Below are 72,089 nucleotides of genomic sequence, written 5' to 3'. Positions count from 1 at the left end.
CATTCCAGTAATCAAAAATAGGAGGAAGTTGGGTGGAGAAACATATCACCGCTTTGAGCGAGTGAACGCAATTGAAAAGTATCGATGGTGGATCAAGAAGATAGAAAGCATATGGATGTGGACGGGATATGAACCAGGCAAAGGTCTCGGCAAAAAGCTTCAGGTGATCACTAAACCCATACAACCACAGTATCATGGCACGAACTTTGAACTCGGCTATAAATATACCATACAAGAACATCAAGGTTGGATACTGCCATGGCGCGCCCATTATTATCCGCTGGAATAACCCATACCACCTCTGCATCAGACATTTCGTCAGGCTGACATAATGTGGGGATCCGAGGAAGATGAGGTGTTGGCCGGTATGAGAAAGCTATTTCTGGATAAAGAAGACATGGATTACAGTTCAATTGTTGAGGAGGAGGAGGATCTTACCATTCAGACAATGGAAAAAAGAGCTATTCTCATGAACTGGACTGCTGTACCATCCCGGGCTCGCCGATTTCCTAGGTAGCCTGGTAAATTAGCATGACTTGTTTTCAAATTGTTTTGAGCATTTAAGACATTTTAGTATTTTGTTTTGAAATAATTACTCGAGCCATCGAGTCGTACCTTTTGACATTTTTAAAGTTTTATTAATGCATTATTGTTTTTCATATTTATTATTATATTTTTGTGTTCTTTTCGACATGATTATTACATATCCTGATGAACCTACGACTGTGACATGTAACGAGACAACGCAACATAAGGACATTGATTCGGAAGATCTGGAAGATGATATAATACCTAAAGAAATTGTCAAAGAAGTAGAGAAATTTGAAAATAAACCAAAGTCTAATTTGGAGAAAATAGAGGTCGTTAACCTAGGGGTTTCTAAAACAGTTAAGGAAACTCGTATAAGGATTCATCTATCACCGTTAGAGAAGGAATAGTATATCAGGTTCCTAAGAGAATATGGGGATATTTTCGCATGGTCCTACGACGATATGACTAGGTTAAGCACATCCATAGTAGCTCACAATCTACCTGCCAATCCCATGTGTCCACCAGTAAAGCAGAAGCTTAGAAAGTTCAAGCCAGATATGAGTCTCAAGAGAAAAGAGGAGGTTACCAAGCAAATCAAAGCCAAAGTTCTTCGAGTGGTCGAATACACGACCTGGTTAGCCAACATCGTGCCCGTTCTGAAGAAATATGGGAAAGTTAGATTCCATATCGATTACAGAGATCTGAACAGAACAAGTCCTAAGGATGATTTCCCGCTGCCTAACATACACATACTGATTGACAACTACGCCAAGCATGAACTCCAATCCTTTGTAGATTGCTTCGCAGGATATCATCATATTTGGATGGATTAAGAGGATTCCGAAAAGACCGCCTTTATCACAACATGGGGAATATATTCTTACAAAATGATGCCATTTGATTTGAAGAATGATGGGGCCACCTACATGAGGGCCATTACGATTATCTTCCAAGACATGATACACAAGGAATAGAGGTGTACGTGGATGATGTTATCATCAAATCTAAAAGGAGTTCGGATCACATAGCAGACCTGAAGAAATTTTTCGATCGGCTTCGAAGATACAACTTGAAGTTGAACCCTGCAAAATGTGCCTTCGGAGTCCCTACTGGAAAGTTTCTAGGTTTCATTGTCAGTCACCGAGGTATTGAGTTAGACCCGTTAAAAATCAAAGCTATCTAGGACTTTCCACCGCCAAAGAATAAAAAGGATGTGATGAGGTTTCTAGGATGTCTCAATTATATCAACTGTTTATAGCACAATCAACGGTGATATGTGAGCTGATCATCATTAATCTGTAATTGGTAAGTACCCATGACCCTTGCAATTTCATTCTCTTTCAGTAGCCCAAAAGTCGAGACATTATTTCTACGTATACACTACATATCTCACATTAAGTATGGATACACTAAAATACATCTTTTAGAAACCTATGCCTACGGTAAGATAGCAAAGTGGCAGATATTGTTAAGTGAATTCGACATCATCTACGTGACTTAGAAGGTAGTAAAGGGGCAAGCATTTGCTGATCACTTGGCGGAGAATCTCGTAGACGGAGAATACGAACCATTAAACACGTTTTTTCACGACGAGGAAGTGTCATTTGTAGGAGAAGATATTACCGAAGCATACGACGGTTGGAGGATGTTCTTCGATGGAGCAACAAACTTCAAGGGAGTGCCATCGAAGCTGATTTAGTATCAGAAATCGGTCAACATTACCTGATATCCGTAAAATTCAGATTTCCATGCACCAACAATATGGTAGAATATAAGGCCTGCATCTTGGGACTCAGGTTGACCATCGACATGAACGTTCAGGAGTTGTTGGTAATAGGAGATTCTGATCTATTGGTGCACCAAGTACTAGGAGAATGAGCCACAAAGAACACCAAAATATTGCCATACTTGCATTGTGCATAGGAGTTGATCAAAAGGCTCACAAGGATAGAATTTAAACATGTTCCAAGGATCCAGAATGAGTTTGCAGATGCATTAGCCACCCTGTCTTCCATGATACAACATCCAGACAATAATTTCATCGACCCTATCCCAATAGGAGTTCATAAGCAGCCAGCTTATTGTGCTCATGTTGAAGAAGAGTTCGACGGAAATCCATGGTTCCATTATATCAAAGAATACTTGGGAAAGGGAGAATATCCATAGAATGCTACACACACTCAGAAACACACGCTTCGAATATTGGCCAACCATTTCTTTCAAAGCGGAGAAATTCTGTATAGAAGGACTCCTGATTTGGGATTACTGCAATGTGTCGATGCCAAGGAAGCATCTAGAGTGCTCGAAGAAATACATGCTGGAACTTGCGGACCTCACATGAACCGTTTCATTTTGGCCAAGAAGATATTAAGAGCAGAATATTTCTGGCCAACGAGTTCACCCTGGCTTTTCCCTGATATGATATGAGTGCTGCCTAACAAACTCGATGTCATCGGACCAATTGAGCACGCTGCTTCAAAAATAGGTTCATTTTAGTGGCTATAGATTACTTCACAAAATGGGTTGAAGCCGCGTCCTATAAGGCTATAACTAAGAAGATCGTAGAAGAATTTGTCTGGGACTGCATTGTATGCCATTTTGGAGTACCTGAGTCAATCATCACTGAAAATGCCTCCAATCTCAATGGTGATCTGATGAAAGCCATGTGTCAAACATTCAAGATCAAGCATCAGAATTCTACAGCATACAGACCACAAATGAATAGAGTCGTAGAAGCTGCCAACAAGAACATCAAGAAGATATTGAGGAAAATGGTGGACAACTACAAGCAATGGCACGAAAAGCTACCGTTTTCTTAGCTCGGATACCGCACCACAGTTCGTAGATCAACTGGGGCAACTCCTTATCTACTGGTCTATGGTACTGAAGCTATTATCCATGTCAAAGTAGAGATACCCTCCTTAAGAGTTATACAAGAAGTCGAGCTAGGCGACGTGGAATGGGTACGGAACTAGTACGAACAACTAGCTCTCATTGATGGTAAAATAATGAACGCAGTGTGTCACGGTCAACTCTACCAAAATAGAATGGCAAGAGCTTTCAATAAAAAGGTTATGTCAAGGCAATTCACGCCAGGGCAATAGGTACTGAAACGAATCTTCCCACACCAGGATGAAGCGAAGGGGAAATTCTCACCCAATTGGCAAGTCCCTTACATGGTTCATCGAGTACTAACAGGAGGAGCGCTTATACTTGCAGAGATGGACGGAGAGATTTGGCCGAAACCTATCAATTCGGATGCAGTCAAGAGATATTACATTTAAGACTATGTTTTTGCTTTCTATTTGATGTAACCTGAACTATGCTTGACCTGATTCCCGTTTAAGAGGGGATATATAGGCAGCCATGTGAGTTCGGTCACATCACAATAAAATCTTTATTCCCCCTATGGTTAGAAACTAGGACAAGATCTCGCGTTTGCTTGATCTTATCGTATTCAGAATCGTCAAGGAATGTATCACTATATGTATGCATTTAAATTGAGGCTGAATTTTGAGGAGGATCCTCAAAATTCCGAGTTAAGGAGGTTGCAATGTTTCAAAAGCGTGTCACAGTCAATGATTCGACAAAATTATTTGCTCTCATACATTATCACATATGTCAAACAACCGCATTTTTATATAAATGATTTTTCACAAATGCATGTTTTTCAAACATTTCATATTTTTGGTAGCCAGACATTACCCCGGGTGACTCAAACAGGACCTCGAAACAGGAGCAAAGGCAAAAAAAGGTATCGGGAGCACGAACCAACCTTACACCCTCCAAACTCATAATTTTTCTTTAGATGCAGGCACCATGGACATAACAAATACTTCCGCAAATATACACATAAAACAAGATCACTATCTTCACACCGATAGAAGTCGGCAAACACAAACGCGCCAAGATATGAATCACTTTTCCTTCTCACATTTAATCGTTGCTCTTCCTGCATAGGGCTAAACACTGCCCTCATTCCTGCATAGGGCTTACCACTGCCCCCATTCTTCACAAAAGGCTAAGCATTGACTTTCTTTGTATGAGACTAAACACTGTCTCCATTACTTGCATGAGGCTAAGCACTGCCTCCATTATTGTATAAGGCTAAGCACTGCCTTTCCTACATGAGACCAAGTATTGTCTCCACTCCCTGCATAAAGTTAAACACTGCCCTCACCTTGCATGAGGCTAAGCACTGCCTCCATTATCACATAAGGCTAAGAACTGCCTTCACTTCATGAGACTAAGCATTATCTCTACTCCTTGCATAGGGTTAAACACTACCCTCACCATGGCATGAGGCTAAGCGCTGCCTCCATTATTGCATAAGGCTAAGCACTACCTTTCCTGCATGAGACTAAGCATTGTCCCCATTCCTTGTATGAGGCTAAGCACTGCCTCCATTATTGCATAAGGCTAATCACTACCTTTCCTTACATAAGACTAAGCACTGTCTTTGTTCTCTGCATGAGACTAAGCACCGTCTCCATTCTTTGCATAAGGCTAAGCACTACCTCCATACTACATAAGGCTAAGAACTACCTCACCATTGCATAAGGCTAAGCTCTACCTTTCTTTGCATGAGACTAAGCATTGTCTCCACTCCTTGCATAGGGCTAAACACTTCCCTCACCTTGCATGAGGCTAAGCACTGCCTCCATTATCACATAAGGCCGATCATTGCCTTTCTTTGCATGAGACAAAGAATTGTCTCTACTCCTTGCATTGGGTTAAATACTGCCCTCATCGTGGCATGAGGCTAAGCATTGCCTCCATTATTGCATAAGGTTAAGCATTTCCCTCCTGCATGACACTGAGCATTGTCTCCACTCTTTGCACCGGGCTAAAACACTGTCCTCATTTCATACAAGACTAAGCCTTGTCTCGTCTCATTCTCGCATGTGACTAAGCATCACCTGTTTCCTCTATCAAAGGATCGATATTATCGCATACTTGCACTTCATGGGCTGAAACACCGCCACATTGTCCGAAGGCATCATAGTTCCAAGGCACCATCCTCAAAACTTGAAGACAATATTCCATGGCCTGAGGATCTCTAGAAATTGTATATCATTATTCAAAGGCGTCATAGTCCGGAGGCACCATCCTCATGGCCCAAGGACACCATTCCATGCCCTGCGAATCCCTTATCATACCTTTCATGACCCATGACGTCATAGTCTAAGGACATCATCCTCATTGTCCGAAGACAACTCTCATGGTCCGAAGGGAATTTGCATCATGTTTAAATTTTTGCAATAACCCATACATATTCGCGCGCATCGTGTTTTAAGTTTTTCAGGTAACTCGGGAGGTAACCGTTCTACAAACAGGAGCAATTGTCGCTCTAATTTTAGTTCACATCCTTCAATCACCTCAAATGTAACCGATGATCAGCAATTGATTACTATTTGTTCTATAACAATTCAAATATTTGCCTTATGCATCCGTAACGATCAAATTCGCATTCATAGCTACACCTGAAATCATCTGTTACTCACGACACTATCACATCAAAAAGATCCTTTTCAAAACACACGACAACTCTTATAACAACTCCATCGATTTCGTTCGTTGTTGGATACAGAACTACACACGGCCTAATTCCCCTAACACCGGGGATATGTAGGCAACTCAAGAACTAGTGTTCGGCCCCCATTTATTCAAAACACGTCCTTCCTCACTCACTTCAGACAAAATTGGTCATCATTATTTTTACCCGACAACTCTTTCATCATTCTCGGGTAAAGAGGGGCAGCTATTGATACCTAGTTTTACCCTCATATTTTTATAAATGTTATATATGATTTTGAAATATCATTCATGCATCATCATCAATTTATAAGAGTCATACAAGTATTTTTTATAATGTTTCATAATTTTTAGAGCTTTAAATATTGATTTTCTTGCATTTAAATTATTTGAATATGTATTAATTACCCCTTTAAATTATTTTGTGATGCCTTAATCATCCAAATTTATTATTTTTATCCACATATATGTTTCATAATATTTTACCTCATTTTCATATAATTATATTTGTTTTTAAGCTATTTACATAATTTTGCAATAATAGCCTATATGATGTGCATAATTAAATTTTATTACATTATTTATGCCCAAATATCATTTTTATATTTTTATAATGTCAAATTATTATTTTCAAGTATCTTAATACACAAATAATATTTTTACTATTTGTTAACTACTTCTTATAAATTATTTTTATACTTTCTGTGTATTTAAAAATATTTGGCCCAATGTTTGAGCTAATTTCGGACCCCAAAACCTTGCCCAATAACCCCAATCCCAAACCAAACAACTCTTTTAATGAACCCGGTCACGATCCGTGTAAATGACCCGCCCCGTTTCGCTTTGATCCTGGCCGTTGATGTCAAATCATCAACGGCCCATATTAAATCCCCACGTTTCCTTATATCTCCTAACCCAAACTCTAATCCCATTTCCCCACTCCATCTGCCTCTGAATCCTCTCTATTCCATTCATCTTTGAGAAACCCTAGCCGACACACCCTTCAATCCTCTCTGATTCCTACCTTAATATGGAATCCCTCTATGATTTTCCTTCCTTATTTGTTCTGTCTCTGTGTTACTTACACGATTATGGTATCACTTAGTACTTGCCTATTTTTGGCAAGTACCAGGCCTTGAATCATGTGAAATCATCTTCAATCTCTAAGATCTAGATGGTATTTTGTTTGTATACATTCATAGCAAGCTGATATGGGGCCGATTCACCAAGATCTGTGGTTAATTTTTGATTTCTATCAAACTAGGGTTTGTCTGGTTTCTCTTTTAATCTGGTTCGAAATTGATTTTTGCATGACTATCTTTCCATTAATAGGTTGATTGACTGTTTTCCTTGTTCGTTCGTTTGAATTTTACTACTATATACGCCCCTCCCCTAATTCTCCAGGATAGCTGAATCACTTAAATTACTACTATTCTCTTATTCTCACTTATCTTATACTACTATGAGGCTTAATCTCCTTGGCCGGCTTAAAGCCAAGGATACCAAAATTCAATTATCGGACCTTTCGCAGTGTCAGCACTGCCCGGGGTTTATTCGAAACCCATAAAAACTTTGACGCGCTAAGATTCCTGGGTTCTACTGTTCATTTTGCTATTGACATTAGGGTTTTGCTGAAATTATTCCTCTTGTTTACTTGTTCATTAATCTGTAACTAGTAAGTACCTATGACCCTTGCAATTTCATTCTCCTTTCGTTTGAGTTCCTACTTTGCATATCTATGTCTCTGAGATTTGTTTCTATGAACCAACATACTATTATAGGATCTGAAGCTATTCTTGAGGCTCTATATCTTCTAGTAATCGAACTTGCCTATTTGTTGCCTTGATTCTGTTTTCTTAAGCCTGTTTTCCTTAATGTATGTGTTCGAATGCTTATCACTATTTCTTATTCTGAGTTTTGCCTTTGCCTTGTTATATATTCTTGTGATAAGTCGAGTCATGCCCAGAACATGTTCTAATGTTGGTTGAGTCATTCATATGTAACTTAATACTTTTCTAGAGTTAACTCATGATCGTGTTATTAGCCCAAACATGCTTTCCCTGCTACTTGTAAACTAATGCGTGTTCCCTACCTTGTTGAATCTGATGTTCTTTAATACCGCCTAAGAATTCTAAGATGAAATTCAATGTATGGCCTCTTCTTCTATATGTGATTAAGCCCAGTGCAGGAAACTCTTGTTAACCTATATTTGACATATTTTTGTCCATTATGAGTTTGGTGCTATTTAAACCTTCGTGTATGATTGATAATGTTAAAATTCCTTATGCCTAGTTGAGTGGATTGTTACAGACCATGTTCATCATCCCGTTTGTTATGATCATACTTGCACTAGACCCTCATGCTAGAAATTTCCATATGAAAACCGCTATTTTACTTGCTTCTGTTTGTAATTCTGCAAGATTCCTCTGTCAAGATTGTATTTCAGTTGATCTTAGATCATATTATATCCTGAAACTCTACTTGGGATTGTCTATTAGTTTGTGATGTTCCATCCTGTCTTTTGAACTTTTAGCATCTTATGTATATAACTCTGTGTGATCACGACTATCTGCTTTAGTTTAAACTACTGTTAGTTACAGTCCTAAGAACTATGTGTGCGGACTTCAAGTGGTCTGATCAATTTATGTACAATTTGATACTCATATGGTTAAGTTTCGTATTGTTGGGTAAGTTAGCTCCCCCTTTAGACTTGGTGTGGGTCTGTATTCGAGTCACGCAGTCGATACACTCTAATATCCTAGGGTGTACCTAGACCTGGGTTTGCTATTTTGTGTGAAGAATGAGATTACTGAAGACCTCAAAGTTGCTGGGTTATTCCTCTTGGGGCCTGCTCTATTTGGGCATGTAATAATGTGTAATAACGAATAATAGGGAATTAATGAAAAAGGGGGTTGGGTATTCTAACATTTGCATGAAAGGGTAGAAAACAAGCTTATAGGGTCTATGCGTTACATTTGCTATTTCGTTCAGCATGCCTTGTTTGTTATTTCGTTAGGTATGCTGCACACTAATAGAGATCATGCCTATAGTAATCATGCACACCTCACTTGTACACTGTTCAAGTACGTTAGTCTAAATATCTACTTATCACGACCCGCAATTTCCACTTTCGGGGCCATTATGGCGCCTAACATTTCACTTGCTAGGCAAGCCAATGTTAGAGGATCTTTAAGACAATTTTTAATCAATTCAATTAAGTAAAATCAATTACGCCCGAAAAGAAACTAAAACGGAATACAAATGACATAAAACCAATAATATCTAGGTATAACCAGTATCTAGAGTCGCAAGTTCACGAGCTTCAAGAATCTCTACAAAATAGGGTTTGAAATAAATACAATTGTCTCGAATGCAACAAACAATAAATATGGGAAATGGAAGGGGACTTCAAGGTCTGCGGACGCCAGCAAATCTACCTCGAGTCTCCAAATGCCAATCCGAGTTGGTACGCCTCACGGATATCTGGGGCCAGGACCAAAATCTGCAAAAGAAGTGCAGAGTGTAGTATAAGTACAACCGACCCAATGTACTCCGTAAGTGTCGAGCCTAACCTCGACGAGGTAGTGACGAGACTATGACACGACACCCACGTAATTAAACATGTACAGACGGAAATATATATACAACATAACAACAAATAAAGAATTAACAAGAACTGTTGGGAGGGGACATGTGAAATGGGTACACGATACGGTAACTACAGTATGGAATGATAATAAGAAACAGTCAATAAACCTTCAACCAACAAAATGAACAAACATAATGAATAAAACTTCACGGCATCACCCTTCGTGCTTTTTCTCTCAGCCTCACCATGAAACAGTAATAATGACATGGCATCACCTTTCGTGCTTTTACTCTCAATCTCACCATAATATGATAAATACGTCACGGCATCACCCTTCGTGCTTTTACTCTCAATTTCATCATGAACAATAGATATGGCACGATATCACCGTTAGTTCATTAAGACTCAAATATGGAACGGCATCACCCTTCATGCATTAACACTCAAATACGGCACGACATCACCCTTCATGCATTAACACTCTCCCTTACCATGTAACAATGAACATATAACAACAGGGAGATAGAAGAAGCAAGATCAAGTCTTATGTCAACAATGGTTCCACAACATCAATCTCTTCTTCATAAACAATATTCAATTATCATAGATAGCCCATAAATGCGGAAAGAATGATCAATTTAGTAATTAACTAGTCGAAGCATGGATATCATGATCAAAGAAAGAAGTAAATGACAAGAAACAAGTCCCACCCGCATGCTTTGACCTAACAATAACGCATAAGTACTCGTCACCTCACATATACATTGAACCCAACATTTAAACAAGCAGCACATAGCAAACAAGTCCTACTCCCTCAAGTCAAGGTTAACCACGACACTTACCTCGCTCCACAAGTCGACTCAAAGATCTACCGAAGACTTCCCCTAGAAGCTGTCTCCAAACCACTCGTATCTAACAACAATTGACTCAATAAGGTCAAATATTGCTAAAGGAATCAATTATAATGCATAAATTTAGAATTTCCACACTTTCCCCAAAAGTCAAAAATCGACCACGGGCTCGCTTGGTCAAAATCTGAGGTTCGGACAAAAATCCATTTTCCCATTTACCCCCGAGCCCTATTATGTAATTAGTTTCGGAATCCGACCTCAATTTGAAGTCTAAATTTTAATTTTTACAAAAGTCCCTAATTCTTCCCAAACCCCCAATTTCCACCATGAAAATCCTAGATTTTAGGTTAAAATCTTATGAAAAGTAATGGAAAATTTGAAAAAAAGTAGGTTAGAATCACTTACCAACAAATTGGGGAAGAAAAGTTCTTGGGAGAATCGCCTATAGGGTTATGTAGCTTTGAAAATTTTAAGAATGAACAAAAATCCCATTTTTGGGACTGTTTTAATCATTGGCGTCAGGTATGCATCGCGTTCGTGTGAAACCTCATGCGTTCGCGAAGAGTAAAGCCTCAATGGCTTACGCGATCGTGAGTTGATCTATGCGTTCGAGTAGGCTTAGCTCTCCCCCCCCCCCCAAGACTCCGCATCCGCGATCCTTGTATCGCGTTCGCATAGAGCAACAGTCAACTCCTAGCCCCCAGGTCCACAAAGCTACGCGTTCGCGATACACTGTCCGCGTTCGCGAAGGGCAGCCCCCCCTCCACTTCGCGTTCGCGTACAGTCCTTCATATCCGCATAGGGTAAAATCCTCCCCTGCCCAGTACTCCATTATCGATTGCAGTAGTGGCCTCACGATCGCGAAGTACATTACACCAGAAACCAGCAGAAGTCCAAAAAAAACATATTTTTCTAAGTTTAAATCATCCGTAGCCTATCAGAAACTCACCCGAGCCCCCGAAGCTCCAAAAAACATATGCACACACGTAATAAAATCCCATACGAACTCGCTCGCGTGATCAAAACACCAAAATAACTCCGAGAACTACGAATCGGACAACAAATCAAATGAAATTTTCAAGAAAAATTTAGAACTTCTATTTTAACAACCGGACGTCCGAATCACGGCAAACCAACTCCGTTTCTCACCAAATTTGACAGAAAAGTCATAAATACCGTAATGGACCTATACTAGGTTCCGGAACCCGAATACGGACCTGGTATCAACAAAGTCAAACACTGGTCAATTCTTTAAAGTCATTAAACATTTAAACTTCAAAATCTCGACAAAAAGTGATAACTCGAACTAGGGACCTCCGAATTTGATTCCGGCATACGGCCAAGTCCCAAATCATGATACGGACCTACAGGGACCGTCAAAATACATATCTGGGTCCGTTTGCTCACAATGTTGACCAAAGTCAGCTCAAATAGATTTTTAAGGTAAAATTTCCTTTTTTATCAATTTTTAACATAAACGCCTTCCGAAAAAATACCAGGACTACGCACGCAAATTGAGGAATGCTTAAGGAAGCTATTAGAGGCATCAAAAAATAGAATTAAAGTTTAAAACTCTAGATGACCTATCAGTTCATCATATTTTCCACCTCTTAAACAATTGTTCATCCTCGAACGGACATAAAAAAAGTACCTGGGCTAGTGAAAAGGTGTGGATATCTACTCTGCATGTCCGAATCGGACTTCCAAGTAGCTGCCTCGACCGGCTGACCTCTCTACTGCACTCGAACTGAAGGATAACTCTTAGACCTCAACTGTCAAACCTGCCGGGCTAGAAATAGCCACCGGCTCCTCCTCATAAGTCAAATCCTTGATTGAGCTGAAGTCTAACACATGGGATGGATCACCATGATACTTTCGTAGCATGGACACATGGAACACCGGATGGACTGCTGATAAACTAGGTGGCAATGCGAGCCTGTACGCTACCTCACCCACTCTCTCCAGAATCTCAAAGGGTCCGATGTACCTAGGGCTCAACTTGCCGTTCGTTCCGAACCTTATCAGACCCTTCATTTGTGAAACCCGAAGCAATACTCTCTCTACGACCATGAATGAAACATCACGAACTCTACGGTCGACATAACTCGATCCTGAATAATCTTGAATAATCTTGACCATATCCAAGTCATCCTGTACCAAATCTACACCTAATAACCGAGCCTCCCCCGGCTCGAACCATCCAACTACCGATCGACACCACCTCCCGTATAATGCCTCATAGGGAGCCATCTGAATGCTCGATTGGTAGCTGTTGTAGTAGGCAAACTCCGCAAGTTGCAAGCACTGATCCCAAGAACCCCCGAAATCTATAACACAAGCGCGGAGCATATCCTCCAATATCTGAATAGTGCGCTCAGATTGTCCATCCGTCTGAGGATGAAATGTTGTGCTCAACTCAACCTGCGTGCACAACTCACGTTGTACCGCTCTCCAGAAGTGTGAGGTGAACTGCGTACCTCGATAAGAAATGATAGACAAGGGCACACCGTGGAGACAGACGATCTCGCAGATGTAAATCTCAGCCAATCGTTTTGGCGAATAGGTAACCTCCACAGGAAAGAAATGCATTGACTTAGTCAGCCTGTCCACAATAACCCATACCGCATCGAACTTCCTCTGAGTATGTGGAAGTCCAACAAAAATATCCATAATGATACGCTCCCACTTCAACTCAGGAATCTCTATCTTCTGAAGCAACCTACCAGGTCTCTGATGCTTACACTTTACTTGCTGACAATTTAAACACCGAGCTACATAAGCAACTATGTACTTCTTCATTCTCCCCTACTAATAATATTTCCGCAAATCTTGATACATTTTGGCAGCACCTAGATGAATAGAATACCGGGAACTGTGGGCCTCCTCAAGAATCAACTCACAAAGTCCATCTACATTGGGAACACAAATATGACCCTGTATCCTCAAAACTCAATCATCTCCAACAGTAACCTGCTTAGTACCACCGTGTCGCACTGTGTCCCTAAGGACAAACAAATGAGGGTCATCATACTGTCGCTCCCTGTTGTGCTCAAACAAAGAAGACTGAGCGACTGTACAAGCTAGAACATGACTGGGCTCTAAAACATCCAACCTCACGAACTGATTGGCCAAAGCCTGAACATCTGATGCAAGCGGTCTCTCACCGACTGGAATGTACGAAAGGCTGCCCATACTCGTTGCCTTTATACTCAAGGCGTCGGCCACCACATTGGCCTTCTCGGGGTGATACAAGATGGTGATATCATAGTGTTTCAATAGCTACAATAACCTCCTCTGCCTCAAATTGAGATCCTTTTGTTTGAACAAATGCTGTAGACTTCGATGATTCGTGAAAACCTCGCACGACACGTCGTAAAGGGAATGCCTCCAGATCTTCAGCGCATGTACAATGGCTGCCAGCTCTAGATCGTGAACATAGTAATTCTTCTCACGGACCTTCAACTGCCACGACACATATGTGATCACCCTGCCATCCCGCATCAATACTACTCCAAGCCCAATATAAGATGCATTACAATATACCGTATAAGATCCTGAACCTATGGGCAACACCAACACCGGCGTTGTAGTCAAAGAAGTCTTGAGCTTCTGGAAGCTCGCCGTAACCTCGTCTAACCATCTAAACGGGGCACTCTTCTGGGTCAATCTCGTCAATAGGGCTACTATAGACGAAAACGCCTCCACAAACCGATGGTAATAACCCGACAAACCCAAGAAACTCCGGATCTCCATTACTGAAGTGGGTCTAGGCCAGTTCTGAATAGCCTCAATCTTCTTAGAATCCATCTGAATGCCCTCTGCCGATACTACGTGCCCCAAGAAAGCGACCGAGTCCAACTAAAACTAACACTTTGAAAACTTCGCATACAATTGTCTATCCCTCAGAGTCTGAAGTACAATCCGAAGATGCTGCTCGTGCTCCTATCGACTGCGGGAGTAGATCAAGATATCATCAATAAACACAATCATGAAAGAATCCAGATATGGCTTGAACACCCGATTCATCAAATTCATAAATGTTGCTGGGGCATTTTGTCATCCCAAATGACATCACTAGAAACTCATAATGCCCATATCGAGTCCGAAAAGATATCTTAGGGACATCGGATGTCCTAATCCTCAACTGATGGTATCCATACCTCAAATCAATCTTCGAAAATACCTTGGCACCCTGAAGTTGATCAAACAAGTCATCAATCCTCGGCAATGGATACTTGTTCTTGATGGAGACTTTATTCAACTGTCGATAATCTATGCACATCCTCATCGATCCATCCTTCTTCTTTACAAACAACACAGGCGCACCCCAAGGCAAAACACTAGGTCTAATGATGCCCTTATCAAGCAAATCTTGCAACTGCTCCTTCAATTCTTTCAACTCTAGCGGGGCCACGCGGTATGGCAGAATAGAAATGGGCTGAGTACCAGGAGCTAAATCATTACAAAAGTTAATATCTCTATCGGGTGGCATCCCCGACAGATCTGTAGGAAACACCTCTGGAAACTCATGAACAACTAGTACTGAATCCATGGAAGGAACCTCGGCACTAGAATCGCGTACATAAGCCAAATAAGCTAGACACCCCTTCTCAACCATATGTCGAGCCTTCATATAAGAGATAACCCTGTCGGTAGAATGTCTAGGAGTCCTCCTCAACTCTAATCAAGGAAACCCCGACACAGCTAAGGTCACCATCTTGGCGTGGCAATCCAATATAGCATGATCAGGTGGCAGCCAATCCATACCCAAGATGACATCAAAATCTACCATATCGAGAAGTAGGAGATCTACGCTAGTCTCAAGACTCCCAATGGTAACCTCACACAAACGATATACACGATCTACACTAAAAGAGTCTCCCACAAGTGTGGACACATACATAGGAGCACTCAAAGAATCACGAGATACAACTAAATATGAAGCAAAGTAGGATGACACGTAGGAATAAGTAGATCCCGGATCAAACAGAACTAAAGCATCCCTATGGAAAACTGAAACAATACCTGTGATAACAGCGTCAGATGACTCAGCCTTAGGCCTGGCTGGGAAAGGATAACATTGGGGCTGGGCCCCACCATTCTGAACCACGTCTCTGGGACGACCTCTAACTGGTTGGCCTCCACATCTAACGGCCTGACCTCCACCTCTAACAGCCTGACCTCCACCTCTGGCTGTCTCAACCCTGCCTCTAGCTGGATGAGTAGGCGGTGAAGCAACCAGTGCCGGAACCATGGCACGAGAACACTGCTGCTCTAAGCTACCCGGTGCCCGAGTACAAAATCTAGCAATATGCCTCGAGTCACCGTAAGTATAACAGGACCTCGGCTGCTTTGACTGCTGACCCTGAAACTGACCCTGTCGACCTAAGTAACCACCCTTAAAACTCTGGAGCGGAGGTGAACTAATAGGATCTGGTGGTGCAGTGTAGGCTAGCTGATCGGGATGAGGCAAATCAGGGCCGCAACCACCTGAAGCACTGTGAGATGCCTGGAGCGATGAATGATACGGCCTGGGAGGATGGCCTCTACTGAAAATACCCTTACCTTCAGACGGGGTGCCACTGAACCCACCAGAATGACGAGGCCTCTCATCAGACCCCTGCCCCCTCTCTTGAGCAAGAACTACCTCGATCCACCTAGCAACATTAGCAGCCGTCTGAAAGGAAATCTCACTCCCGGTCTCCTTGGACTTCTGTATCCTGATAGGGTAGCGAGTCCATCAATAAACCTCCTTACCCTCTCTCTCTCTCTCTCTAGGAAGCAGAAGGAGAGCATGACGGGCTAGATCAACAAAACGAGTCTCGTACTGAGTAATAGTCATTTTTCCCTGTTGGAGATGCTCGAACTGCCTGCGGTAATCCTCTCTCAGTGTGATAGGAAGGAACTTCTCTAGGAATAGCTGAGAGAACTGGTCCCAAGTAAGAACAGGCGACCCAGCTGGTCTGGTCAACATGAAATCCCTCCACTACCTCTTGACGGAACCCGTCATCTGAAATACAGAAAAATCGACCCTATTGGTGGACGTCTCGACTATACCCATCTTCCGCAGCACCTCATGGGAGCGGTCAAGATAATCCTATGGGTCCTCAGAAGGTGCACCACTAAAGTGAACTGGGAAGAGCTTTGTGAACTTGTCCAATCTCAATAAGCCCTCAGAAGACATGGCAGGCCTATCACCGGCCTGTACCACAATAACTGGATTCACTACCCCAACTGGCAAGGCTGCTAGAGACTGATACTAGGGAGCAATCTGCTCCGGAGTGTGAGTAGTGGGAGTCTGTGCTCCTCCCCCAGCCTGAGAGACGGCTGGTGCCACAGGAAATGCACCGGCCTGTTCCACACTCTCCATATGGCCCACCAAACGGACTAGAGTGTCCTGAAGCACTAGGGTGGCGATGAACCCCTCCGGGACCTGAGCTGGTCCAACAGATACAGTCTGAGCTGGAACATCCTCATCAAAATCTACCTGAGGCTCCACTGCTGGTGCTGCTACTCGAGATCTAGGCTGAGCTCTGCCTTTGCCTCGACTACTAGCGCGACCTCCGTCTCATCCTCTGCCGCTAGTAGGAGTTGCCACTAGGGTCTCCGGCTGCTGTCTAGCTGAAGATGTTTCATGTGTTCTCTCCATCTACTGGAGGACAAGAATAAAAGAGTTCAATCAGCAATGATAGAACAAAATCGCATGATAAAGAAGAATAGAAGTGAAATTTGTTCCTAAACTTCATAGCCTCTGGAAGATAAGTACAGACGTCTCCGTACCGATCCTTCAGACTCTACTAAGCTTGCTCGTGACTCGTGAGACCTAAGTAACCTAGTGCTCTGATACCAACTTGTCACGACGTGAAATTTCTACCTTCGGGGCCGTGATGGCGCCTAACATTTCACTTGCTCGGCAAGCCAATGTTAGAGGATCTTTAAGCCAATTTTTAATCAATTCAATTAAGTAAAACCAATTACGCCCGAAAAGAAACTAAAACGGAATACAAATAACATAAAACCAATAATATCTAGGTACAACCTGTATCTAGAGTCACAAGTTCACGAGCTTCTAAAATCTCTATAAAATAGGGTTTGAAATAAATACAACTGTCTCGAATGAAAAGAACAATAAATAGGGGAAATGGAAGGAGACTTCAAGGTCTGCGGACGCGAGCAGATATACCTCGAGTCTCCAAATGCAAATCTGAGCTGGTACGCTTCACGGATAGCTGGGACCAATACCAAAATCTGCACAAGAAGTGCAGAGTGCAATAAGAGTACAACCGACCCAATGTACTCCATAAGGGTCGAGCCTAACCTCGATGAGGTAGTTACAAGGTTATGACAGGACACCGACATAATTAAACTTGTACAGATGGAAATATATATATACAACATAACATTAAATAAAGAATTAACAAGTACTATTGGGAGGGGACTGTCACGCCCCAAAACTAGAGGAGCGCGACCAGTGCTCAACCGAGTGAACCCGGCCAAGCAAGCCTATTAGATTTCCTTCTAACCAAACTCATTCATGAATAAAGAGAATATATATGTTTTCGTTAATTAACCAATAAAGAGATCATGTTGCAATACCAATTTCTTACCATAAGTTACTTTATTTTAATGTCTCAATTCCAAACACATTTTTCATAATCTGAAGTGGAAATAGTAATTCAAGCACAACACTCGAGTTTGACTTCCCCACCACCATCATACAAACCACACTATGTCTACGGAGCCTCTATAGATAAAGATGAGTTCAGTGATAATGCCGGCAATAAGGCTCCGGCTATACCTCAAAAAACAAATACACAAAGAACAAAAGATACATGACCCCGGGATGAAGTGGGGCTCACCAAGTCAGCTGGGAAGAAGGTGTGCTACTATATCTGATCAATATCTCTTGATGTGGAACCACCTGCATCCATTTAAAGATGCAGTGCCCCCGGCAAAAGGGACATTAGTACCGTCGAATAGTACTAGTATGAAAACTAAACACCAATTTAAAAATTCAGAAATACAAGGTGAATATTGTTACAACCCAAATTCGCATATCATAGATCACGCCGTAAGGTAGTCGACGTAAATCCAAGAAGAGATTATCTTTGAGATGATAATAAGTTAATCCTATTGGTCTTAAACGATACAAGGGTGTATAAGAGTGGTTAACAAGTATTTGAAGTTAAGCTAATCAAGGATGTTGTAACCCGTATTTTCGGGTAACACTAGAGGTGATTAATTGTCCCAAGAGGTAATGTTTTAATGTATTTAAATCATATAATATCCGTATCATAAGTTTTGAAGTCAAGCAAGTTATGAAACAAAAGTCGATAAAAGTTGTCGCAACTTAGGTTTATAATTTAACTTAAACTTTAGGTTAAATGTTACTGCATTTTACTCCCAATGTGCTTGGAATTATGGGGTGATCTACCTATCAAATTGAAGATCTATGAGTCTAGTTTCCAACGCATTAAACCGTTCGTCGATACGATCTCGGAATAGAGAGATATTCGCGTTTTCACGAGAGTGCGCCAAGCTGCTCTCTATGGGGCCCACAAAGGCGGTTTAAGACATTTGGACATATATAAGATAACTCAACCCCGTTTTAAGTCATTATTTTTCAGTATATTCAGAACTTATAACCCTAAAAACATTCTCTCAAGGTTCTCTCATGATCCAAGACCCAAACAAAGGGCAAACAACACAAATCAAATGTCGGGAATCCCGTGGTGCTAGTAAGTTTCTTGTTTTTCTTGTTGTTGCTGATTTTTGTGTTGTTCCAGCTCGTGTGGGAGGTTGTTTTAAGTGCTTTATGTTCTGTAAATACACCTTCAAGTTTTTAATATCAACCCTAGGTGATTTCAAGTCTTCTAAAGTAATTCTAGTGCCGAAAAACCCGAATTAATTGCTAGTTTCGCTTCCTTGTTCTTGTGGCAGAATTGAAGGGATATTTCGTGGAAAATTAAGGTCAAATTGGAGTTGTTCTTTCTGTTTAAAGGTAATGAACCTCTTACTCTATATATATTTAAGATTATCCAAGTTGTGGCTAAGTCGTTGATGCTAGAACTTGTGAAATATATATCGAAAGGCTTGGTAGTAATGTTGTTAGTTGGTGGACTGTTTTGGAGGCTCAATATGATTATTAATGATGTTGTTTGGGCTGTTTGGTGATTGTATTGACTTGTGTGAAGTCATATAAATAGGGGAGGTGCTGTCCGTTTCATCGTAAAATAGGTTGCGGTCGATACATAATAGTTACGACGCTTAAACGATAATGATAGTGTCATTTCTTTTATTGTAGACTAAGGAGTCGTGACATTTGCATAGCTTGAGGTTGGGCAGTATATACAAGGTATGTGAGGCTATCCCCTTCATTCTTTTGCACGACTCCAATTGTACATAATGTAATGAACGAGCTCCCAAAGATACTCTACTCTTAGAAGCTAGCAGTACTTACATTGCTGCCCTTCTTATGAAACGATTGATATTGATGTTACTTCTCTTATTCTTATATTATCAATGTTGTTGGTAGTTCCTGATTCTTATAAGATTCTTGATGAAGAGTTAATCCTAATAACGTGTACGAAGGATACCGACCTTACGTCACTCCGAAAGGTTCAAAATATGATTCCAACGAGTCCAGCATGCATCATATATATGTATCTATTTTACTCTACCGAGCCGCGCTATAGTCGGCCGGGTATGGCACCTATTGTGCAACCACTGATCAGTTGGGTTTTACCGAGCTCCACGTGGCCGGGTATGATTCTACCGAGCCCTATGATGGCCGGGTACGTTTTACCGAGCCTATTATGGCCGGGTACGATATGATGATGATGATGCCCACAAAGGCATATGTTTTAAACGTTTATGTATATATATATGTATGTATCATGTATTTCATGTCAGTAGCCCTCAGAGGTACCCAGATGTCACAGGTTGTATATTCCCTATCACTGTTTACATTATTGTTCTTACTTATGCTATTCTGCCTTACATACTCAGTACTTTATTCGTACTGACGTCCTTTTTATTTGTGGACGCTGCATGTCGTGCTGCAGGTCCTGATAGACGGGTAGACGCAGCTCCCCCATCACAGTAGGCTATCCGGTTCAGCGTTATTGGCAAGATCCTTTCTCCGGACTTGCCGTGGTCTTGGTATGCATTTTTGTTATAGACATTATGGGTATGTCGGGGCCCTGTTCCGGCAATGTTGTAGCACTTATGTTCTTTTAGAGGCTCATAGACAGGTGTCGACTCATGTATGGTTTGGAATGCCTTGTCGGCTGATTTTTGTTGTATAGTCTTTCATGGCACCATGGTAGCTCGTACCTTATATATAGTTTCTTGACAGTCTTGTCGTCCTATGTTACGTATGTTCATGACATTATCTTTCATTGTTGGATGTTCATGATCCATGTCTTTCATTTATATTGGTCTTGTCGGCCCTTAAAGATAATAAGGAAGGTTAGATAAAATGTACGTTGGTGCTCGGCAAGTATGGCCCGGGTGCTAGTCATGACCCTCCAGTTGGGTCGTGACAAACTTGGTATCAGAGCAAGTCTGTCCTAGGGGTTGTCTATGAGCCGTGTCTAGTAGAGTTTTGATTATGGATGTGTAGCGCGCCACATTTATAATCAGGAGGCTACATGACATCTAGGGTTGTTACCTTCTTCCTAAATCTAGATCGTGCGTAGAGTTGAGTTGTAAGTGTTCATATCTAATATTCACATTGTTTTCTTTCAGCGATGCCTTCGACTAGGAAGCAAGCGATTAGTAAACGGCTTGATACAGCTGTGGGCGAGGGTAACATTCAGGTCCCTCCAGCCAGAGCAGGCCAAAGTGAGGCTCAGAGTGAGATGCCGTCTCATACCTCTCCGTCTCCTCCAGAGGATATTAGGAGGCACCCAGTACATCCAGTTCCACCGTCTGGCACTACAGACCACGATATGCGCAGTGCAGTGCAGTTGTTGACTAGCTTGGTAGCTGCTCAGGCTCAGAGGCAGAATACCGGTGTTGCTGATAAACCGGTTAGTGCGAGAGTTCGTGATTTTATTAATCTAGACCCTCCAGTGTTTACCGGATCAGATCCCAAGGAGGACCCACAAACATTTATTGATCAGGTTCATCGTACATTGCGGGTTATGCATGCTAGTGATACGGAGGCAGTAGAGTTGGCTTCTTATCGGTTACGGGATTTAGCGGTTTTCTGGTATGATAGTTGGGAGAGATCTAGGGGTCCGAACGCTCCTCTAGCCGTGTGGAAGGAATTTTCTGAGGCCTTTCTTCGTCACTACTTGCCAGTTGAGATACGAACGAGCAAGAGCTGATAAGTTCTTGAACCTTCGACAGGGTAATATGAGTGTACGAGAGTATAGTATACAATTTGATTCTTTAGCAAGGTATGCTCCCCATATGGTGGCCGAAATGAGTGATAGGGTGCATCTGTTCGTGAACGGGTTGGGACCACATCTGATAAATGAGTGCACAACAGCCTCCTTGGTAGAGGGCATGGATATTTCCCGTATTCAGGCTTATGCCCAGACCCTAGAGGATCGTAAGCGCCAGCAAAGGGCAGATAGGGAGCAGGATAGGGGCCAGCATAAGAGGGCGAGATTTGCAGGGTATTCTGATGAGTTCAGAGGCAGTATCAGGCCCCAATCTTCGAGGAGTTCGGCGCCACCTGTAGCTAGTGCTCCTCCACAGTTTCAGAGGCCTCGGTATGATCGATTTACCTATTTTGGTTCAGGTCAGAGTTCGAGGGCATCAGGTTCACAATTTCATAGAGATACGAGTCAGACGAGACCCCCAACACCTCGTTGTGATCAGTGCGGCAAGGCCCACTTTGGACTGTGCCGTCGAGGTTTCGATGCGTGCTATTCTTGCGGACAGCCTGGCCATATGATGCAGGATTGTCCTAACAGAGGAGGTGGTGGTATGGCTCGACCGACTGGATCTGTGTCTGGTTCTTCCTCATCAGTTCGACCTCCAGCACAAGGTTTTCAGCAGTCGACAGGTCGTGGTAGAGGTAGAGGTTCAGTGCCGAGTTCGAGTGGTGCTCAAAATCGAACCTATGCTCTAGTAGGTCGACAAGATCTCGAATCGTCTCCGGATGTTGTTACAGGTATATTGTCTGTGTTTTCTTATGATGTATATGCGCTAATTGATCCAGGATCTACCTTATCATATGTTACACCCTTTGTGGCTAATAAGTTTGGCATTGAACCTGAATTGATAAGTAAACCACTTGCGGTATCCACTCCGTTAGGAGATTCTGTGATTGCTAGAAGGGTATATAAAGGTTGCACTGTGATGATTTGTAGTCGTCAAACCTCGGCAAATTTATTTGAGTTAGAAATGGTTGATTTCGATGTGATAATGGGAATGGACTGGTTGGCCTCATGCTATGCAACTGTTGACTGTCGTACGAAGATGGTTAGGTTTCAGTTTCCGGGTGAACCCACCATTGAATGGAAGGGGAACATTGCTATGCCGAAAGGTAGGTTTATTTCCTATCTTAAGGCAAGGAAGATGATCTCAAAAGGTTACATTTATCATCTTGTTCGTGTTAGGGATGTGGAGGCGAAGCCGCCTACTCTACAATCCATCCCCGTGGTCAATGAATTTCCAGATGTTTTCCCAGATGAACTCCCAGGCCTTCCTCCTGAAAGGGAGATTGAGTTTAGCATTGATGCGTTGCCTGACACTCAACCGATCTCTATCCCTCCATACAGGATGGCCCCGGCAGAGTTGCGAGAGTTGAAGGCGCAGTTGAAGGACTTGCTGGATAAGGGTTTCATTAGGCCTAGCACTTCACCTTGGGGTGCACCAGTCTTGTTCGTGCGGAAGAAAGATGGGTCGTTAAGGATGTGTATCGATTATCGACAGTTGAATAAGTTTACAATAAAGAACAAGTATCCACTTCCAAGGATTGATGACCTTGTTTGACCAACTCCAGGGTGCCAAGTATTTCTCCAAGATTGACTTGCGTTCAGGGTATCATCAGGTAAGGGTTAAGGATAAGGATATTCCAAAGACGGCCTTCCGGACAAGATATGGGCACTTTGAGTTCTTGGTGATGTCGTTCGGGCTAACAAATGCCCCAGCAGCTTTTATGGATCTCATGAATAGTGTATTCAGGCCCTATCTTGATGTGTTCGTGATCGTATTCATTGATGACATTCTGGTGTATTCTCGTTCGGAGGCGGAACATGCGGGCCACTTGCGGATAGTATTACAGACCCTTCAGGATCATAAGTTATATGCTAAGCTCTCTAAATGTGAATTCTGGCTGAACTCAGTAGCATTCCTTGGCCATGTGATATCTGATGAGGGTATTAGTGTCGACACTCAGAAGATCGATGCAGTGAAGAATTGGCCGAGACCTACAACACCATCAGAAGTCCGCAGCTTCCTGGGGCTAGCAGGGTATTATAGGCGGTTTGTAGAAGGGTTTTCCTCTATATCAGCACCATTGACTAAGTTAACACAGAAAGCTACCAAGTTCCAGTGGTCTGATTCTTGTGAACATAGTTTTCAGGAGCTAAAGAATCGATTGACATCTGCGCCAGTGCTCACTCTCCCAGAAGGAACAGAAGGTTATGTGGTATATTGTGATGCCTCAGGTATAGGTTTGGGGTGCGTATTGATGCAACGTGGGAAGGTGATTGCTTATGCATCACGACAATTGAAGAAGCATGAAAAGAATTACCCGACTCATGATTTGGAATTGGCTGCAGTAATATATGCTTTGAAGATATGGCGGCACTACTTATACGGCGTCCATGTTGACATCTACACAGATCACAAAAGTTTACAATACATCTTCAAGCAGAAGGAGTTGAATTTGAGGCAGCGTAGGTGGCTTGAATTACTGAAAGACTATGACGTCGAGATATTGTACCATCCTGGTAAAGCCAATGTTGTGGCAGACGCTCTCAGCCGTAAGTCAATGGGAAGCTTAATACATATTGAGGCAGGTAGACAAGGGTTGACCAAAGAGCTTCACCAGCTGGCCAATATGAGAATCAGATTGTTGGACTCTGATGACGGAGGTGTTACTGTACAGAATACAGCAGAATCATCTTTGGTAGCCGAGGTAAAAGCACGGCAATATGAAGATCCTACCTTAGTAAGATTGAGAGAGGGAATTCAGCAGTGTAAGATTACAGCTTTCAAGATCGGAGGAGATGGGACACTGAGATACCAGGGCCGATTATGTGTGCCTAGTGTGGCAGGGTTGCGAGAGAAGATTATGATTGAGATTCATCAGTCCCGATATTCTATCCATCCTGGCTCGACAAAGATGTATCATGACGTTAAGGAGCAGTATTGGTGGGACAACATGAAGAAGTCTATTGCAGAATTTGTAGCCCAGTGTCCTAATTGTCAACAAGTAAAGATCGAGCATCAGAAACCCAGTGGATTGATTCAGAATATAGAGATTCCGACCTGGAAATGGGAGGTGATTAATATGGACTTCATTATTGGATTACCTCGCTCTTATCATAAGTTTGACTCCATTTGGGTGATAGTTGATCGACTTACAAAATCTGCCCATTTTCTACCAGTTAAGACAACTTACACGGCTGAAGATTATGCGAAGTTGTATATCAAGGAGATTGTTAGGCTTCATGGTGTGCCGGTATCTATTATATCAGACCGAGGAGCTCAATTTACGGCTAACTTTTGGAGGTCTTTTCAGAAGGGTTTAGGCACACAAGTAAATCTCAGCACTGCATTCCATCCGCAGACTGACGGACAGGCTGAACGTACCATCCAGACGCTGGAAGATATGCTACGAGCATGTGTTCTAGATTTTAAGGGGAATTGGGATGACCATCTGGCACTTATAGAATTTGCCTACAATAATAGCTACCATTCCAGTATTAAAATGGCCCCGTATGAGGCACTGTACGGGAGGAGATGTAGATCACCAGTTGGATGGTTCGAAGTCGGTGAGACAGAATTATATGGGCCAGATTTGATTTACCAAGCCATTGAGAAGGTGAAACTGATACAAGAGCGGCTGAGGACGGCACAAAGCAGGCAAAAATCTTATTCCGATGTCCGACGTCGTGATCTGGAATTTGAGGTTGGTGATTGGGTTTTCCTGAAGATCTCGCCGATGAAGGGTGTTATGCATTTTGGGAAGAAGGGTAAGTTGAGTCCACGGTATATTGGGCCGTACAAAATTCTTCGACGAATTGGACAGGTTGCTTACGAGTTAGAATTGCCATCTGAATTGGAATTTGTCCACCCGGTATTCCATGTATCTATGTTGAGGAAATGTATTGGAGACCCTTCTCGGGTCGTCCCTATCAAAGATGTACAAGTTACAAAGGATCTATCATATGATGAACTGCCAGTGGCTATATTAGATCGACAAGTCCGCAAGCTGAGAACAAAGGATGTAGCTTCCGTGAAAGTATTATGGAGGAACAAGAATATAGAAGAAATGACATGGGAAGCAGAAGAGGAGATGAAGTCTAAATACCCTTACCTATTCCAGAGTGAAAATAACGAGGATACCGGGGGAAAGAAGGACGCATTATAAGGTGAAACGGCTCTATGAGTTAAGCAATAGCTTGTGAATACTCTTTTTTTAATACAAAATGGTGATATGCAGATAATGTACATATCCATAATGCTTTGTATAGTCTTGTATGGCCATAGGTTGGGTTTAACTGCTTGCAAGTTTGGCTAGTGTCCATTTTATAAGGGAAACTCAGCCGGAAATCTCCGTCGGAATCCACGATGAGTTAGACACCCCATAAACCCTTACATTCGAGGACGAATGTTCCTAAGGGGGAGAGGATGTTACAACCCAAATTCGCATATCATAGATCACGCCGTAAGGTAGTCGACGTAAATCCAAGAAGAGATTATCTTTGAGATGATAATAAGTTAATCCTATTGGTCTTAAACGATACAAGGGTGTATAAGAGTGGTTAACAAGTATTTGAAGTTAAGCTAATCAAGGATGTTGTAACCCGTATTTTCGGGTAACACTAGAGGTGATTAATTGTCCCAAGAGGTAATGTTTTAATGTATTTAAATCATATAATATCCGTATCATAAGTTTTGAAGTCAAGCAAGTTATGAAACAAAAGTCGATAAAAGTTGTCGCAACTTAGGTTTATAATTTAACTTAAACTTTAGGTTAAATTTTACTGCATTTTACTCCCAATGTGCTTGAAATTATGGGGTGATCTACCTATCAAATTGAAGATCTATGAGTCTAGTTTCCAACGCATTAAACCGTTCATCGATACGATCTCGGAATAGAGAGATATTCGCGTTTTCGCGAGAGTGCGCCAAGCTGCTCTCTATGGGGCCCACAAAGGCGGTTTAAGACATTTGGACATATATAAGATAACTCAACCCCGTTTTAAGTCATTATTTTTCAGTATATTCAGAACTTATAACCCTAAAAACATTCTCTCAAGGTTCTCTCATGATCCAAGACCCAAACAAAGGGCAAACAACACAAATCAAATGTCGGGAATCCCGTGGTGCTAGTAAGTTTCTTGTTTTTCTTGTTGTTGCTGATTTTTGTGTTGTTCCAGCTCGTGTGGGAGGTTGTTTTAAGTGCTTTATGTTCTGTAAATACACCTTCAAGTTTTTAATATCAACCCTAGGTGATTTCAAGTCTTCTAAAGTAATTCTAGTGCCGAAAAACCCGAATTAATTGCTAGTTTCGCTTCCTTGTTCTTGTGGCAGAATTGAAGGGATATTTCGTGGAAAATTAAGGTCAAATTGGAGTTGTTCTTTCTGTTTAAAGGTAATGAACCTCTTACTCTATATATATTTAAGATTATCCAAGTTGTGGCTAAGTCGTTGATGCTAGAACTTGTGAAATATATATCGAAAGGCTTGGTAGTAATGTTGTTAGTTGGTGGACTATTTTGGAGGCTCAATATGATTATTAATGATGTTGTTTGGGCTGTTTGGTGATTGTATTGACTTGTGTGAAGTCATATAAATAGGGGAGGTGCTGTCCGTTTCATCGTAAAATAGGTTGCGGTCGATACATAATAGTTACGACGCTTAAACGATAATGATAGTGTCATTTCTTTTATTGTAGACTAAGGAGTCGTGACATTTGCATAGCTTGAGGTTGGGCAGTATATACAAGGTATGTGAGGCTATCCCCTTCATTCTTTTGCACGACTCCAATTGTACATAATGTAATGAACGAGCTCCCAAAGATACTCTACTCTTAGAAGCTAGCAGTACTTACATTGCTGCCCTTCTTATGAAACGATTGATATTGATGTTACTTCTCTTATTCTTATATTATCAATGTTGTTGGTAGTTCCTGATTCTTATAAGATTCTTGATGAAGAGTTAATCCTAATAACGTGTACGAAGGATACCGACCTTACGTCACTCCGAAAGGTTCAAAATATGATTCCAACGAGTCCAGCATGCATCATATATATGTATCTATTTTACTCTACCGAGCCGCGCTATAGTCGGCCGGGTATGGCACCTATTGTGCAACCACTGATCAGTTGGGTTTTACCGAGCTCCACGTGGCCGGGTACGATTCTACCGAGCCCTATGATGGCCGGGTATGTTTTACCGAGCCTATTATGGCCGGGTACGATATGATGATGATGATGCCCACAAAGGCATATGTTTTAAACGTTTATGTATATATATATGTATGTATCATGTATTTCATGTCAGTAGCCCTCAGAGGTACCCAGATGTCACAGGTTGTATATTCCCTATCACTGTTTACATTATTGTTCTTACTTATGCTATTCTGCCTTACATACTCAGTACTTTATTCGTACTGACGTCCTTTTTATTTGTGGACGCTGCATGTCGTGCTGCAGGTCCTGATAGACGGGTAGACGCAGCTCCCCCATCACAGTAGGCTATCCGGTTCAGCGTTATTGGCAAGATCCTTTCTCCGGACTTGCCGTGGTCTTGGTATGCATTTTTGTTATAGACATTATGGGTATGTCGGGGCCCTGTTCCGGCAATGTTGTAGCACTTATGTTCTTTTAGAGGCTCATAGACAGGTGTCGACTCATGTATGGTTTGGAATGCCTTGTCGGCTGATTTTTGTTGTATAGTCTTTCATGGCACCATGGTAGCTCGTACCTTATATATAGTTTCTTGACAGTCTTGTCGTCCCATGTTACGTATGTTCATGACATTATCTTTCATTGTTGGATGTTCATGATCCATGTCTTTCATTTATATTGGTCTTGTCGGCCCTTAAAGATAATAAGGAAGGTTAGATAAAATGTACGTTGGTGCTCGGCAAGTATGGCCCGGGTGCTAGTCATGACCCTCCAGTTGGGTCGTGACAAATATGATGAACCAGTGCAGTAATAGAATAATACAGATAACTGTTTAAAACAGAGGAAGCTTATTAAGAGTTATCAATAACATTTATATGATTTAAGATGAGATCCTCTGTAACCATCTTCACACAAAGCGGCCCTGCCGCATCACCCGATGTATGAAGGTGGAGGTGTAAGTACAATACCTCAACTCTACTCAAGCGTCCCTGCCAACTTATTCCAATGTATGCGGGTGGATGTATAACCATAGTACCGAGAACCTACACAAGCGGCTATGACGTCTCACCTCAATGTTTGCAGGTGGAAATACATCAACGATACCAATACTAACACAAAGCAGCTATGCTGTCTCAGCCCAATATATGCGAATGGAAATGCATCAACGATACCAATACCAACACAAAGCGGCTATGCCGCCTCACCCCAATATATGCGGGTGGAAATGCATCAACGATACCAATACCAACACAAAGCGGCTATGCTGCTTCACCCTAATATATATATATATATATATATATATATATATATATATATGAGTGTGTGGTGCCACAACAATACCAAACTATACATAAAGCGGTCGTACCGCCTCACCCTAATGTATGCGGTTGGAGGTGTAGTCCCACAATACCATAATCCCTACACAAAGCAGTTATGCCGCCTCTCCCCAATATATATACGGGTGGAGGTATATCACAATCACAATCTCTATACCATAATCCCCACATAAAGCGGTCATGCTGCCTCACCCCAATGTATGCGGGTGGAGGTGTATCACAATCACAATCTCTACACAACTTGGCATAATAACTTTCACCTAAATCACGACTAGAAATTATAACATGTGGATACATAATCTATAGTTTGGGACACATCCTCAACTTATAATACAATATGATAAGATCATTTGAAACCCGAATTGAACATATATCTTCATCACAAAACTTATCGGAATACTCCATTTATAATAAACATCTCGGAACTTACAAGGAATCAGGAATTCCAATTCTTAAAGAAGAGTTTAGCCAACATACCTCAATTGAGCTTTCTTAAACTCTAAAACATTCTAGAATTCTTAGCAACTTCAATCTATTTTAGAAATATAACAAATTGAACCAAAATTAGGAAGATGATTATGGTTCTAGCTCATTTGAGCATTTTATCAAACACTGGGTGTGCATTAAGGTTTCAAAGTCCTTTTATGGAGGATTCCATCATCCCACAATCCAATCTTTATCATGCTTAGTTCAACAATCGTCCTACACCCCTTGATATCACATGCATGTAAAATAAACAACTCTTATGCCCAAAAATTATCTTGCTAATTACCCATTTTCAGATAATTTTGAAATTAGGGTTTAGGGTGTAGAATCTTACTTCTAGGATGAAGACCTAGTGAGCTTCCCTTCTTAATCTTCCAAAACTTGAGCAAGAATTGAAGAACAATAATTGAAGAACACCTTCTCACTCTAGGGTACTCTCTCTCACTCTAAAATATCAGATTATAGCTCAAAAATGTCCCAAATAGTGTATTTAACGAAATAGGGTCGGGTATTAAAAACCCAAAATTGGAGCTCCGGAACGAAGTATGCAATCGCATAACCGATATGCGGACCGCATACCGGTCGTATAATTGGTTACAAAGTAGCCAAAAGAACTATGTGTGTATGCAGTCCCTATGCAGTCCGCAAAACTGTTATGCGGTCGCATAATGCACCGCATAATAGTTATGCGGTCGCATAGTTGACTGCATAGCTGCTTCCAAAATGGCCCTCTCTTGCTCACTTCTGCGGACATTATGCGGCCTGCAGAGTGATTATGCGATCGCATAATGGACCATATAAACGCACTTTTCCGGCAAAAGTTTTCCTTTACTTTCCCGTGCACTGTTCAACCCAAGGGCTTTACACTTAAGAACTTATTTTCTTTGCAAATTTCAGAGGGCTTTACACGTAAGAACTTCAAAATTTTCCGGGGTGTTACATTCTTCCCCGCTTAGGATCATTCGTCCTCAAATGAGGGTAAAAATCTGTCATTAGCATCTTATGCAACTCAGTTTTTTTTTATACCACACACTAGCAGCCCCAAATTTGACTAACTTCCTAAATTTCAAAAATATTTCGCCAGAATTTCCTTTGTAATTAGGCCTATCCACCTGTCAGAGAGCACCAGAAACACATCCTAACAACATATACATATTCCAACGATATAACATAATACAAAACAACACCAACTGTGGCCTCATAAGCAATATATTTCCAGAAAGGAACACCCTTAATGCCAATTGTTCAAATGATACAAAATTCATAAAAAGTAAGTCTTATAATTTTTTCCTAGATCACAACTTTATAAATACATGGTCATTCAAACAAATAAGGATACATTTTCTTTATTTCTCCCTCAGCCTCCCAAGTAGCCTCTTCAACCTGTTAGTTTTGCCATAACACTTTCACGGATGTAATTTCTTTATTTCTCAACTTTCGGACTTGACTATCAAGAATGGCAACTCGAATTTATTCATAAGTCTATTTCTCATTTATCTCAATAGTCTCAACCGGAACAATGAGTGCCAAATCTCCAACTACTTTCTTCAACATAGACACATGAAATACCGGGTGTACTAATGACATCTCAAGTGATAATTCAAGCTTGTATGCCACCTCACCGATCCTCTGAATGATTTTGTACAGTCCGACATACCTCGAACTCAATTCCCTTTCTTACCAAATTGCATTACACCCTTCATGGGGGAAACTTTCAAGAATACCCAATCATCTTATTGGAACTCCATATCCCTACGACGAACATCCGAATAGGATTTCTAACAACTCTGAGCAATCTTCAATTGCTCCTTAATGATTTTAACTTTTTTCATAGCCTGATGCACAAGGTCTGGCCCTATCAAATCTGCTTCCCCAATTTCAAACCACCCAATGAAAGATCTACATCTCCTACCATATAAAGCGTCGAACGGTGCCATTTGAATGCTAACATGATAGCTATTGTTATATGAAAATTCTATGAGTGGTAAATGATCATCCCAGCTACCTTTGAAGTCCAGAACACAAGCGCGCAACATATCCTCAAGCGTCTAAATAGTCCGCTCTGTCTGCCCGTCAGTCTGCGGGTGAAAGGATGTGCTAAGATTCACCTAATTACCCAAACCTTGCTGACATTTCTTCCAAAACGTAGCAGTGAATTGTGCTCCTCGATTAGAAATGATGGAAACTGGGGTGCCATGCAACCTGACTATTTCTTTAATATACAACTGAGCATACTGCTCTCCACTGTGTCGGTAGACTTAACCGGTAAAAAGTGTTCTGATTTCGTGAGTCGATCCACAATCACCCAAATTGAGTCAAACTTGCGCGGAGTGCGCGGTAATCCTACCACAAAGTCCATATTTATCATTTCCCGCTTCCACATTGGAATTTCTATGTTCTGTGCCAACCCACCGGGCCTTTGGTGTTCGGCCTTCACTTGCTGACAATTTGGACATCTTGCCACAAAATCCGCCACATTCCTCTTCATATCATTCCACCAATAGACTTACTTAAGATCATGATATATTTGTATAGAACCTGGGTGCACGAAGTACCTAAAAGTGTGAGCTTGAGTCATAATTCTTTCCCGGAGACCATCCACATTTGGAACACAGAGTCGCGCTTGGTACCTTAGTGTACCATCATCCATGCCAAGAGAAAAGGCCATGGTCTTATGTTTATGAATCCCCTCTTTCAACTGCACCAACAATGGATCGTTGTATTGCTTCTCTTTGACTTCCACAACAAGCGATGATTCAGCCCTATTTTGCACAATTACCCCTCCTTCACTAGAGTCCGCAAGACGAACTCCCAAACTAGCCAATCGGTGAAATTCCTTGGCTAATGGCCTCTAATATGCCTCCAAGTGAGCCAAACTACCCATAGATTTCCGGCTAAGAGCATCAGCCAAACATTGGTCTTTCCCGGATAATATAGAATATCAATGTCATAGTCCTTGAGTAACTCAAGCCATCTTCTCTGCCTCAGATTCAATTCCTTCTGCTTGAAAATATATTGAAGGCTCTTATGGTCCGTGAATATATCAACATGGACCCCATATAAATAATGACGCCAAATTTTCAATGCAAATACCACTGCCGCAAGTTCTAAATCATGTCTTGGATAGTTCTTTTCATGATTCTTTAGTTGCCTAGAAGCATAAGCTATCACCTTCCCATGTTGCATTAATACACACTCAAGCCCGATTCTTGAAGCATCATAATATAACACGAATCCATCTATACCCTCTGGTAGAGTCAACACCGGCGCCGTAGTCAATCTTGCTTTTAATTCCTGGAAACTCTTTTCACAAGCATCTGACCATTGGAGCTTAATTTCCTTCTGCGTCAATTTAGTCAATGGAGAGGCAAGAGTAGAAAACCCCTCCACAAACTTTCTATAATATCCAGCTAAGCCTAAGAAACTGCGAATCTTTGTTGGAGTTGTAGGCCTCGGCCAATTCTTCACAGCTGCAATTTTCTGAGGATCAACCTTAATCCCCTCACTAGAGACAACATGACCCAAGAATGTGACAGACTCGAGCCAAAATTCACATTTCAAAAATTTTGCATACAACTGGTGTTGATACAGATTCTGCAACATTGCCCTGAGGTGACCGGCATGGTCCTCTCTATTGTGTGAATATACAAGAATATCTTCAATAAACACTATCACAAAAGAATCGAGGAATGGCTTGAAAACGCGATTCATAAGATCCATGAAGGTTGCTGGGGCATTTGTTAGCCCAAAAGACATCACCAGAAATTCGAAATGCCCATACCGGGTTCTAAAAGCTATTTTCAGAATATCCCGCTCCCTGATCTTCAATTGGTAATACCCGGATCTTAAATCAATCTTGGAGAAGTACCTGGCACCTTGCAATTGATCAAACAAATCATCTATCCTTGGTAGTGGGTACTTATTCTTGATTGTGACCTTATTAGGTTGCCGATAGCCAATACACATTCTCAGTGACCCATCTTTCTTTCTTACAAAAAGGACCGGTGCGCCCCAAGGTGACACACTTGGCCGTATAAAACCCTTTTCTAACAAATCTCTCAATTGTTCCTTTAGCTCCTTTAATTCTGCCGGTGCCATTCTGTAGGGTGGAATAGATATAGGTTGTGTGTCTGGCATCACATCAATCCCAAAATCAATCTCCCTGTCTGGTGGGATCCCAGGAAGTTCATCCAGAAAGACCCCCAGAAATTCATTCACAACAGGCACAGACTCATGTGTAGGTGCCTCAGCATCGGTGTCCGTAACCCGTACCAAATGGTAAATACATCCCTTATTGATCATTTTCGTGGCCTTTAGGTAGGAAATAAACCTACCCTTTGGCACCACATCATCACCCTTCCACTTAATAACTGGCTCATTTGGATATTCGAACCTAACAGTTCTAGTTCGGCAATCAAGCTTGGCAAAACATGAATAAAGCCAATCCATCCCCATTATCACATCAAAATCGACCATTCTCAATTCAATAAGATCGGCCACGGTGTCTCGACCACGCAATATGACAACACAATCCCTATAAACCCGCGCGGCCAAAATAGACTCACCAACCGGAGTAGATAAATAGAACGGCTCATAAAGTTGTTCTGGTTCTATCCCAAATTCCATAGCAACATAAGGTGTGACATATGACAAAGTGGAACCGGGATCAATAAGAGCATATACATCATGAGATTGGGCAATCAATATACCTGTGACAACATCTGGAGAAGCCTCTGATTCCCGACGTCTCTGCATAGCATAAAATTTGTTGCGTCCTCCCGAATTATGTGCACCACCCCTAGCTGCACCACGCCCTGTGGGTCCTAGGGTGCCTCGAGCTGGAGGTGTTATGGATGTAGTAGCTGCAGAATTAGCTGGTTGTGCCGCACCTCTGCCCATATTTCGGCGGGACGAGCGGCAATCTCTCTGAATGTGACCCCTCAAACCACACCCATAGCATACTGGTAGGTCCATAAAACAAGACCCAAAGTGCATCCTTCAGCACTTAGGGCATGGAAGTCTGCGCTGATGAAACCTTCTGTCGGGCCGACCCTGCTGGTGGGGTCCCCTGTTGCCCTGACTGGGTCTAGATGACTGTGCACCCATCAAATACTGGGCAAATGATTGGGATGGTCCTGATGACACTCCCTTGAATGCTGACCTACCACCACCACCACCAGAAGAACCACCAAAGTTGTTCGCGGACCGGGCCTTGCTGCTACTCTGACGTTCCATTCTACTCTTCAATTTGTGGGTCTCTGTGGCTTGAGAAAATGCCACCATCTTACCATAGTTCATATCGGAATTCAAGGCAGTTGTAGAGGCCTCATTCATAACTAAGGGGCTAAGGCCTTGTACAAACCAGCGCACTCTAGCCTCCATAGTGGGCAACGTGTGAATAGCATACTTGGACAGGTGCGCAAACTCTATATGGTACTCCCATACATTCATACTACCCTGCTTCAGGCTTTTAAACTCAGCGGCATGAGCTGCCTTAGTTTCAGCAGGCAAGAAATGATCCATAAAGGCATCTGTGAACTCACCCCACCTTACCGGAGAGCTTCCCTCCTCACGGGATTCCTCCCACAACTCAAACCAAGAATAGGCCACCCCTTTTAGGCGGTAGGAGGCCAACTCTACTCCATACGTCTCTATAGCATGCATAACCCGAAGAGTTTTGTGCATCTCATCAATGAAGTCATGGGGGGTCCTCCTCGGGATTAGTACCCGTAAGCACTGGAGGATCTAACTGAAGAAACTTGTTCACCCTGAAACTAGTAGATTCCCCTGGATGACTGGAAAAAGTAGGCCCAACACTCGATCTCTGGTCCTGAGAAGGCACTATCTGTGTCAACATTTGTATGGCTCCCTTAATATCAATATCAGACACACAAAAATAGAAAGCTGGAGCTGGAGGTGGAACTGGAATATCAGTTGGAGGGACCGTTGCACCCTCAATAGGTGTAGGGACAGGTGCGGTCTGATCAGTTGTAGTATCAGGCAGTGTAGTAGCTGGAGGAATATTCTCACTCCTTGGGTGCTCACCCGCATCATCAATTATAGGATCAACTGTCACTCCAGGGGTGACATTGGCTCTTTGGCCAGTTTTTTCCTTCTTCATAGGTGCCATGTACTAAAAATTAGAGCAACGCAGGAGATAAAGGAGGAACAATCTTACAACCAGCTTTATCGCACGATCAAGAACATGAAAGAAGGGTATTATTCCTAAATGCCCATGTAGCATCCTAATTATAGATGTGGTCAACAACACACCGATAATAAGGACTCTACTAAACATGACTCTGAGACATCCTAGGACACTTTAAAACCTTAGGCTCTGATACCAAGTTTGTCACGCCCCTAAAAGCGAGAAGCGCGACCGGCGCTCAACCGAGTGAACCCGGCCAAGCAAGCGTATTAGATTTTCTTATACCCAAACTCATTCATGAATAAAGAGAATATATATGTTTTTATTAATCAACCAATAAAATGATCATGTTGCAATACCAATTTCATACCATCAGTTACTTTATTTAAAAGTCTCAATTCCAAACATATTTTTCATAATCTAAAGTGGAAATAGTAATTCAAGAACAACACTCGAGTTTGACTTCCCCAGCACCATCATACAACCCACACTATGTCTACGGAGCCTCTATAGATACAGATGAGTACAATGATAATGCCGGCAATAGGGCCCCGGCTATACCTCAAACAGAATATACAAAGAACAAAAGATACATGACCCTGGAATGAAGTGGGGCTCACCAAGTCAGCTGGGAAGAAGGTGTGCTGCTATCTCTGATAAATATCTCCTGCTGTGGAACCACCTGCATCCATTTAAAGATGTAGAACCCCCGGCAAAAGGGACGTTAGTACCGTCGAATAGTACTAGTATGAAAACTAAACACCAATTTAAGAATTCAGAAATACAAGGTGAATATGATGAACCAATGCAGCAATAGAATAATACAGATAACCGTTTAAACCATAGCAAGCTTATTAAGAGCTATCAATAAGATTTATAGGATTTAAGATGAAATCCTCTGTAACCATCTTCACACAAATCGGCCCCGCCTCCTCACCCGATATATGTAGGTGGAGGTGTAAGTACAATACCACAACTCTACTCAAGTGTCCCTGCCGCCTCACCCCAATGTATGCGGGTGGATGTATAACCACAGTACCAAGAACCTACACAGGCGGCTATGCCGCCTCACCCCAATGTTTGTAGGTGGAAATGCATCAACGATACCAATACCAACACAAAGCGGCTATGCCGCCTCACCCTAATGTATGCGGGTGGAAATGCATCAACGATACCAATACCAACACAAAGCGGCTATGCCGCCTCACCCCAATGTATGCGGGTGAAAATGCATCAATGATACCAATACCAACACAAAGCGGCTATGCCACCTCACCTCAATATATATATGTGAGTGGTGGTGCCACAACAATACCAAACTATACACAAAGCGGTCCTACCGCCTCACCCCAATGTATGCGGGTGGAGGTGCAGTCCCACAATACCATAATCCCTACACAAAGCGGTCATGCCGCCTCACCCCAATATATATGCGGGTGGAGGTGTATCACAATCACAATCTCTATACCATAATCCCCACACAAAGCGGTCATGCCGCCTTACCCCAATGTATGTGGGTAGAGGTGTATCACAATCACAATCTCTACACAACTTGACATAATAACTTTTACCTAAATCGCGACTAGAAATTAGAACATGTGGATACATAATCCATAGTTTGGGACACATCCTTAATTTATAATACAATATGATAAGAGCATTTGAAACCCGAATTGAACATATATCTTCATCACAAAACTTATCGGAATACTCCATTTATAATCAACATCTCGGAACTTACAAGGATATCGGGAATTCTAATTCTTAAAGAAGAGTTTAGCCAACATACCTCAATTGAGCTTCCTTAAACTCTAAAATATTCCGGAATTCTTAGCAACTTCAATCTATTTTAGAAATATAACAAATTGAATAAAAATTAGGAAGATGATTATGGTTCTAGCTCATTTAAGCATTTTATCACACACTAGGTGTGCATTAAGGTTTCAAAGTCCTTTTATGGAGGATTCCATTATCCCACAACCCAATCTTTACCATGCTTAGTTCAACAATCGTCCTACACCCCTTGATATCATATGCATGTAAAATAAACAACTCTCATGCCCAAAACTTATCTTGCTAATTACCTATTTTCAGATAATTTCGAAATTAGGGTTTAGGGTATAGAATCTTACCTCTAGGATGAAGACCTAGTGAGCTTCACTTCTTAATCTTCCAAAACTTGAGCAAGAATTGAAGAACAATAATTGAAGAACACCTTCGAACTCTAGGGTACTCTCTCTCACTCTAAAATATCAGATTATAGCTCAAAAATGTCCCAAAGAGTGTATTTAACGAAATAGGGTCGGGTTTTAAAAACCCAAAAATGGAGCTCCGAAATAAGGTATGCGATCGCATAATCGATATGCGGACCGCATACCGGTCGCATAATTTATTACAAAATAGCCAAAAGAACTGTCTGTGTATGAGGTCACTATGCGGCCCGCATAACTGTTATGCAGTTGCATAATGCCTAGTCCGGCACCATGAAATATTATTTTCTTTGAAAATTTCACTGGGCTTTACACTTAAAAACTTCAAACTTTTTCGGGGTGTTACATTCTCCCTTGCTTAGGATCATTCATCCTTGAATGAGGGTAAAAATCCGTCATTAGCATCTTATGCGACTCAGTTTGTTTTATACCACACACTAGCAGCCCCAAATTTCACTAACTCCCTAAATTTCAAAAACATTTCGCCAGAGTTTACTTCTAATTAGTCCTATCCACATGTCAGAGAGCCCCTGAAACACATCCTAACAATATATACATATTCCAACGACATAACATAATACAAAACAACATCAATTGTGGCCTCATAAGCAATATATTTCCAGAAAGGAACACCCTTAATGCCAATTGTTCAAATGATACAAAATTCATAAAAAGTAAGTCGTATAATTTTTTCCTAGTTCACAACTTTATAAATACATGGTCATTCAAACAAATAAGGATACATTTTCTTCATTTCTCCCTCAGCCTCCCAAGTAGTCTCTTTAACTTGTTGGTTTCGCCATAACACTTTCACGGATGTAATTTCTTTATTTCTCAACTTTCGGACTTGCCTATCAAGAATGGCAACTAGAATTTATTCATAAGTCAATTTTTCATTTACCTCAATAGTCTCAACCGGAACAATGAGTGTCGGATCTCCAACTACTTTCTTCAACATAGACACATGAAACATCGGGTGTACTAATGACATCTCAGGTGGTAATTCAAGATTGTATGCTACCTCACCGATCCTCTGAATGATTTTGTACGGTCCAACATACCTCGGACTCAATTTTCCTTTCTTACCAAATCGCATTACACCCTTTATGGGGAAAACATTTCAAGAATACCCAATCATCTTCTTGGAACTCCAAATCCCTACGACGAACATCCGAATAGGATTTTTGACGACTCTGAGCGGTCTTCAACCGCTTCTTAATGATTTTAACTTTTTTCATAGCCTGATGCACAAGGTCTGCCCCTATCAAATCTGCTTTCCCAATTTCGAACCACCCAATGGGAGATCTACATCTCCTACCATATAAAGCCTCGAACAGTGCTATTTGAATGCTAGCATGATAGCTATTGTTATATACAAATTCTATGAGTGGTAAATGATCATCCCAGCTACCTTTGAAGTCCAGAACACAAGCGCATTGTTCAACCCAACACATGCTGAAATATTATTTTCTTTGCGAATTTCACCGGGCTTTACACTTATGAACTTCGAAATTTTCCAGGGTGTTACAGGGACATGCGAAAGGGGTACAAGATACGGTAACTACAGCAGGGAATGATAATAAAAAACAGTCAATAAACCTTGAACCAACAAAATGAACAAATATAATGAATAAAACTACACAGCATCACGCTTCGTGCTTTTACTCTCAGCCTCACCATGAAACAGTAATAATGGCACGGCATCGCCCTTCATGCTTTTACTCTCAATTTCACCATAAGATGATAAATACGGCACGACATCACCCTTTGTGCTTTTACTCTCAATTTCATCATGAACAATAGATACGGCACGACATCACCGTTCGTTCATTAAGACTCAAATATGGCACGGCATTACCCTTCGTGCATTAACACTCAAATACGATACGACATCATCCTTCATGCATTAACACTCTCCCTTACCATGTAACAATGAACATATAACAACAGGGAGATAGAAGAACCAAGATCAAGTCTTATGTCAACAATGGTTCCACAACACCAATCTCTTCTTCATAAACAATATTCAATTATCAAAGATAGCCCATAAATGCGGAAAGAATGATCAATTTAGTAATTAACTAGTCGAAGCATGGATATCATGATCAAAGAAAGAAGTAAATGACAAGAAACAAGTCCCACCCGCATGCTTTGACCTAACAATAATGCATAAGTACTCGTCACCTCACATATACATTGAACACAACATTTAAACAAGTAGCACATAGCAAACAAGTCCTATTTCCTCAATTCAAGGTTAACCACGACACTTACCTCGCCCCACAAGTCGACTCAAAGCTCTACCGGAGCCTTTCCCCTAGAATCCGTCTCCAAACCACTCGTGTCTAACCACAATTGACTTAATAATGTCAAATATTGATAAATAAATCAATTGTAATGCATTCCACACTTTTCTCCAAAAAGTCAAAAATCGACCTTGGGCCCGCTCCGTCAAAACCTGAGGTTTGGACCAAAATCTATTTTCCCATTCACCCCCAAGCCCGATTATGTAATTAGTTTTGGAATCCGACCTCAATTTGAGGTCTAAATTCCAATTTGTACAAAAATCCCTAATTCTTCCCAAACCCCCAATTTCCACCATAAAAATCCTAGATTTTAGGATGAAATCTTGTGAAAAGTAATGGAAAAATTGAAACAAAGTAGGTTAGAATCACTTACCAACAAATTGGGGAAGAAAAGTTCTTGGGAGAATCGCATCTAGAAATTTCTAGTTTTGAAAATTTGAAAAATGAACAAAAATCCAATTTTTGGACTGTTTTAATCACTGGCGTCAAGTGTGCATCGCGTTCGCATGAAACCACACCTGACGCGCTCGCGAAGAGCAAAGCCTCAATGGCTTATGCGATCACGAGTTGATCTATGCGTTCATGTAGACTTAGCCCCTAGCCTCCGCGTCCGCGATCATTGTATCGCGTTCGCATAGAGCAACAGTCAAATCACAGCCCCCAGGTCCACAAAGCTACGCGTTCGCGATACACTGTCCGCGTTCGCGAAGGGCAGCCCCCCTCCACTTCGCGTTCGCGTACAGTCCTTTTCTTTTGCATAGAGTAAAATCCTCCCCTGCCCAGTTCCCCCATCGTGATCGCGGTAGTGGCTTCGCGATCACGAAGTACATTACACCAAAAACCAGCAGAAGTCCAAAAAAAGCAGATTTTTCTAAGTTTAAACCATTTATAGCTTATCCAAAACTCACCCGATCCCCCAGGGCTCCAAACCAAATATGCAGACAAGTCCAAACACCCCATACAAACTTGCTCGCATGATCAAAATACCAAAATAATGCCTAGAACTATGAATCGGACACCAAATCAAATAAAATTTTCAAGTAAACTTTAAAACTTCTATTTTAACAACCTGACATCCGAATCACGTCAAACCAACTCCGTTTCTCACCAAATTTGACATACAAGTCATAAATATAGTAATGGACCTATACCGGATTACAAAACCAAAATACGGATCCGATATCAACAAAGTTAAACTCTGGTCAATTCTTTAAAGTCATTAAGCCTTTAAACTTCAAAATCTCGACAAAAAGCGATAACTCGAACTAGGGACCTCCGAATTTGATTCTGGGCATACGCTCAAGTACCAAATTACGATACGGACCCACCGAAACCTTCAAAATATAGATCCGGGTCCGTTTGCTCAAAACGTTGACCGAAGTCAACTCAAATAGATTTTAAGGCAAAATTTTATTTTTTATCAATTTTTAATATAAAAGCCTTCTGAAAAAATACCCGGACTGCACACAAATCGAGAAAGGCTTAAGGAAGCTATTGAAGGCTTCGAAACATAGAATTAAGGTTTAAAACTCTAGATGACCTATCGAGTCATCACACTGCCATACTCGTTTCTATGTTACTACTATGCATATAGACAACATGTCTATAGGATATATAACATATGCTTTGTTAACCTAGATCCCATACTTATAGGACTTCAAATAATCAATTGGTCAATTGCTTCTATTACCTTTAGTGTACTGCTCATCTAGATATCATGACTATAGGATTCTAATCTTTTAATCAACTACTTCTGTTATTCTCATTACACTGCCTCGCCTAGATGATATGCCTATAGGAATAAAGTGTTATAAAAATCCAGTCTAATTGTCAATTGTTAAAAATCCTGCCTATAGGATGTTGTCACTCGCATAAGAGTTGTTTATAAGATTAATGTCGTTAATGTTGGACTCTCAAAGCTGTTTCACTACATAATTATGCAACTATTAGAAATCATGCATACATGACAGTGTCACCTGCCTAAGACGCCTATTTATAAAATCAGTTCTAATAATTATGAGTTTGCAAACATCTTATAGTCTCGTTGTCTAAGCCATTTAGAGAGAACAATAACGTTGCATATACGATGCTGGAATTCAGAATAATCTAGAAACCGTGTCTATAGGACTTGAAGTCTTAATTCTAAAACTATGTACTGCCTAAACTGCCCACGTGCATTTGTTGTTTATGTGTGGAGGCTAACTTGGGCCTTTAATTATCTTTATGTGAAGTCCTATCTGTTTTGAATGTCGCCTAGTTTTATCATTTTGAGCAACCTAAGCTGAGTCTAAAACCACCTAATAGTAGGTCGAAAGCCTTCTGGGCCATAGGCATGGGACGGGTAGTGCACGCGTAGGATACAGTTTAGAATTGAATTAGAGCATCTTTAAATAACAACTTCTACATAGTAATTGAGTAGCAGGAGATGATAGTCTGTGCCCGCTGAATAATATGAGCAACCTATACCTTAAGGGAGTCACGAAGTATTATTTATGTTGCACATGGTGATCTTTTAGGCTAAAACTTAGGACCCTCCCCCCCTTTCTTTATATACTTGCTATTCACACTTAGTCATTTAACATAGACCAGTGCATTTGTACCCTTGTAATTTTTAAGATTTGTACCGATCATTTAATCTTATGTGTTAGATCCTTCAACTTCTATACCTTTCTTTGCTTATCACTTAGCTTAATCATCTAATCCACATAGTGTAAATTTTATTTGAGACCCATAGTTGTGGACCTCAAAGAGTTCCTAACACCTTCTCTTTGAGGTAATTTGAGCTCTTACCTATCTTTGGTAACCAGACTAGTTAAAACAAAGTTATATGCAAATAGGTGCCCTAACGCACGTTAAACCGTTAGGTGGTGACTCTTCTCTTTTAATACCCACTTTAAAAGAGTTATCACACGTCGAAGCCCGCTTTCACAAGAAAACGGATCGCGACACACTGTACTGCATAAGCAATGTCTGGTCTGGTTATTGTTAAATACAATAACTTCCCAACTAGCCTCTGAAAAATGTTCTTGTCTTCCAAAAGCTCATCGGAACTTCATGTCTTTATTAGTTCATCAAATTCTGCACTAGTTAGCTTTATATTCTCTTCCATTGGAGTTTCTTTAGGCTTTGAACCTTAGAAGCTTTCTTTAGAAATCATCTCCAAGGTGTATTTTCTTTGTGACATTAGGATGCCCTCACTTGATCTGACAAACTCAATACCTAAAAAGTATCTTAGTTCTCTAAGATCTTTCAGTTTAAAGTTTTGGTGCAGAGCATCTTTGGCTGATTGTTTCTCTTCCAAATCATTACCTGTAACAAGCAAATCATCTACATAGACAATTATGAGCACAAATGTACCATTAGTAGTCTTGGTGAATAATGAGTACTCATGTTTGCTCTGTTTGAATCCAGATGTTAGTAGGGCTTGTGTTAGTTTTAAGTTCTATTTTCTAGAGGCATGTTTCAGACCATATAGGGATTTACGAAGTCTACAAATCTTGTTCTCCCCCTAGCTACCAAATCCTAGGGGCAGTGTCATATAAACCTCCTAAAAAAGATTACCATTCAGGAAAGCATTGTGTACATCCACCTGGAACAGAAGCCAATGCTTAAGATCTGCAATAGTTATGACAGTCCTCACAGTAGTCATCTTAGCTACAGGAGAAAAAGTGTCATGAAAACTAATTCTCTTTTGCTGGGTATATCCCTTTGCTACTAACCTTGCTTTGAACCTCTCAACAGATCCATCAGCATTATGTTTGATTTTGTATACCCGCCTACATCCAATGGGCACTTCCCCAGGTGGCAGGGTAACTACTTCCTAAGTGTTGTTCTGTTCTACTGCTTCTATTTAAAGCTTCATTGCTTGAACCAACCTGTCATCTTTGATGGCTTTAGAATAGGAGGAAGGCTCAGTGTCTGATGAAAAGTAAGCAAGGAAGGACTAAAAGTGGCAGGGAAGATGAGAATAAGATACAAATTGCTGAATAGGATAAGGTGAAGAAGAATTGGAAGGCAAAGGAGGGTGAACATAGTCAACTAGCCAAATAGGAGGTCTAGATATTCTAGTGGACTTCCTGGGATGTAAAGTTTGTGAGGATGATTGGTGTGATAAGGGAGGTGAATTAACAAAATAAGATGGTGGTGTAGGGGCAGCAAGATCAGTTGAAGATGGAGGATGTGAGGAAGCAGGTATAGTAGGACTGGAAGAAGAAGAATGAGATGGCGAATCTGGAGGGAAGGAAGAATCATCTAGTAAAATATAATGATCAACACTAGAAGATGGTGGAACAAGTGGTTGCACATCATAGATAGAAAAAAAATTAGAAGTAAGATATTTAGCAGTAGAATCAGGACAAGCAAGAAACTTGTTTCTGGGATACTTATAAAGGAAAATTTCTTCTTTGAAGACAACATCCCTACTAACTAGAAACTTGTTGGCTTCAATATCATAGATTGTTTAGCCCTTCTGTGTGGGTGCGTACCCCATAACACAGCATGAATTGATTTAGAAGTAAACTTGTCATGAAAGTCTAGTTTTGTGGCATAGCAAAGACATTCCAAGGTTTTGATATGATAAATAACTTGTGGCTTTCCATGAAACATCTCATAATGAGATTTTCCATTGAGGATGGGACTAGGTAGTCTATTGAGAATGTATGTTACAGTAAAGATGCAGTCCCCTCATAATCTCAAAAGAATGTTTGCTTGAAACCTTAAAGCTCTATCTATATCTAGAAGGTGTCTTTGTTTTCTTTTCACAATTCTATTCTGTTGTGGAGTGTGTACAAATCTACTTTAATGAATAATTCTCATGGTTTTAAAGAGATTAGAACATAAGGTGTTAAAGAATTCAAAACTATTATATGATCTGAAGGTTTTAACAGTAGTGGAAAATTGATTCTCTACTAGGTGAAGAAAATTAGTCAACATAACCTATACATCACTTTTTAATCTCAAAAGAAATGTCCAAGTCATTCTAGTACAATCATCAACCAGAATTATAAAGTACATATAACCATTATGAGTACTTACCCTATATGGACCCCAGACATTTATATGAACAAGCTGAAATGAACTACTAAATTTAGAATTACTAATAGGAAAGGGCAATCTTGTTTGTTTAACTAACGGACAAATAGGGCAATTACAAGAAGAAGCTTGAACACTATACAAATGTTTACTTATTGCAAGTATTTTTTGTGAAACTGGAAGAAAAGCATGGCCCAGTCTTTAGTGCCATAGAGCATTTGTGTTTTGTTAAACTGAAGTGGTCATGCACTTAGAAGAAGGAACAACAGCATTTGTTGAAGGACTGATGATGTAGAGGCCACCCTTAATCTTCCCATCCCCTTCACCATGCCCTTGAAGAGGTCTTGAAAGACACATAAATCGAGATAAAAATGAACTGAACTCTTCAGTCCATTTATATATCTGTAAATTGACAGAAGGTTATACTTGAATTGGGGGACATAGAGTATGTTGTGTAGTACATTAGAATTAGGTAAAATACAAGTTCCTATGTGAGTAATTTTAGTATTACTTCCATTAGGCAAGTGCACGGTTGTATATTTAAGATCAGGAATTAGATTAGAGGATGACAGTATATTTAGGGATGAAGTCATATGGTTAGAAGCATCTGAGTCAATGATCCAACTACATTGGTTATCAAGTGAGTTACCTGCTATATTGGATACATTTGTTGGCAGAGCCTCCTTGCTTAACATCCTAAGAATTTGTTGATACTGCTTAGTGGTAAATAGCTGGGCAGTTTGTACTACAGCTGGTATGTTATTTTCATGTGCAACATTCTGAAACTCCTCTGAAGTATGTGCATTATGTGCCATATTTCCAGGATGCTCATGTGTTCCTCTTCTCCTATTATTGTTGAACTTAAAACCGGGAGGATATCCCACTAGTTTGTAGCATGATTCTCTTGAATGCCCCTTCATGTGACAATAATCACACACAAGTCCATTGTTATTCCTAGGTCTCACATTTGAAGCATTTGTAGTAACTAATGCACTACTCTCTACATTCAGACGTGTGCTCCCTAAAATCACATCCTGTGATGTGCCAACATTCACCCTCTGGCTTTCCTCTTGCTCAATCATCAAGTAGGCCTGATCAAGAGTAGGTGTTGGATGGATCATCAAAATTTGACTCTTTTGTGGTACATAGGTATCATTTAGCCCTATTAGAAATTTCATAAGTTTTTGTTGATGAAAAAATATCATAAAAAGTCTGGACCTTTCACAGTCACAACCAGGAAAAAGAATGATTGACTCAAATTCATCCCACAAGTCATTGAGTATGGAGAAATACACAGATAACACTCGAGATGCCTTGTGTCAAACAGTTAATCTCCCTATTCATATGATAAATTTTGGTGGCATTTTATCAAATCTCTCCTTCATAGCTTTCCACACCTTCTCCGCATTGGTTGAGTATACAATTCCCCTTCTAAGTTCTAGTGTAACTGAACTCATAATCCATGACTGTGCAATCGTATTACACCTATCCCACTGCGTAATTTGTAGACATCCTTTTCAAATTGATCTCTAGTATATAAACCATCCACAAAACCTGATTTGTTCTTCACAAGTAATGGCATTACCATAGATCTACTCCACTCTCAGTAATTTTCAGTCCCTATCAACAGTTGAGGGACGAGTGAAATACTTGGTGTATTCGATGGATAAACATACAATGGATCGTTGAAATCAATCTGCTGAGCAGTTGCATGTGAAGATCCAACCACATTTTCCGACGTGTCGATCGCCATTACGAGAAAAAATTAGAAATCAAAAAAGTAGGAGGAAAGAGGAGAATTTAGGGTTTTTGACAGAAATAGAAGAAGCTGAATTGAGGAACAGATTCCTAGAACTCTAAATCGTAATTAACCGAGCTCTTATACCATGTTAAAATCAAGCTCTAGGTCTGCCATTAATGAGTCATAGATTTGGGGAAGAAGAGAGAACAGAGAGGGAAATAAGAGGAAGTTTCTGGAGAGAGAGTGGAGTTGAATTTTCTCTAACTCATTAACGGGAAAGTGTTCTGTACACATCTACATATCTATTACAAAATAATATCTTCACTAACTAACATTATGACAGCTAAGCAACTAATCTCTAACTAATTATCCTTCTATACAACATAAATAACTAACTATACAACTATTTATTTCTACAGTATTGTAATTAAGTATGATATTTAAAGCAGATGTTGTGCTGCTCCATCTGTGTGTAAGCCGAAATGGTCAAGCGTGCATTTGTGCACCCACTTGGTTAACTAGAGATCTATAATACTACCTCCGTTATAGTTTGTTTATGTGAACCTATTTCCTTTTTGGTTCGTTCCAAAAAAAATAAACCCTTTCTAAATTTGGAAACAATTTTGCTTAAACTTATAATTTTACCCTTAATGAGAAGCTTTTATAACCACACAAATACTCAGGGGCCATTTTTGACTTGTTTAGGACCACAAATTCTAAAAATCTTCATTTTTTTCTTAAACTCTGTTCCCAGTCAAATAGGTTCACATAAATTGGAACGGACCCTCCGTTTCAATTTATGTGAACATATTTCCTTTTTAGTCCGTGCCAAAAAGAATGACTAATTTTCTTATTTTGAAACAATTTATCTTTATGTAATGATTTATAGCCACACAATATATATGTGTCTCATTTTACACCACAAGTTTAAAAGTCTTCATTTTTTTCTTAAACTCCGTGCCTCATCAAATGAGTTCAGATAAGTTGAAACGGAGGGAGTATTTCTTTTCGCCTCTTTTTATATTATTTAATCCTTTGTAAAATATAAAACGAAAGGAATTCCATGATAGGACATCGGATTTGCGGCTTGAACAGTCTTCAACTTCTTTATGGCAAAAGTAAACATTAAATTACTTTAGGGAATATGAATGAAACATGCATATTTACTTAAAGAAATATGATTACCTCAAAAGATATTCCTTTCGCTTTTTTCTTTTCTTTATGTTGTGTACGGTATCTCGTCTTTTATTTGAACGATAGAGATTCAAGTTGAGAGGTTACATTGTAAATACCCAAAATTAGGTTAGTTAATTGTATTTAACGAATTATAGTTAGGCATGTTAATAAGGACAACTGTAATATCTCCGTATATAGCTCACGTGTATTGACTGAGAACAATCAAGAGATTCAGTTTTCTTCTCTCTCAAGATCAAGATATTCCTCCCTAGAATCTCTCTTCTTCTTAACTGTTTCTTTCTTAGAGCTCATTTCCTCCATTAGTGGTGGTTCACAACAATAGAATCACGACACACGAACGAACAAAATGTTAAAGTGAATCATACCAATCTTTACTGGAGGAGGGTTTCACATTGTAATTTTTAATGAAAAATATTGCTAAATGACCAAAAAGTTATATGATGAATCCTCAAAATATTGGTTGTGAGTATATAATGTAGCTTGAGTTGTAAAGTCTAATGTAAATAAGTTAATAATTGGGTAGTTCATTACTGTATCAATTAGTAGAATTGCTGATTCGATTTTTAATTTGTGAGTACGAATCACCCTAAAAGCAAGGCGGAGAGTTCTTGGAGGGAGGGAGCCGAGGGTCTATCGGAAACAGCCTCTCTACCCCAGGGTAGGGGTAAGGTCTGCGTACAAATTACCCTCCAAATACCCCACTAGTGAGATTATACTGGATTGTTGTTGTTGTTGGGTTCGCCCATCTACCTGAATTTGGCTCTTTCATTTTTTTTTTTCTGCTGATAAGATGCGAATTTTATTTTATTGAAAGGAAAGACGGAAATTAAGGAGTGGCATTACAAGAAGGAACTAATCAAGATTCTAGTAGATGTAGTTCCATTAAATTCTTTGCAAAAATAAAATAAAGCAAGTAAAGGTGGAAAATTCCAACAAGAGAGGTCCATATCCATGCCAATGCTAGTGAGTCTGCGCCCCTATTCGCCTCCCTAAATATATGCTATGGTAGAGGGCTCGCCATTGCTTGTTGCAGAAACCTGCAGCCATTTAGCAGTTTTGGAGGGCTCTTTCAGTTTATATTTTTCGAATCATGCAATATCTGAGGTATTTTTCCTACACCCTTTAAAAGGAGAATGGGAAGAACGATAATAAACTAAAGGCTAAAGGAAGCATGCAAAGCTGAATATAACCATCTGTTAAAAAAAACATTCTTTTTTGACTGCTCCGCGTAAGATTCTTGAAAATTTTCTTATAATATCTACTTTTGCTAGTATTTGCATAAGTTGACACTTGTCCCACCAAAATCTTTAATCCACTGTACATTCAATTCATGTGAATCTGTTTGATTGAGCACGGAATTTAAAAAAAAATAAAGACTTTTGAAATTTAAGGTTCTAAATAAATCAGAAAGGAGTCCAGAGTATTTGTGTGTTTATAAAAACTTTTCATTAAGGATATAATTGGAAGTTAAAGCTAAATTGTTTCCAAATTTAAAAACAAATTTTTTTTTAACGGATCAAAAAGGAAATAGGTAGGATTATACTTTTCACTTGATATATTAGATTAACAAGTAGGTAGAGGTCTGCTTGCCATCGTCACATAATATATTAGATTTTCGGTATAAAGAAAAAAGCAAAAACCAAAGTCATTTCCTATCTAAACAATCACAAGAGTTAACTACATTAGTAAATAATTAGGAGATGCAAAAAAAAAAAAAAAGGTATAGGTTCCGACATCATTCCCGCTTTCAAGTCGATTCATGTGATGAATAAAATGCTAAACATCTAACCACGCCATGCTCTGGAATTCAGAAAAAGAGACAGAGAAAGAATGAATTAAGAATGGACTTTAGACGAAAAAGAAGTAATTGAAAATATTACTACGAGTTTTCATTCTTTCTTTTAGCAAAGACTTGTCTGCCTTGATTATTCGTAAGCCTTATTGATGAAGAGTTAAATAATGGCATACTAGTTCCATTCATGAATCTGAAATTTTAATATGTGCAAGTTGCAATGTTTTCACTCAAGAGGAAAAAGTAAATAGTATATCATAAAATCTAAATTTTTAATATGTCCAAGTTGCAATTTAAGAGTTGCAGAAGTAGGAATAGTTCACTAAAGAGGAAAAAGAAATCAGAAGATAAGAAAGAGAAAAGATTTATAATTAGAACATTCTCTGTGGGTGGATGACTTATACGTAGTCCCGAAAGTTGCGCTGCGCTTTCGCCCTAAAATTTTAGTTGGAAAAACTTTCTTAGTTGCAATATTCTTGGCATGGTTGTTGGCCTTCAATTTCTCATCTGATTTTCAAAAATTGCTGGGACCTAGAGATATGCCTACACTAGATGTCTCCTTAATTTGCTGTACATAAATTTGCATTACTATTGTTCATGCTTTAAGAAAACATATTGAACTTGAATTTCACTTTATGGGAAAAGGTAGTTGCAAAACACCTTGAAGTGAGCTTCACTGTTTTTGTTACGAAATTCGCACTTTAAATAACATAAATTTGAACATTCAAGAATATATAATAAAACGAGTTTGCACTCCAAAATTCAATATTTGTATTAAATATAACATTCTAATAAATAAATAACTTTTAATTTTGAAGAATTGCTTATTGCAATAATGTTGAAGATGAGCGACCGAGCACGAAAAATTTAAATACGGTAAAAAGAGGAAATATGGTGAGTTTTTGAATAAGCCTTATTTTTATGTTTAATATGCTAAATTTGATTAGACCTTTAGGTTTTTGGAAGGAGTTGGATGATCAACCATTTCCTCAATCTAAAGGGGAAAGGGGATCAGATATCAGAATGTTGATGTGATAGAGTGACTATTGGTTGGCGAGAAATAATACGCGGAATACCTCGATATCCCCTTAAACTTGCCAGTATATTTTATTTAAATACTCAAACTAAAACGATGTTTCAATTAAGTACCTAAATGCATCACAAAGTGTTCCTATTAGACACTTATGGCTCAAACCTTGGAAAGGTTTCTACGTGCGTTCTCAAGCGCTCATAATTATACACATCAGATATCAGCTTTTGTTATAACAAACAAAAATAAAACCGGCCAGTTGAAAAAGAATCCAATTAATTAAAAATCAGTCATGGTCTGTTAAACAAAGAAAAGCAAGAGCCATTTTTCCAAAATCTCTTCAAGAAGTGCCTACACTTTATTATGGGTTCAGGTATTCATCAATTGGATCATACCTTAGTTCAAGTGTTTAATAACATATCTATATATTTATATTATAATAAAAGCATTAAGCTCCTTAACCAAATGTTATTCGTTATTTTTACTTTTTAAAATTAGATTTCACACTAGATAAAATAGTCATTTAAATTATTTTTTTAATATTTAGAAATATTAATTAAAATTATTTTTTAGTATCAAAGAATAGTCTTTTAAATTATTTTTCAATATTTCGAACTTCAAAATAAATTAAATTTTATGTACAAAATTTTTGTTTGTTTGAAATTGAACACAGTTTCTAAAAAGTCGCGGAATTTGCAAAGCAAAACTTTCATACAATAAGTTGGTCCTAGAAGGTACATATTGATACGTAAGAATTCATGAGGTATTAGAATTGATTAGGACCACTTTATTGTTAGTTCTTATTTGGAATTAATTAACTAAGCTATATACAATACAAAAATAACTTCTCTATATCAACTCGACCAGAATTATTGAAGTTATCTAAATTTTTTTTCCATCATTAATGAAGTCGTCTAATATCATACTAGATATTTGGCACAACCTAGAGACTAGAAAATACCAAAAGAGGTTCCTCCAATATTCTTGAATTTTTTGAGTTCTTGAGTTCAAGTTTTGAATATGAAAATTCGAAGTTGTTGAATAATTATTGATTTAATGATCTGGGTGTTATTATTTATGCTGAAAACGTTGTTACATTTGTTGCTGTAGATTTTGAAAGTATAAGAGGGGAGGGTGAATTGTTTTCCTTTTTAATATTTTGATTACTAGTCGACTAGTTTACCAGTTAGTTGACTTCATGATTAGTGGGAATAGAACAAATAATGAGTATAGAATAAAAGATGCAGAAAATTAAATAACATACAATATTTTATACTGGTCCGGATTCAATGTGAATCTTAGTCCAGTCCCCTTCGGTTGCAAGATGGTTCTCTCTTCAAATCTCCTCGATGTTCTGAGTACACTTGCGTTAGTGACCTTCTTATGTGCACCAACTGATTTCTTGTGCTAAGTAAACTCTCAATTCTTTTGATACAATGCCTCACCAATATTTCTCTCTCTTTCTAATATATGATTATTACACAGTAATTCAAACTGAAATACATTACTTGTTAAGAGTAGAACAAAGAGTTTGATATTGGTTAGACGAAAGTATATCCTTCTTCTTCTTGGTCTTCGATTATAAATATATCTTGAGTGAAGATTTGTTTTGAATCTTGATTGATACATATCGTGAGAGATTGGAAACCTAAAGGAATTGATCCTTGGAATGAATCTTGATTGACGATTCTTTCTAAGAATAAGTGTGAAGTTTCACAATGGCTTTTCCTTGAAACGTGCTAGGTGTAAATAGCTTTCCTTTTGACGACGTAATTTGATAGATGTGTGGATCTTCAGGCCTGGCATTGGCTTTCTTTGAGGGCTTGATTGATAATCCGAGCAGATTTTTAGGCTTGATACGTTGTTCCTCTTATACATGATCTTCTGATGATTTGGACCTCACTCCCTTGAACATCCTGGATTGCTTCCTTTTGTATGACTTTTAAACATAGCGACAATCTTCTCTTCCTTTCTTTCCGCCCTGCTTTTTGTCTGTAGTATTGCTTCACCTTGGATATCTAGAATAAGAATAATGTTATTTTCTATCATTGAAATCTACATCTAACAATTTCTCCCTTTTTGATGATGATAAAATAACTTATTTTATTTCAATGTTGTCGCTAGTAGTCGACTCCCCCTCATCTAGGCAACTCCCCCCTGGTTGGAACAGTTAGGGATAGTCGACTCCCCCTTAACTAGTCAACTCCTCCTGCAAAGAAGTCTTTCCCTGCAAACTAGTCGACTTACCTGCATGTTCTTACTTCTTCCCCTTTGGTATCAATCAAAAGGCAAAGCAATAGAAGAATGCAAACAGATATTTAAGCAGCAAAAATAGATGGATAGTTAGCTAGGCAAGTAACAACAAAAGTAATTATCTTAGGGATTAGAACCAAATGACTGGATTAACAGTCCAAAACAAACAAAAATTATCTTAAACAACCAATAACCACATTAGTGATGCAGAAAATATGTAAGAGCATTGCTGATAGCATCCTTGAGGTGGTCAAAGCTGGCATTTATGGTGACAAAAATTCCGTGAATTCTGTCATGAACCTCCCTGAAGGTCTTTACTGCATTCTTTGTTGTCCTCTGTAGCTTGACGCGTATCTTGGACATATCTGAGCCTGTCTTCTTTGAGATATCGTGAACATCTCTAATTGTTGTCTGAGTGGAGACGAGCATATCCTTGATGATTGTTAATTTTTCATCGAAGGCAGTCATCTTTTCCAAGAGATCAAGGTCACACGAGCTTGGCTGAATGGTATAGACTTTGACTTTGGAACTTGAGGGGACAACTTTAGCTTCACCTTTCTGTTTCTTCACCCACGAGACGTCCATGACCACATACCCCATACTGGCAAAGGCTCTAGAATTATAGTACTTGGTAATGGTGAGATAAAGATAGTTTGAGAGAGAGAGAGAGAGATGTTGTAGGATTCAAGAAGATGGGTAATAACAATGACATAATGTCACTTTCCAAATCCCATAATAGGTCGCGATGGCACCCAACTATGTTGTTAGGCAAGACAACGCTTGAACCTACAACTTGATTACTCATTTTAACCTTTAAAATCAGGAATTTCATTAAATACACCAAATTAAATGAAGATCTTATGAAAACATACGTACTTCTTTACCAAAATACCGAGTACGAATAATACATAAAATAAAGTAATAATAATATTAAGTACAACTGTAAATATCCACTAGTCGTTCCCAAAATTCGGTGTCATAAGTGCATGAGCAATATAGGAAATATACAAAACCATTACAACTATTGTCTTAAATAAAATAGATAGAAACAATAAATAAGATAAGAGGGAGACTCTGGGTGCTGCAGATCGAAGCATGGAAGATAGCTCACCACTAAGACTCTGTGTGATGCGTCCATGCCCTCGTATGACCACTGGAAGTACTTGTCTTAGTACCTGCACAATCAGTACAGAAGTGTAGTATAAGTACATAATTCAATACGTACCCAGTAAGTATCTAGTCCAACCTCGAAGAAAAACTAACGAGGGATCGACTTGACACTTACTAGTGGTCAAAATAATAAAATACATAAAGTAGACAGGTATGAAATACAACAAGTAACAATGAAACAAATAAGCTTTAATGATAAATTTCCAAACATGGATTGTTACGAAATCACTAAACCACCATAACTGGCCTTGATGGCACAAAACCAATTGATATCAATACCAAATCAACTCCTAAGTGTTACGCACGAGTCTGCCAAGGTGAACGGCCCGATCCTATAGGAATAGTGTTACACAATACTACCGAGGCGAACGCCCCAGTCCCATAAAATAACTCACAATACAGCTGAGGTGAACGGCCTGATCGCATAATAATAATTTATAACACTGCCAAGGCGAATAACCTGATCCCATAAGAATATTTTACAACACTGACGAGGAAAACGATTCGATCCCATAAGAATAATTTACAACACTACTAGGGAGAACGACCCGATCCTACAAAAATAGAGAAAACTCTCTCGATCGCGAAAATACATGCGAGTCGAGAAGACACAGAAGTACCATTCATCAAATATTTCCCAATTTCTAAAGTAAGAGACTCGGTTAATATTTTATTCTAGTCTCAATCTCATTCATAAATTATAGAAATCAAATACATAAGATTAATTCAAATAGCACATTTAAAGCATGATATGAATCTAAGTTTGTCTGGATATAAACATAAATCTATCTACGTACGGACTCTTGTTACCTCGCACGTACATAGCTCCCATAACACGTAGCGAATGATAATTAATACACCTACGGGGATAATTGCCTCTTACAAGATTAGGAAAGAGACTTGCCTCGCTTCCAAGCTCACTACTCGGCTCTTAAACCTTACTAGTTGCCGCAAATCAACACTGAGCAATTAAAAACTAGACAAATATCGTACAAACCAATCAATATATGCTCAAAAGTTCATAATTTAACTATTAAAGTTATTTTTCAACCCAATTCAGAAAGTCCATAAAAGTCACCCGTGAGCCACATCCCCGGATTCTGGAAATTTTCGAAGATAAATGTTACCATGATATTACGAACTCAAATATATAATCTATTCCAAATTCCATAATCAATTTCGTGGTCAAATACCATTTTTACCAAACCCTAGGTTCTTCAACAAAAATTCTAAAATTCCACAATTTCTATGTTAAATTCTACCTATAATCCATGTATTTAACTCACAATTGGTAGAAGTCATATACCTTGTGATGTTTGATAAAAATACTCCTCAAAAGAGCTCTCAAATTCATCTAACCCAAGTGAAAATATGAGAGAAATGAGAAAAGTCCCGGAATAAAAGCTAATCTGCCTAATGAACCCTTCTTCGTGATCGTGAAAGGTCCCTCACGATCGCTAAGGCCAAGCTGTCTCAGCCCAGATCCTTCCTCTATGCATTTTCAATAGACGCGTCGCATTCGTGATAACCAGCACACCCCATACATTTGCGTTCGCGAAGTCCAACAGCCTTCCAGCCCAGCTCAGCCTCAATCTTCTTTGTGTTCGCGAAGATGTTTATGCATTCGCGAAGAAGGAACATATCCTCCATCGTGTTCACGAGGACCTCCTCACGTTCGAAGAGTAAAATCCCAAACTCCTCTCCAGCCTCCTTTGCGATCGCGGGACAACCTTCGCGATCGCGAAGCACATCAGCACACCAGCAATTTCAGCCAACTTCAACTATGCTCCGGGTGGTTCGATACTCACCCGAGCCACCCGGGACCCCGTACAAATGTACCAATAAGTCCATAAATATACTACAAACCTATTCAAAGTCTATGAACTCATAAAATAATATTGGAACCAAGAATCACACATCAAAACCAAATTAATCAACTTCTAAACTTGAAACTCATTTCAACCAACTCTGAACGTGATAAACCATACTTAGATAATTCGGAATGAAGCTAAATTCTACACACAAGTCACTAATCACCATAAAAACCTATTCCAATAATCTAAATCCCAAACGGACATCGATAGTACCAAAGTCTACTTCAAATCAAACTTAGAAAATTCTAAAACCTTCAAGACGCCAACTTTCAATAATAAGTGTCGAAACGCACTCGATCCACCCGAAACTCGATCCGAACATGCACACAAGTCCAAATTTATCATATGAACCTATTGGAACCTTCAAATACCAATTTTGAGGTCTTTTAATCAATGTATTGAATTAAGTCAAACTTGGCCACCTTAGGACACTATTATGGAACAAAGTGTTCCAAATTCAACCTGAACCCTTCCAAAACTAAACCAACTATCCACGCAGGTCATGAAATAGTAAAAGAACATACATAAAGTCTTAAATAGGGGAATGAGGATCTAAAAATAAAAATAATTGGTCGGGTCATTACACATAAGGAAGAGTTGTAAGGTCATCAACACTTTCAATCATGAAGTTGATAACCTAGGAAGATAGTTTAACTTTGTGTTTGGTCAGTATACAGTAGACTAGAAAGGTATTCCTTTAAGGGAAGGTTGAGAAGGATCCTGTTCGAGGAAGAATGGTGGTGGCTACACTATTAGCAAGGACTCAGGTCTCAAAGTTCACATAAGTGGACCCTAATTGGTTTAGAAGGGAATTAGAGGGCTATACATCTTTTTGCTTGGTCAAAGGAGATTTAAAAATCTTCTAACCACGAATTTTTGAAGGACACTGAAAATTCGGAACACTTGCATTAGAAGATGAGGATCAGGATATTGTGCTAGGAGAATTGGGGCATTCCGAGAGTCACCGTGACTTTGGGTACTGCAGGCGTATCGAGGTTGAGGAGGTCATGGGAGCTATGCGTAAAATGAGTATGGGCAGAGCGACCGGGCCAGCCGAGATTTCTGTGGAATTTTGGAAGTGTGTGGGGACAGCAGGTTTGGAGTGGTTGACTAGGTTGTTTAATATTATTTTTAAGGCGAAGAGGATGCCGGATGAGTGAAGGTAGAGTACGGTGGTTCCATTGTATAAGAACAAAGGTAATATCCAGAGTTGTAATAATTATAGGGTATCAAATTACTGAGTCATATCATGAAAGTGTAGGAGAGGGTGGTTGAAGCGAGGGTGAGGATGACAGTGTCTGTATCCGACAACCAGTTCGGGTTCATGCCGGTTCATTCGACTACAGAAGCTATACACCTTGTTAGGAGGTTGGTGGAACTTTACAGAGAGAGGAAGAAGGATCTGCACATGGTGTTTATTGACCTAGAGAAAACGTATAACAAGGTTCCCAAAGAAGTTCTCTGGAGATGTCTGGAGGCAAAAGGTGTGTCGGTTCCCTACATTATGGTGATTAAGGACATGTATGATGGGGATAAGACTCGGTTAGGATAGTAGGAGGCAACTCTGGGCATTTTTCGGTTGTAATGGGGTTATACCAAGGTTCTGCGCTCAGTCCGTTCTTATTCGCCCTGGTGTTGGATGCGTTAACACACCATATTCAAGGGGAGGTGCCATGGTGTATGCTATTCGCCGATGACATAGTTCTGATTGATGAGTCGCGAGCCAATGTTAATGAGAGGCTGGAGGTTCGGAGATAGGTACTTGAGTCTAAGGGTTTCAAGCTGAGCAGGATGAAGACGGAATACCTAGAGTGTAAGTTCAGCGCTGAGCCGGGGGAATTGGGTGTGGATGTGAGGCTTGAGTCATAAGTCATCTTGAGTAGAGATAGCTTCAAGTACCTTAGTTCGGTTATCCGGGGGGAGGGGAGATCGACAAGGATGTCACACACCATATTGGGGTAGGATGAATGAAGTGGAGGTTAACATCTGAAGTCCTGTGTGACAATAGAGTACCACAGATACTCAAAGGTAAGTTCTATAAAGCGATGGTTAGACCGGCCATAATGTATGGGGCTGAGTGTTGGCCCGTTAAGAACTCACATATCCAGAAGATGAAAGTAGCAAAAATAAGGATGTAGAGGTGGATGTGCGGGCACACTAGGATAGATAAAATTAGGAATGATGATATTCGGGAGAAGGTGCACGTGGCTCCCATTGATGACAAGATGTGGGAAGAGAGGCTTAGATGGTTCGAACATGTTCAGAGGAGAAGTCCAGATGCTCCAGTACGGAGGTGTGAGCGGCTGGTTGTGGAGGGGACGAGAAGAGGTAGAGGGTGGCCTAAGAAGTATTGTGGAGAGGTGATCAAGCAAGATATGGAGAGGCTCCAGATTTCCGAGGACATGACACTTGATAGGAAGATGTGGAGGTCGAGTATTAGGGTTGTAGGTTAGGAGATAGCTGAGTCTTACCTTACTTCGTACCATTGTGAGACTAGCCAGGTAGGGTTTTTATCTAAGATAGCTAGTGGCAATGTTATGTCTTACTATTTTGCTTTTCAGTGCAAGACCTATTTACTAGCTATCGCTTTTGCTTTGCATCTTTCTTCTGGATTTCATGGGGTTCCTATTTTTCCTATGATTGTTGTGGTGATACTAATATTGTCTCCTTTTGTCCTTCTGTCTTTTTGTTTTCTTGAGCCGAGGGTCTTTCGGAAATAACCTCTCTACTCCTTCGGGGTAGGGGTAAGGTCTGCGTACACACTACCCTCCCCAGACCCCATTAGTGGAATTTTACTAGGTTGTTGTTGTTGTTGTTGCATTAGTAGATGGAATTCAAGGTAGCACAGTCAAGAACAATATGTCGATCAAGAACTAAAGACTCAACTTTACCGAGTTTTAGGGAACAAAGATTTTCATAAAACATACGAACAAGGGTTTCATAAACTTTTGAGGGGGTAGAGAAAGAAAAACAATTCAACCTTGAAATTCGAAAAGTCCCTTTACTTTGTAGTTGAGACTTTCCATGTCCACCGGATCAATAATTTTGCCATGAGCGATTGATTTCTCTTTGAAGGTAATAAATGTATCCTTATTCGGGGTATCCCAGAATTTGATATCGGACTCAACAGAACTGTTCAAGTCCATCTTTGGATTCTTTGGTGTGAGTGATTCGAGAACTTCCTCCATAGGACACTTTCCTAGTACTCTGTCGTTCAAGCTTCGAGCATCATCATAGAGTTCTGCTTTTGAAAAAGAAAATTCTTCAAAGTGGTCTGAGCCTACATTGATTGGTTCTGGTGGTTGGGAGGAAGATTTTGCCTTGGAACAAATATTTTTTCAAGTGGAGGCTATAGTGTTTTTGGAATTTTTGCCATTTTTGAGAGGAAGAAAGGATTGAGGGCGAAAAGAACAATGTGAGTGAGAGAGATTAGACGAGATCTCTTATAACAAGAGGGTAATAAAATCGAAGTGATAGTTGAGTGTTGGGAAAGAAAAAAGGCGTAAAAAAAAGATGTGGTGATTTGATTTCCTGTCTAGAGAATCGGGAAAGAGGTGTGAAAAGGGACTGGATGGAGGCGCCTAATTAATGAGTCTGACATAATTATAGGAATAAGCAAATATTTGGCAGGAAAAAATTCTTCATCATAAGTAAGAGGGTCTAAATTTTAGGGGATAAAAGAAATAATACAAATAAGATCTCGTAAAGTACAAAACTTTCTTTAAGCACGGGCTTGGTAAAAATATCCGCTAAATTATTATTAGTACTAACAAGAAGAATCTCTATATCATCTTTGAGTAGATATGATCTCTAATAAAATGATGCTTGATATCTATATGTTTAGCCCTAGAGTGATGCACATGATTTTTAGAAAGACATATAGCACTAGAATTATCACAAAATATTTGAATAGGTTTAAAGGATAAATCATACTCACCCAGTTGATGAGACATCCAGAGTGATTGCGCACAACATTTTTCAATGGCTATGTGTTCAACTTCAGTTATAGACAAAGCCACTGATCTTTGTTTCTTAATGTTCTAGAAAATTAATGATCTTTTTAGTAATTGACATATTCCACTAGTGCTCTTCCTGTCATCCCTGTCACCTTCATGATCCGCATCTAAAAATCCTTTACGTTTAAAATTGTTAGAGTGAGGATACCATAATCTATGAGATGTGGTTCAATAAGATAGCGTATTATTTGCTTTGCTGCAGTCAGATGGGACTCCTTTGGAGTTGAATGGAACCTGGCACATTTGAAAATACTAAATATAATATTCGGCCGACTAGCTGTTAAATACAATAGTGATCCAATTATTCCATCATATTTGGATTCGTCCACTGGTTTTCCTCCTTCATCTTTATCAAGAGTGCTTGAGGGACTCATAGGGGTTCCAAGTACTTTGGCATTGCTCATACGGAATTTTTGAATCAATTCCTTGGTGTACTTGGTCTGACATATGAATGTAGCCTTTTCTGATTGTTGAGTTCGTGGTCCAAGGAAGAATATAAATTCTCCCATCATATTCATTTTAAACTCACTTTGCATAAGATTTAAAAATTCCTTGCACAAATCAGGGTTAGTACTACCAAATATAATATCATCAACGTAGATTTGAATAATGAGATTACCTGTTGTAGATCTCTTGATAAATAATGTAGTATCAATCTTCGCACTTGAGAATCCATGATCAATCAAAAATGAGTTCATCCTCTCATACCAAGTTTTAGGTACTTGCTTGAGTCCATATAGATCTTTAGTCAACTTAAACACATGGTAAAGCAATTTTGAGCTCTCAAATCCAAGAGATTATTTTACGTAGACCTCCTCATCAATAAAACCATTTAAGAAATCACTTTTAACATCCATTTGAAACAGTTTAAAACCTTTAAAAATGCATAAACAAGTAATATATGAATTAATTCTAACCGAGCTACCAAAGCAAAAGTTTTATCATAATCGACTCCTTCCTGCTGAGAATAGCGTTGTGCAACTAATCATGCTTTATTTCTAACTACTTTTCCATCTTCATTCAATTTGTGGAAGACCCATTTAGTCCCAATGATTGCAACATTTGCTGGTTTAGATACCAATTTCTATACTTGATATTTCTCGAATTGATCAAGTTCTTCCTGCATGGCTTGTATCCAGCTAGGGTCTTTCAGAGCTTCATCCACCTTTTTGGGTTCTAGTTGAGATATTAAGGTAATGTTTGCCTTCTTTTTGAAAGCTTCTCTGATTTTCATTCCATCATTTAGATTTCCGATAATAAATTTTTGAGGATACTCGGGTTACTTCTCCAGTCATTTGGGTTTACTTTCACCTGCCGAGTAGTTGACTCATTCTGCGCTTCAGCAAGTTGACTGACAAAATCATTACTCGGCTTTGAAGGTTCGCTGCAGCTTTCAATAGAATTATGTTTTTTTTTATGGATCTTGGTAATCCTTGATTTATGTCTTTATCACCCACAATAGTTCCATTCTCGGCCATATGGTTAGTATTATCAAATATAACATGAACTGATTCTTCTACGCACATATTGCACTTATTATATACTTTGAATGATCTACTGTTATTAGAATATCTAAGAAATATACCTTTATCACTTTTTGGGTCAAACATACCAAGATTGTCCTTACTATTGTTGTGAACAAAATATTTAATCCCTAAAGGGTGCAAGTAACTGATGTTTGGTCTCTACCCTTTCCATAACTCATATGGAGTTTTCTTCAAGAGGGGTCAAATGAGATATCTTTTGAGAATGTAACATGATGTGCTAACTACTTCTGCCCAGAAGTTATTTGGCAGAGTATATTCCAATATCATTATTCTAGCCATGTCTTGCAAGGTTCGATTTCTTTTGTTCAAATAATCTTCTTTGAAATTCTCCATCGTGATCACTTTATATAGTTGAAATGTGATGACCTTTTTCTTTTTCAGACTTTTTGCAAAAGATCTCAAATTTTTTTAAAGCTTCATCTTTATGAACCATAAATATTACTCATGTAATATATGAGTAATCATCAACAATAACAAATGCATATCATTTTCCTCTAATGCTATCAGTTCTAGTAGACTAAATAAATCCATGTGTAATAACTGTAAGGGCTTGGATACAGAAACAATATCTTTGGATGTGAAAGATGTTCTAGTTTTCTTACCAAGCTGACATGCATCATAGATATGACTCCTAGAGAAATTGAGTTTTGGAAGTCCAATAACTAAGTCATGTCTGGACAATATTTTGATCAAGTGCATGCTAGCATGACCAAGTTTCTTATGCCAAAGCCAGAGGTCATCAGAAATAGATGCTAAATAAATATGATTTTCTAAATTTTCAATACAGTCAAGAATGCAAATCTTGCCATATATTTTTCCTGGTAGAATGGTTTTACCTGATTCATCTCGATGGCACATCCTTTTTTCTTGAATTTTACTGCATACTAGAGTCATATAGTTGACTTATGCTTAGAAAATTATAGTTGAGTCCATCCCCAAGATAGACTTCTATAATATCACAATTGTTGTTGAATAGAACTATTCTGGTACAAATGATTTTTTCTTTTTAGTCATTACCAAATCTGACATTACCCCATTTAACTTTGTTTGTGACTTCTTTGAATAGCCTTTTATCACGCGTCATATGACTGGAACACATACTGTCAAGGTACCATTTTTCTTTTCGACTTTTCCTGTGATATTCTTGCAAAATAACTTTATTACCTTCCTTTAGGTACCCAAGCTTGCTTGGGTCCTTGTTGGTTAGTTCTAGTGATGTCCATAATATTATAAGGTTTCCAGATTCATCTTTTGGAGGCTTTTCTTTTGAGATCTGGACATTTAGTTTGCACATATCCATATTTTCCATATTTAAAGAATTTCTTATCGTTCTTATCTCGTTCATTGTATTGTCTGGTTCTCTTAGAAGATATTCTGCCCTTTTTGGTTTTTTTATATCTTCTCATTAGTCCACTCATAGTTTTGGATATCATAAAAGTTTCTTCTTCTAGGGCATCTGCTTCATTGTCCTCATCATCTTCAGATCCTTCAATAGAAGCTTTAAATCCTACTATCTTTTTTATTTCCTCATGTTCTCATTTCTTGAGATGGATTTTCTCGAATGTAATAAAATCTCCATGCAGTTCCTAATAGGATCGTTTATCCAGATCTTAAGACTCAAGTGCGATAACTTTTGTTTGCCAAGCTATGGGAAAGCATCTTAGAAATTTTTGAAATTGTTCATCTCTTGAATAGTGTCTCCCAAAAACTTTTAGATCTCCAATAATTTTGTTGAATCGAGCAAATATTTCTTCAATAGATTCTCTTTCTTTTATTTGAAAGAATTCGTAATCGTGAATCAATAGGTTTATCCTTGTTTCTTTTTCTTTACTTGTTCCTTCATAAGTTACTTCCAGCTTATCCCACACCTCTTTAGCCATATCGCAGTTTCAAATTTTTTTATATTCTTCTTCACTTATAACATTATACATAAGATTTCTTGCCTTTGAATTTACCTATATCACCGTCATTTCTTCATCAGAATAATCATGTATATCTATCTACAGGATCAGTAGATACTTGTCTATCCGTTTTCTTATCAGACTTCGCTGCTGAAATTGGATAATCTCACTTCTTGATTACACGCCATATTTTGACATCATAAGATTTAGCATATATTTCCATGCGAACCTTCCATTGTGAAAAGTGTTGTCTATTGAAATATGGAGGGCTAGCCTGCGATGTTCCTTCTTGAATTAAGGCTCCAATAATTACTAGATTTAACATGATCTTTTCTCACAAGTTGATAAATAATGAATAAAATTTGAGACCTACTCTAATACCAATTGAAAGTACAAGGGGGATGAATTGTTTCCCTTTTTAATTTTTTGATTACTAGTCGACTAGTTTGCCAGTTAGTCCACTTCGAGATTAGTGACAAGTAGAACAGATAATGAGTACAGAATAGAAGATGCAGAAAATTAAATGATGCAGAATATTTTTACACAGACTCAGATTCATTTTGAAACCTAGTCCAGTTCTCTTGGGTTGCAAGAGGGTTCTCTCTTCAAAGCTTCTTGATGCTCTGAGTGCACTTGCGTTGGTGACCTTATGCACACCAACTAATTTCTTATGCTAAGTAAATTCTCAATTCTTTTGATATAATGTCTCACCAATATTTTTCTCTCTTTCGTATTTCAGATTATTATATAGTAATTCAAATTGAAATGCAATGCTTGTTAAAAGTAGAACAAAGAGCTTAAGGTTGGTTAGACGAAAGTATATCCTTCTTCTTCTTGGTCTTCGACTATAATATATGTTGAGTGAAGATCTGTTTTGAATATAGATTGATAAATATCTTGAGAGATTGGCAACCCAAAGGAGATGATATTTGGAATGAATCTTGATTGATGATTTTTTCAAGAATAAGTGTGAAGCTTCACAATGGTTGTTCCTTGAATCATGGTAGGTGTAAATAGCTATTCTTTTGAAGACGTGATTTGATAGCTGTGCTAATCATCAGACATGACATTGTCTTCCTTCGAAGGCTTGATTGATAATCCAAGCACATTTTTAGGCTTGATACGTTGTTCCTCTTAGAAATAATCTTTTGCTTATTTTGGACCTTCCTCCCTTGAACATCCAGGATTGTTTCCTTTTGTTGGTCTTTTACACATATCGACAATCTTCGCTTCCTTTCTTTCCACCTTGTTTTTTGTCTTGAGTATTGCTTCACTTTGGATATCTACTGTCATGCCCCAAACCTAGAGAGGCGTGGCCAGCACTCGGTTCTATACTCAACCCGAGTATACCACTCTGTAACTGTAAACTCTGGAGGGGTAACCCTCAACTTAGGCCGATGAGGCCTACCTGCAAACTTACAATACCAATCAAGGCCAATGAGGCCATATTCTAAATCATCTGAAAATAACGTCTCTCTCATTTGAGGGGTAAACATACCCAAAAGCCCATACACATAACAGTGCAGGCCAACGAGGCCGCCATGAATGTCTCCAACCAATAATACCAAACTGAACATATACGCAGGACTGGCAAGGCTACAATACTGATATACAAAATACATAGGACTCGTCTACAAGCCTCTAGAGATAACTGAACTGTATCATGGTCGGGACAGGGCCTCGACCTACCCATCAAACCTATATATATAAAATGGATTCCAAGGTCTAGACCTGGTAACTCCGAGGAAGTGGAGCTTACCAATCAAGCTAATGTTTGACTCTGTCTACTAGGAAGGTCTATCCAGCTGTCTATCAGGACCAGCAGGCATGAAATGCAGCATTCCCGGCAAAATGAACGTCAATAAAAAATAATGTACTTAGTATGTAAGGCAACAAAATAACCGAAAGCTGAAACTGAACTGATAATATAATAACTGAAAGTAACTAGGAGTCAAAGATAATCTGAAGATATGCTTACCTATTGATACTGACTCAACTCTCTCAATATAGTAAGTAAAATTGATGGCCTGTCCTATAAGGTTCGATATGTGTAACTGTGCTGCTGTAGTAGGCTCGCTCATAGGTGCTCGGTCATTCTGGGCTCACTCATAGGTGCTCGGCCATAGTAGGCTCAGTATATAACTTACCATCTGATCGGAGGTTACCCAATAGGGTCCTGCTCACCGATTATAGCTCGATGGTGGTGAAAATATAGTAGTACTGCCCAATAGGGTCCTGCCTACCGATTATAGCTCGATAGTGGTGAAAATACTGTAATATATATATATATATATATATATATATATATATACCCTCTGCTCTCTTGACTAGAAGAAGACAATACTTAATTAAATATGGAGTCACGATAAAGGAGAATACTGTAACTTATGAGACTAGGATAATGTACATAAATTCAGGAGTATGAACTTCTCTTTATGTCTAGTTATCAAACACATGTAGTTACGAGATCATGCCAAAAGAAAGGAAGGGTTCAGCCTTAACATACCTTATCATAATCTGTTTGTCATGACCCAAGATCCATTAAAGGTCATGATGGTGCCAGACACCGCTGTCAGGCAAGCCAAAAATAAATACTTAATTTGGTTCTCATTTTAATATTTTTGAAGTCATATTTTCCTTCAATTAAATAGTAAAATATGGAATTCACTGTGTAAATAATTATATTTTTAACAATTTCAATACAGAAAAACCCATAATCACCCTAAAATCCGGTGTCACAAGTGCATGAGCATCAACTAGGAATGTAAAATAAAATACAGCATCTGTTTGAAATACAAATTTGGACAGGAGAAATATAAATACTCTGAAGGAGACCCTGCCGGCTGCGGATCGTAATATGGAATGCAGCTCACGTAAGTCCCCGCATGCATACATGCCTTTGCTCTCACAAGGCCACTAGTCACATATGTACCTGCACAAAAATATGCAGCAAGTGTAGTATGAGTAGTGATCAACATGTATCCAGTAAGTACCTAGCCTAAACCCGGAGGAATAGTGACAAGGGGTCGACATCGACACTCACTAGTGGTCCACTAACATTAGGTACAGTAAAGAGGTAAGTAAATATGAGGCAGAGTAAATAAATGAGATAAACAAGTATAAATCATGTGATACAGATCCCCCTCTTTACGAGGAACTCAAGCCCTCCATTAGAAATTCCCTCCTTAACCGGAGCATATATATAGATATAATGGATCTCATCAGATGGATGGTCATAACTCAAATCGGGAAAACTCGCAGAATCACTGGCTTCTTGCCAAATATTACGCACGACAATGAGGATATGATATAGGAAATGCCGAGGCGTATGTCCCGATCCAACATAAATATTTAAACTGTGCACTGCCGAGGGTCGAACGGCACGAACCATAGATGTATCTATTAAACTGCCGAGGTGAATGGCCCGCTCCCATGAGAGTGTGGTCCATAAATCCTGCCGAGGCGAACGACCCGATCCTATTAGAATAAGAAGCTTTGACGAGTCCTTGACCCCACTCACGAATAAACATGTGAGTTGTAATTTCTTTAACAAAAACCTTTCAATAAAGTATATATATATATATATCACGGAAACATGCTGTAGGAGGAGTAAAGTTATTCGGTGACTAATCCTGAAATCGTGAAGTCTCTACAATAGCAAGTCTAGTCTCAAGTAGAAATGTAAAATAAGGAATTAAACAAGCAAGGATAATCCATATAGTACAAGTATAGCATGGTGTGAACCTAAGTCTACCCGGACAATAACATGAATCTAACTACGTACGGACTCTAGTCACCTCGTGCGTACGTAGTCCCCGCAACAAGTTGTACACATCAAATATACCACCTAGGGGTAGTTTCCCCTTCACAGAGTTAGACAGGAGACTTATCTCACTCCAACGTTCAAAACCCGGCTCCAACACCAAACTAACACCTCAAACCGATGACCGCCGATCCAAAACTAGTCAAATAAGATACAACCCAATCAAAATATACTCTAATACTCATAATTAATCAATTTATAACAACTTCCAACTCCGCTCAAAAAATCGATAAAGCAATCCTCGGGCCCACGTGCCCGGATTCCGAAAATTTTCAAAGACAAGTACTACCCATAGCACTACGAACTCAAATATATAATTTATTCTCAATTTCATGCCCAAATTCGTGATCAAAATCCAAGAATACCAATTTATAGGTTTTTCTTCAAAATCTCAAATTTATACAAATTTCCATGAATATTCAAGCCTAAATTCATATATTTAACTCACAAATGGTAAAAATCACTTACCTCATACATAATAAGGATAGTGGTGCTCCAAAATCACTCCTAGGCTGGCTCCCATGGAAGAAAATGAAATGAAAATGGCCAAACATTTTTAAAACCTTACTGCCCAGGCGACCTCCTTTGCGATCGCAAAGGCCAAAGAAACACTGCCTCTAATTTCCTCTTTGTGTTCGCGTCATCTTGGTCGTGTTCGCTAACATTTGAGACCACCACCCTTCGCGTTCGAGTTCCACCAGCCGCGTTCGCGAAGGCCAACTGCTGCAGGCCCCACTCCCTCATCTCCTCTTCACGTTCGCGGTTGGGCCTCCGCGTTCGCGAAGCACTGCCAGGCCCACCTACGTATTCGTATGCCCCTCACTGCGTTCGCGTAGAGCAAATATCTCCAGCCCAGGAATCCTTCTTCGTGATCGCTCCTCTTCACCCGCGTTCGCGAAAGACAACACCAGCACCAACAAACTAGCAACAGTTTTTCATCCAAATTCGATCTGAAACCACCCCGAAACACACCTGAAGCCCCCGGGACCCCATCCAATCACACCAACCTGTCCCATAACATAACATAAACTTACTCGAGGCCTCAAATCACATCAAACATCATCGAAATCATGAATCGCACCCCGATTCGAGCTTAATGAACTATAGAAATTCAAACTTCTACATTCGATGCCGAAACCTATCAAATCACGTCCGATTGACTTCAAATTTTGCACACAAGTCACATTCGACATTACGGATCTACTCCAACTTCCGGAATCGGAATCCGATTCCGATATCAAAAAGTTCACTCCCGGCCAAACTTCACATACGGAGCTATACCCAGACTTGGAATCCCAAATGGACATCGATAACATTGAAATACACTTCAACCCAAATTTATGAAATTATTCCAAAATGCCAACCTTCCACAATAGGTGCCGAAACGCACCTGGGTCATCTATAACCCGATCCGAACATATGCCTAAGTCCAAAATCATCATACGAACCTGTCAGAACCTTCAAATCCCGATTCTGAGGTCGTTTACTCAAAAAGCACACCTTAGTCAATTCCTCCGACTTAAAGCTTCCAAAATTAGAATTTTATTTCCAAATCAACTCCGAACTTCCCGATATCAAATTCCAACTATGCGTACAAGTCATAATACCTGAAGTGAAGTTGCCCATGGCCTCAAACCGTCGAATGACGCGTTAGAGCTCAAAATGACCGGTCGGGTCGTTACACTGTCCAATAACCACGTTGAACTCATCTCATCGCACCTTAATATACAACAATGATAATAATACTATTATGAAGTTACAGAAGGTACAACTATCGCACAACGAACGACAAACTTATTTTATAATAAAACGGGCAGCATCTCCCCTATAATCTTTACTCCTTCCCAATTCGACATAACTCCAAACACAATAAGAACACAACAATAACAACATGTATACATCATTTTCCAACCTTATCTTCATCACAAAATACCACAAAACAGCCCATAACGCAATCACTTCATACACAAAACGATAAACATAGTAGTGTCAAACAACCTGAAAATGAAACGACGAACGACCACCCCACCATTCCTCCATTATGTGGTGTTTCTACATACCATTTATTCTTCAAAACTCCATAAAACAATAGCAAAACAGACAACCCAATAACAACATGAAACAGTCCATGAAACAGTCCACTACAAGTTGAATAACTCGAACTCACAGCTTCCGATCACCGTCCTGTAAGTTCTTACAATTATTGAACGAATTTCTCTACTTTTACAGCAGAAAAAATGGATGAAAGAGGGCAGTATACTTACATTATTTGGTGAATATCTCAGCTCTTATCTTGGTTCTTCAACCCTTAAATTTTCCTCCAACTAGAACTTGAAAAGAAGAGAAAATCATTTAAGGTTTTGTGTTGAATTTTTGAGAGACGTCCACAGGGGCTTATCTCTGATTTTGTTTTTGCTCTATAATGAGTGTAATATCTGAAGGAAATCATCCCTTAAAAGGCTCTTTGGCCGACCAAAACTAGCCCCTTTTTTGGACATGTTTTGTCCTTTCATTTAAGTAAGTAGGTGACACACCTACTTGTCACCTATGGAGTCTGCGCAGTCTCGCCAAAATGCGAATATCTCTTTACTCCAATATCGTATTGATGAACGTTTTAATGCATTATAAATTAGACTCATAGATATTTAATTTTGTAGGTATATCATCCCGTAATTCCAAGTATATTAGGATAAAAGAGCATCTATATTTGACCTAATTTTCAGCACATTTATGAATGTAACTTGTGATGACTTTTGTCAACTCGCTTGACTTCAAACATAACACACGACTATCATACGACTAAAATAACTTACAACATAACCTCTTTATAATGTTAAGAATCTTATTCTCACCCCAAAAGTACATGTTATAACATTTCTAACTTGTCGACTTTCGACGAAACTTATTTTCTTCAATCCGTTTAGCTTCTAAGCCTTTCAACCATCTTGGTGTTATTCATGATCTTAAATATTTGTAACCTCCACGGTAACATGATTAAATTACTTTAGATACTTATAAAGATGATCTCATTTCTATGCTTACATCAATTGACTTGGGATGTACTCTTACGTACGAAAATATGGGGTGTGACATTATCCCCCCCCCCCCCCCGGAACATTCGTCCTTGAATGTTATTTGATGCACTTATCAGTAACCTATAAATCTTTCGAATACTTTAATAATGTCCTTTCCACCTAGGCAACTGTTTTGTGAATAAATCCAAATGCCAGGGCATCCCCCCTTTAGGCCTCTTTCTCACACCATGACCTGTGGTCGGAATTCTTCCAATCACGTAACTGTTGCTACCTTCCGTCATGCAGCCTGTATGACTATGTACTTGTATGTGCACCTATGCGACTCTTCTCTCCTTCTTCCTCCAACTTTTAGCCAATCTCTAGGCCTCACTTTGTGAACATATACAGGACTTTGACAACCTGTCCCTATGGGAATCTATAGGTGTATTGGAGTCCTCCGCTTAGTACTTTGTCGAACTTATAACTATTGCTATATTTTGTTTCATAGCCTTGGTTATCTATCCTTATAGCTTTAGTGCATCTAGGTAGGTCATACTATACCATAACACTTACTTCGGGTTTTTTAATTTATTTTATTACCAAGGTCTGCTACCCCACTCCAGGTTACTCTTTTGCTGCTTATCCTATATGTATAAATCTAAGTCCTTTATTGCTTCCTCATTACTGTTCATCTTAAGAATGATAGCCTGATCTCATCTCATACTTTGTAACTTTTATCCATCTATTGTTGATTCACCTTATGTTTGATCTATAATCTACCACTAATAACCTGAAATCTCTTACGTAACACATTGTCACTACGGCTCACGTTTCATCAGGGAACCTTTGAAGTGATTTGCTTGATCCACCTAGGGATGATACTATAATTTAATAACTGTACTTCATGGAATCCCGACGTGGTTCATCTTATGAGGGGTATTTTAATCTCGTGCGACTCATGAAATTCATTTTCTTTAAATCATTACTCAATCAAAGGCCTAAGCATCATTCTCCTATCATTTATCACAATTACACTCTCATTTTACTACTAGGGCAACATTCCATCTTTTCTAAATGCCCCTAGTCTTAAACTCTTCTGAGTTCATTCGGGCTATACTACGCTTTTTATAACTTACGGAAACCATCATCTTTCTTGTTTTGATG

At 39.5% G+C, this 72,089-nt stretch overlaps 1 protein-coding gene across 1 annotated transcript; it reads right to left on the bottom strand.

Moving 5' to 3' along the window:
* Positions 1-15,190: 15,190 nt before the first annotated feature.
* Positions 15,191-35,557, bottom strand: LOC138897643 (uncharacterized). Its single transcript, XM_070183638.1, has 3 exons — positions 34,908-35,557; positions 15,715-16,226; positions 15,191-15,531 (listed from the first exon to the last, which is right to left on the bottom strand). The coding sequence occupies exons 1-3, from the start codon at positions 35,555-35,557 to the stop codon at positions 15,191-15,193; spliced, it is 1,503 nt and encodes a 500-aa protein (XP_070039739.1).
* Positions 35,558-72,089: the final 36,532 nt, after the last annotated feature.

This window comes from Nicotiana tomentosiformis, chromosome 8 (genome assembly GCF_000390325.3).
Source record: "Nicotiana tomentosiformis chromosome 8, ASM39032v3, whole genome shotgun sequence".
NCBI classification, from domain to species: Eukaryota; Viridiplantae; Streptophyta; class Magnoliopsida; order Solanales; family Solanaceae; genus Nicotiana; species Nicotiana tomentosiformis.
Note: the sequence above shows the minus strand (reverse complement) of the source record. Positions and strands in the feature narration are given on the sequence as shown.

Excerpts from the sequence above, each read along its gene's own strand:
- LOC138897643 (XM_070183638.1), bottom strand. The coding sequence starts at position 35,557 with ATGCACAAAACTCTTCGGGTTATGCATGCTATAGAGACGTATGGAGTA. Across the intron at positions 16,227-34,907 it reads CAGGGTCGGCCCGACAGAAG|GATACAGAAGTCCAAGGAGA; the intron begins GTTTCATCAGCG and ends CTACCCTATCAG. Across the intron at positions 15,532-15,714 it reads GCCTACTCATCCAGCTAGAG|GTATTGTTTCAGTTTTCCAT; the intron begins GCAGGGTTGAGA and ends CTGTTATCACAG.